The 69,936-nt window shown below is 51.5% G+C and overlaps 4 protein-coding genes across 12 annotated transcripts in view; 1 reads left to right on the top strand and 3 right to left on the bottom strand.

Moving 5' to 3' along the window:
- Positions 1–10,763: 10,763 nt before the first annotated feature.
- C5ar1 (complement C5a receptor 1) lies at positions 10,764–21,026 on the bottom strand. The gene is made up of 2 exons (XM_059253577.1): positions 20,843–21,026; positions 10,764–12,599 (listed from the first exon to the last, which is right to left on the bottom strand). Exons 1-2 carry the CDS (start codon positions 20,843–20,845, stop codon positions 11,538–11,540), a joined length of 1,065 nt encoding a protein of 354 aa, XP_059109560.1. The 5' UTR covers positions 20,846–21,026; the 3' UTR covers positions 10,764–11,537.
- Positions 21,027–35,085: 14,059 nt separating this feature from the next.
- Positions 35,086–36,446, bottom strand: Inafm1 (InaF motif containing 1). Its single transcript, XM_059253576.1, has one exon. It carries the CDS (start codon positions 36,416–36,418, stop codon positions 36,032–36,034), a length of 387 nt encoding a protein of 128 aa, XP_059109559.1. The 5' UTR covers positions 36,419–36,446; the 3' UTR covers positions 35,086–36,031.
- Positions 36,447–36,570: 124 nt separating this feature from the next.
- Ccdc9 (coiled-coil domain containing 9) lies at positions 36,571–50,530 on the bottom strand. Of its 9 annotated transcripts, none has more exons than XM_059281269.1 (15): positions 48,986–49,650; positions 48,321–48,373; positions 48,114–48,218; positions 46,600–46,698; positions 46,205–46,453; positions 44,494–44,577; positions 44,233–44,406; positions 42,114–42,295; positions 40,020–40,066; positions 39,787–39,922; positions 39,486–39,579; positions 39,010–39,406; positions 38,502–38,618; positions 37,619–37,668; positions 36,571–37,127 (listed from the first exon to the last, which is right to left on the bottom strand). In XM_059281269.1, the coding sequence occupies exons 2-15, from the start codon at positions 48,321–48,323 to the stop codon at positions 37,110–37,112; spliced, it is 1,755 nt and encodes a 584-aa protein (XP_059137252.1). In that variant the 5' UTR covers positions 48,324–48,373; positions 48,986–49,650; the 3' UTR covers positions 36,571–37,109. The 9 variants fall into 9 exon arrangements, with proteins under 9 accessions (XP_059137252.1, XP_059137253.1, XP_059137246.1 ...); XM_059281270.1 differs by having other exon boundaries at positions 36,572–37,127; positions 38,526–38,618; XM_059281263.1 differs by lacking the exons at positions 36,571–37,127; positions 48,986–49,650 and adding an exon at positions 50,429–50,530 and having other exon boundaries at positions 37,252–37,668.
- An 18,772-nt stretch (positions 50,531–69,302) lies between these two features.
- Bbc3 (BCL2 binding component 3) overlaps positions 69,303–69,936 on the top strand; it is a 7,511-nt gene continuing 6,877 nt past the window's right edge. The window contains exon 1 of the mRNA XM_059253574.1: positions 69,303–69,335. Coding sequence (XP_059109557.1) covers positions 69,303–69,335 — 33 coding nt within the window. The remainder of the gene's footprint in view (positions 69,336–69,936) is intronic.

Raw genomic sequence — 69,936 nt, 5'->3', positions numbered from 1 at the left:
CCTCAAGTTTGCCAAATGGAGTAAGAAGAGCCAGGAAGCACAAGAGGTCTTCCTATCTGCCCTCTGGTGCTGGGGTTACAAATGGACCCCTCTGTACCCAGTGCCATTGTTGTCGTTTTGTTTTGTGACGAGGTTTCTCTGTGTAGCCCTGGCCGTCCTGGAACTCACTCTGTAGCCCAGGCTGGCCTCGAACTCACAGAGATCCGCCTGCCTCTGCCTCCCGAGTGCTGGGATTAAAGGCGTGCGCCACCACCGCCCGGCCTCATTGTTGTCTTTTACAATAAATCAGTTATATTTATTGGATTCTATATACTATATACCAAATAGTATTGTCACTGTTTCTACATATGTATTTGTGTGTGTGTGTGTGTGTGTGTGTGTGTGTGTGTGTGTGTGTGCTCTTACATGCACACATGCTTGCACAAGTATGCTTGCATGGTAAATTCACAGTGGAGGTCAGAGGACACTTTATGGGAGTCAGTGTTCTCCTTCCACCAAGTGAGGTCTCGGGATCAAATACCAACTGTCAGGCTTGGCGGCAAGTGCGTTTACCTACTGAGTCATCTTGCCCCCAAATTACTACTTTGATTTTTTTTTTTTTTTTGAGACATGGCCTTTCTGTCTATCACTGCTGGCCTGGGATTTACTATGTAGACTGACTGGCCTCAAACTCACAGAGATCTGCCTACCTCTGCCTCCCGAGTGCTGGGCTTAAAAGCTTGGTCTAGCTGGGCGGTGGTGGCACAGGAAACTTTAATCCCAGCACTCGGGGAGGCAGAGCCAGGCAGATCTTTGTGAGTTCAAGGCCAGCCTGGTCTACAGAGCGAGATCCAGGATGGGCTCCAAAACTACACAGAGAAACCCTGTCTCAGAAAAAAAAAAAAAAAAAAAGAAGCTTGGTCTACCACGCATGACTTTTAATTCATGAATACCGGCATGTGTCTGTTTAAGTGCATGCCACATGTATGCAGTTGCCTGTGGGGATCAGAAAGGGGGTCAGACTTCCTAGAACTGGAGAAGCAGGTGGTTCTGAGTCACCTGACATGATTGATGGGTGCTGGGAACAGAACTTAGGTCCTCTGAAAGAACACTACATGCTCTTAACAACTGAGCCATTTCCTCAACTCCAAGTTGAAACTTTCAATTATAAACTGGGCATACTGGCTCACACCTTTAACCTCAGCCCTCTGGAAGCAGAGGCAGGTGGATCTCTATGAATGTGAGACCAGCTTGGTCTACATAGTGAGTTCTAGGACAGCAAGAGCTACATAGAGAAACTCTGTCTCAATAGTAATAGTAATAATAATAATAATATACAAGCTGATGAGAAAAGAGAGGTTGGTAGGGATGGATATATATATAAAATGTCATAATGAAACATGTTGTTTCATATGCAAAAATGCAACAAAACAGGAAAACCTGGGCATGGGACACATTCCTGAAATCTCAACACTTAGGAGACTGAGGCAGGAGGATTGCCATGAGTGTGAGGCCAGTCTGGTCTACATACCAAGTTCCAGGCTAGTTTAGGCTATGCCACGAGACCCTGTCTCTGAAAACCAGAAAATAGGGCTGAGGACATGACTCAGCTGGAAGAGTGTTTACCAGCACCACATAAACTGGACACGGTGACACATTCCTGTGGCCACAGCACTTGAGCTTGAGGCCAAGTGGGCTACAGGAGCTCCTGTCTCAGGAAGAGAGAGAGAGAGAGAGAGAGAGAGAGAGAGAGAGAGAGAGAGAGCACTGATGTCCACTGTGTCTGTATGATGTTTCAGAAATGACTGTCGTGACCATCCTAGACATGGAAATTATAATTATCCCCATTTCCCAGAGCTTGGGCTCCACCCCGTGTGGGCTCCAGTGTGTTCCTGATATCTAGAGCAGTCCTTGGCGTTCATGTGGCATTTGGTGAGTGAAAGAATTAGAAAACTGAAGTCTAAAGGAGGCTAAGAAGCCACTTGGGGTCTGAGAATGTTGGCTCAATGGATAAAGTGCTCATCCTGCAAGCCTGATGACCTGCGTTCGATTCCCGGAACACACACACACACACACACACACACACACACACACACACGCACACGCACACGCACGCGCACGCGCACGCGCACGCAGCAGAAGAACACAACTGAGTTCTGTATGTTGTCCTCTGGCTTCTGTACGCAGGCTGTGGTACAGACACCCATGTGCACATGCAATAAATAAGTAAATGCGATTTAGAAAGAAAGGCACTCCCTTGAGCTACTACACAAGCAAACTTTTTTTTTTTTCTGAGACAGGGTTTCTCTGTGTAGTTTTTGTGCCTGTCCTGGATCTCGCTCTGTAGACCAGGCTGGCCTCGAACTCACAGAGATTCACCTGCCTCTGCCTCCTGAGTGCTGGGATTAAAGGTGGGCACCACCACCACCTGGCTACACACAAACAAATTATTAACAAAATAATTTGAAGACAATATCTGAGAATCACAAAATACTTTTAAAGAAAAAAATAATGCAAAAATGTGGGGAGAGTACCTCTGTGCTGGAAATAAGAATTGGACTGGCATATTCTTATGCTGGGAAACAGACTCAGATAATACTCTTCTGGAATGTGCTCCGTTTACGAGAAGCCTCAGAGTTGCCTAGTTACGACCTGCACACACCTCTGTGCACGTGCGTAAGTTCCCTTTTGGCCTGAAGTGACCCTTGCTGTCCAAGGAAGCAGGAACATGGATTGTGAGGGCTTGCTCGCCAGACACATTGACTTTTGGAGGACTGGGCCCCAACCTGGAAATCCCCGAAGGTCATGGTGTCCCGCACTGCACAGTGTGACTGAACACTTACCTGCTTTATTGGACATTTTCTACTGGACTGACCTAGCTGGTACCACGTATTTGGGGCTCTGACTTGTTTTCCCAAGCCCTGATGATAATTTTTATCTAGAGGGCCGAGGGTGTGGCTCCCTCAGCTGGTAGAGTGCGTCCTGGCATGCACGAAGTCCTGTGTTCTATCCCAAGCACTGCATAAACTGTGTATAATGGCTCATGCCTGCAATCCCAGCACTCTGGAGATGTAGGCAGGACATTCAGGTGTGCAAGACCATCCTCAGCCACAGATCGAGTCTGAGGACAGCCTGGGCAACATGAGATCTTGTCTCAGAAAAAAAAAAAAAAAAAAAATATATATATATATATATATATATATATATATATATATATATATATATAACACACACATATATATTTTCAAGATATCTAAGTGAATCCTTCTAGGAAGTTAAAATCATGAAGCCCTCCACTCCTCTCTCCCTCCTGCCTCCCCCCCTTACCTTCTCTTCCAACTGATCCCAAATTGGTCAAATGCCTCTTGCAAGCACACCGTCAGGCCACAGCAGCTTCTGGGAGGCCCAGGGTCTCTCCACCAGGGACAGCAGCTGGAGAGTCTCAGCGATCCAACCTGTTTCCCTAGATCCTATGGGATTCTCTGAGGGCCCCGGTGAAACCTTCTTAACCAGGAAAAACAGGCGTGGCCTCCTCCCAGCCTCAGGGGAATATTTGTCTCTTCGTCTCTTCTTCCTCCCATGAGTCACAAATTAAGCCACAGACGGGAAAGGTCGGAAAAGCCTGAAGTGTGGAGAGGTGGACAGTGTCTCCACCCTCAGCTTCCTGGAAGCCAGATCTGTGTGGACTTTGACCCACAAGGTCTAGAGGGCTATCTTTGAAATCACCTCCCACCTATCCCCAGCCCCGCAAAGCCCCTAAGTTTCTGCAGTAAATACTAGCTACCAGCTGACCCACTCCTGACCTCCCGTCTGTCGCCACAGATTCTTAAAGATTTTTCCTTCCTCAAATGTTCTGAGGAAGCTAGCCCAGAGTTAAAACCCTATTCAGAAAGATCAAGAAGTCCAGCCCAGGTCCTGAGGCTTCCATAGAACCTAAAATGCAAGTCCTGCCCCTCTCTGGGCCTCCATTTTTTTTTTTTCACCTGTAAAATGGAAAGACATTAGCAGGTGTGGGAGAGCATGTTGTCATTGCAGACTCTGGAGGCAGAGGCAAGGAAGATCTCAAGCTGGAGACCTGTCTGGTCTACACAGCCAGGCACTGTCACAGAACACTGGGTAGGTGGGTAGGTGGTAGTGGGTAGGTGGGGACATACTTGTCACACAAGCATGTGGACCTAAGGTTGAATTGCTGGAAGCCACATAAAAGTCAGATGCAGTAGCACGTGTATGTAATTCCAGCATTCGTAGGTGGAGATAGTCAGGGGAGACAGGAGAATCCCAGGAAACATGTGGGCCAGCTAGCCTGGCCTCTGCCACTGCAAGCAACAAGAGACTGTCTCTAACAGAGTAGAAGCTGAAGGTCTAGAATAAGGCTGTTCTCTGACCTTCGTATGCAAACTGTGACTCCCAGGCATGCGGACTTAAAATGAAAAAAAAACAGTAATGACAGCAAAAGAAGTCGACCAATAGTGGCTGGTTTTGGTTTTGTCTTGTTTGTTTGAGACAGAGTCTCATGTAGCCCGGGGTGACTCAGACTCACAGAGATTTGCCTGCCTCAGCTTCCCAAGTGCTGGGATTAAAAGCGTCCCCAATTCTAGAGCACACTATCTCAAAATACACACCCACACACATGCTGCAGGCTTAGGATACTAAGCAAGAAGACATGGCCTCACCAGATGATGGTGGTGCACGCCTTTAGTCCCAGCCTTAGGAGGCAGAGGCAGGTGGATCACTGAGTTCAAGGCCAACCTAGTCTACAGAGTGAGTTCCAGGACAGCCAGGGCTACACAGAGAAACCCTGTCCTGAAAAAAAAAAAAAGAAGAAGCCGGGTGGTGGTGGCGCACACCTTTAATCCCAGCACTCGGGAGGCAGAGGCAGGCGGATCTCTGTGAGTTCGAGGCCAGCCTGGTCTACAGAGCGAGATCCAGGAAAGGCGCAAAGCTACACAGAGAAACCCTGTCTCGAAAAAACAAAAAAAAAAAAAACAAAAAAAAAAAAAGAAAAGAAACAAAGAAACAAACAAAAAAGAAGACATGGCCTCAACCGTGACATTGGAATCTCTTCACTCAGCAGTTTTTGATGTCATATTTCTCTCTGAGCCATGCTTAAGGCCTTGAGGGGATGTGGTCATGAATTCTTCCACTGGTATTTAGAGTGTTAAGTCATGTTGTTAGAGGAAGCTGCTTCTGGGTCAAGAAGCGGCAGACTCTGTGATCCAGGCCTCTCTCATTCCGAGAGGCCTCTGTGTTCTCTACATCTCAAGTAAAGTTTCATGGGAAATTACCTGGTCAACAAATGTGCCAAGATGATAAAAGTCCTGGAGCATGGCTAGGTGGTAGAGCCCCTGCCTAGAATCTCCCCGTGAGGGGCTAGGGGTGTGGCTCAGTGGTAGAGCCCCTGCCTAGAATCCCCCAGTGAGGGGCTGGGAGTGTGGCTCAGTGGTAGAGCCCTGCCTAGAATCCCCCAGTGAGGGGCTGGGGTGTGGCTCAGTGGTAGAGCACCTGCCTAGAATCTTCTAGTGTATTGGTTATTTCCTGAGCTGTAATAAAATACCATGACCAAAAGCAATTTACGGAAGAAAGAGTTTAATTTGGCTTATGGTTCTAGAGGGTTAGTCAATAAAGTCAAGAAGCCATTGCAGCAGGCAGGGTGGAACAGGAAGCTGGTTGATCACGTTTTCACCCACACACAGAACACAAAGAAAGGATTCAGGAAGTGAGGTGAGAATACAAATCCCCCCAGAGCCCACCCCCAGTGACCTACTTCCTCCAGCAAGGCTCCAATTTCTCAAAGTTCCATAACCTCCTCAAACAGCACCAACAACTGGTCAAATGTAAGAGCTTATGTGGGACATTCATCATTCAGTTAATAACGGGCAGTGAGGAGCTTGGGGTTCAATGATAGAGACAAAGAATGTGAAGAGTTAGTGGAGAAAAAAACATATGAAACCAAGTGTTTTCAGTTATATCCTTAAAATCCAGGACCTCAACATATTATGGAAGAGCCCTACCATTGAGCCACATCCTCAGCCCCTCACTGGGGGATTCTAGGCAGGGGCTCTACCACTGAGCCACGCCCCCAGCCCCTCACTGGGGGACTCTAGGCAGGGGCTCTACCACTGAGCCACACCCCAGCCCCTCACTGGAGGATTCTAGGCAGGGGCTCTACCACTGAGCCACACCCCAGCCCCTCACTGGGGGATTCTAGGCAGAGGCTCTACCACTGAGCCACACCATCAGCCCCTCACTGGGGGATTCTAGGCAAGGGCTCTACCACTGAGCCACACCCCAGCCCCTCACTGGGGGATTCTAGGCAGGGGCTTTACCACTGAACCACACCCCAGCCCCTCACTGGGGGATTCTAGGCAGGGACTCTACCACTGAGCCACACCCCAGCCCCTCACTGGGGGATTCTAGGCAGGGGCTCTACCACTGAGCCACACCCTCAGACTCAAGGATATTTTTATGCTGATCACATATCAAATGTTATTTTATATAGGTTAATAAAATACATAAACAGTCGCTGGAGCTACAGCTCAGCTGTTGAGTGCTTGCCAGTGGGCATGGTGGCCCACACCTTTGAACCATCTTTCCAGGCCCCTCCTTTTCTTCCACCTCGGTTTTTGAGACAGGAGCTCTCACTGGGATCAGCCTAGGCCAGCTGCAAGCCTTAGAGATCCACCTCCGCTGTGCTGAGGTTACAAGTCCTCACCACTGTGCCTACCTTTGTACATGGATTCTGGGGCTGGATTCACATCCTCATGCTTGAAGGGCAAACACTACCCACTGAGCCATCTCCCAGACCCTCACAGTTCATCCCAGAAGACTCTAATACAATCTACTAGCTTCCTGGATGTGAGCAGTCTGAGGGTCCCAGAGGTCACCAGGACAAGGGAAGGCTCTGGCCTCAGGCTTTGGAGCCCTGCATCTGAAGAACAGATGGGTGTGCCAGACCGAAGGGTGCAGAAGGCTGGGGCTGGGGGAGGGGAGAGAAAACACTAGAGTCCACCAAGCTCTCAGCCCACTTCCTTCCCTGGTCACTTCCTCTTCCAAGCCCTGTTGACAAAGCAGATTCCGCAGGCCACACCATTTGGCAATCCCAGGGACTCTCTGCCAACTTCTGTTTGGGGCAGAGTTAGTTAACCCCAGCTGCCTGGAGTCACCACCTGGATCCCCTCTACGGCCATCACCTGATGTATGTCCAGATCTTTCTATTTTCTTTTTTTTAACTTTTTTTTTTTTTTTTTTTTTTACCATATGGTGTATGAGTGTCTTGTTTGTATGCCTGTGGAGGCCAGAAAAGGGCATCAAATCCCCTGGAACTAGAGTTACAGACAGTTGTGAGCCACCATGTGGATGCTGGGAGCCAAACTTGGGTCCCCTGGAAGAGCAGCCAGTGCTCTTAAACCACGGAGCCATCTCTCCAGCCCCTCACAGGGGATCTCTGTGTAGCCCAAACTCACAGAGCTCCACCTGGCTCCAAGTGCTGAGATTAAAGCTGTGTGTCACCTGCGTGCCTTTAATCCCAGCACTCAGGAGGCAGAGGCAGGTGGATCTCTGTGAGTCCGAGACCAGCCTTGGTCTACAGATCGAGTTCAAGGAATGTATCCAAAACTACACAGAGAAACCCTGTCTCAAAAACAAAACAAAACAAAACAAAAAAGTTGTGTGTCACCATGCCTAGCTGGGATTTTTTTTGGGGGGGCGCGGTATTTGAGACAGGCAGTATCTCATGTAGCCCAGGCTAGCCACAGATTCACTGTGTAGCAGAGAAAGACCTCCAATAACTGAGCCTCCAGCGTCCACCTCCTAAGTATTGAGATTACTGGTGTGTGCCATCATGCAGGGTTGAGCGTGCGCACGCGCGCGTGTGTGTGTGTGTGTGTGTGTGTGTGTGTGTGTGTGTGTGTGTTTTGCTGTTTTGTGACCAAATCTCACTATGTATCCCTAGCTGACCTGGAACTCACTATGTAGACCAGGTTGGCCTCAAACTCCCAGAAATCTGCCTGCCTCTGTGTCTGGAGTGCTGGAATTGAAAGCATGTGCCACCACACCCTGCCACCATGCAGGGTTTTATTCAATGTTGGCGACTGAACCCCAGGCTTCATGCATGCTAGGCCAGGACCCTACCTACTGAACTACATCCTATCCTGAGCCCAGCTCTCTTTTTTAATATTTCTTTTTGTTTTATATGTATGGGTGTTTTGCCTGCAAGTATTTGCGCCATGGGTGTGCTTGGTGTGCATGGAGGCCGTTACAGACCATTGGGAGACACTATGCGATGCTGGGAACTGAACCAGATCTTCTAAAACAGCAGTTCTCAACCTTCCTAATTCTGCGACCCTTTAATACGGTCTCTTGTTGTGGTGACCCCCAATCATAAAATTATTTTTGTTGCTACTTCATAACTGTAATTTTGCTACTGTTATGAATCATGATGCAAATATTTTTTGGAGGAGGCTCGAAAGAGGACTCAGTAGTTAAGACCACAGACTGCTCCTCCAGAGGACCCGAGTTCAAGTCCCAGCACCTACATGGCAGCTCATAATTGTCTGTAATTCCAATTCCAAGCGATCCAACACCCATGACAAAACACCAATGCACATAAAATAAAAAATAAATTAATTAAAAGTATTTTGGGGCCGGGCAGTGGTGGTGCACGCCTTTAATCCCAGCACTTGAGAGGTAGAGCCAGGCAGATCTCTGTGAGTTTCAGGCCAGCCTGGTCTACAGAGCGAGATCCAGGACAGGAACCAAAACTACACGGAGAAAGCCTGTTTCGAAAAACCAAAATATATATATTTTTGGATTTAGAGGTTTGACAGAGGGGCTGTGACTTATTGGTTGAGAACCACTATTCTAAAGGAACAATAAGTACTCTTAATCACTGATCCATCTTTCTAGCTGTCCCCCTCCCCCTCCCACCCAGGACCAACTCTTAAAACAGCATGTCATTCTGGATATACTGCTTACTCTCTGAACCAGGAAGCTCAAAAGTGGTCAGGGACAAAGATTTGGGGTGGGATGCTTGTGGGAAGCAAGGGGGGTGGTCACAGGGGACTCCCTGAAGGAGGGGACACTTGGCAAGAAGACGGAATGGGAGCAAGGATGGACAGCCAGGAGACAGGGGAGAGATGAGGCATGGACCCAAGAGGGAGAAGACAGGACCTGGAGCAGCCGGGTGTGTGCTAAGAAGGAGGGTGGGTCTCCACTGGGTGGACTGAGAGGGCCGGCGTGGTTTTTCCGGCGTGGTTTTTCCTGGAATGGAGAAGCAAGGGGAGGAAGAGGTTTGCAGAAGACATCTGGGACATGAGTGAGGAGGTGAGGAGGTCAGGAGTGAGAAAATCACAAGAGAGAGACAACTCGGGGTGGGGTGGTGTGCACACCTAAATCCCAACATGTGGAGGCAGAAGTATCAGAAGTTCAAGATCAGCCTCAGCTCCATACCCAGCATAAGGCTAGCCTGGATGAGATCCTGTCTCAAAAACAAATCTCAACCCCGTAGACACCATCCAAAAAACAGAAGAAAGTCGGGTGTGGTGCACACACCTTTAATCCCAGCACTTGGGAGGCAGAGGCAGGTGGATCTCTGTGAGTTCAAGGCTAGCCTGGACTACAGAGCGAGTTCCTCCAGGAAAGCTGGGGCTACAGAGAGAAACCCTGTCTCGAAAACAAAAACAAAACAAAACAAAAAGTTCTGGTGAGGTCAGTGTCACCATAAAGAAGTGTCACTAGGGAAACAGAGGTAGAAGCCAATGGTCACAGATCCACTTGGAAGAAGGGAGGACCTGGCAGAGCCAGACTCCAGTATCTTACTTCATTTATTATTTGTTTGGACTTCGTGAGACTTTGTGGGTCTCCCTGGATAACCCAGGCTGGCTTCTAATGCTCAGTTCTTGTTCCTGAGGCTCCCAGGTGCTGGGGTACAGGCTTGAGCCTGTTTTCTCTTATTGAATCTTTCTTTTTCCCTTTTTTAGTGTGCTGACCAGAAAATTCAAAACCATTTACCCGATTGCCTCATACTTCTGGGGTAGTTCCAGACGTATTTTCTAGCCAACTCATACACTCTCGTGCATGTGTTCTCTAAGCTGAGATGACACATTACAAAAGAGCACATTTGTGGCCCATGATATAACTCAGCAGGGAAAGGTGCTTGCCAGCAAGCCTGATGACCTGAGTTCAATTCCTGGGACCCTCGTGATTGAAATGAGAACCATTTCCAACAAGTTGTCCTCTGGCCTCCACACATACGCCATGGCATGTGCCCAGCACCATCCCCCATAAAATAAATAAATAAATGCTCTTTAAAAATTAAATAACACATTTTTTGTACCTTTTTTTTTTTAGATCTTTATCATGTAAGCCATGCACAGTTGTTTTTTACCAAGCTTGGATTCCACTGAATACCATTCATGAAGAGACAACATTGTAGAAATGAAGGATGGGTTAGACCCAGTGGCACAGGCCTATAATCACAACACTTGGGGGACGGAAGCAGGAGGATCGGGCCAAGGTCAAACGAGGCTACATGAGACCTTGTGTCAAAAAAAAAAAAGAAAGAAAGAAAGAAAGAAAGAAAGAAAGAAAGAAAGAAAGAAAGAGAAGATGTTGGATGGTTCCTGGTTGCCTAGAGTCTGGGGTTACACAGCCCAGTGGTAGTTTACTTGAGTGGCATTTGTGAGCTCTGGATTCCATTCCCAGTGCCATTAAAAAAGAAGAAGAAGAAGAAGAAGAAGAAGAAGAAGAAGAAGAAGAAGAAGAATGAATAACACGAAATTCTCTTGTTCTCTGGTTACCCTGCCCCCAGAGGTCATCATATTACATGTGCATCTGCCCAGGCAAGCCAGTGGACAGTACAGCAAAGGTCTCTCTTAGAAACGAAAGCCAAGTAATATCTTAATGTGATGTTTCTCTTCAAAGGAATTTATTCCTATAATTGCTGTTGTTTGTTTTTGCTCTTTTGGGGGGGGAGCTCACCACCCAACTCCCAAATAAATCACACGACGGAGGCTTATTCTTAATTATAAATGTCAGCCTTAGCTTGACTTGTTTCTTGTCAGTCTTCCTTAACTTAAATTATCCTGTCTACCTTTTGCCTCTCAGCTTTTCCCGTTCTCTTACTTCTGTCAATCTTACTCTTAGTCCTTGGCTGGCTGTGGAGCTGGGTGGCTGGCCCCTGGAGTCCGCCTCCTTCTCTGGATACTTCTTTTTGCATCCCAAATTTCGCCTTCTGTATATTCTCTCTGCCTGCCAGCCCCGCGTATCCCTTCTCCTGCCTCACTATTGGCCATTCAGTTCTTTATTAGACCACCAGGTGTTCTAGACAGGCACAGTAACACAGCTTCACAGAGTTAAACAAACAAAAGTCACACACTCCGGAATGATATTCTACAACATATAATCCCAGGATTCAGGAAGAGACAGGAGAGGAGGAAAAGGAAAAAGAGAAGGAGGAAGAAACAAGGAAGAGGAGGGCTGGAAAAGGAGCTGCTGGGCCAGTGGTGGTATGTCCTCTACACTGCCTGACTCTTTTGGGTTGAGGTGTCCTGGTATGTCCTCTACACTGCCTGACTCTTTTGGGTTGAGGTGTCCACCGTGGAACGAGTGAAAGACTTGCTGTCCCTGGCCACAGAGTCCTCTGAGAGCACATTCCGGATGATGCTGGGGAGTGACCTGCGAAGCCGCCCTTGGAAGCTCTGGCCGGCCACTACGTAGATGATGGGGTTCACACAGCAGTTGATGTAGGCCAGAGACACACACAAGGAGTTCAGCCTCTGCACCTTCAAGAAGGTGGGCGAGGACCGGGGCAGCCAACCTATCATGGTCCCTGTGACCTGGTAGGGCAGCCAGAAGACAAAGAAACAGGTAACCACGGACACCACCACCTTGAGCGTCTTGGTGGAGCGTGTGGCCCGGCGACTCCAGGTCCTTAGCAGGAGGAAGGTGTAGCAGAGACTGAGCGTGAGCAGAGGCAACACAAAGCCCATGATCAGCCGCAGGATGGTCACAGCCCTCTCCTTGTGGATGCCACCCTTCCCATAGTTAGTGCCACATATAGACTTCTTTGAGAAGGGTTCTTTGTACACCTCACGGAACAGGAAGGACGGGATGGAGAGAAGCAGTGCTAAGACCCAGGCCACTCCGCAGGCCATCCACGCCAGGCTGGTCCCTCGGACCTTCTGACACCAAATGGGGTTGAATACCAGCAGGAAACGATCGGCGCTAATGGTGGCCAGCAGCAGGATGCTGGCGTACATGTTGAGCAGAATAAGTGAGGGTAGGATTATACAGGTCTTGGGGCTGAAGGGCCAGTCGTCATTCTTTATAAGGGCCACGAACAGGACAGGCAGTGCCGCGCAGGAGAGGAGGTCGGCCACCGCCAGATTCAGAAACCAGATGGCATTGATGGTACGTCTGACCTCGAATGCGGTCACCCACACCACCAGGGTGTTCCCGGGAACTCCCACCAGGAACACAGCCGAGTAGATGATCAGGGCTACAATATCCTCAGGATGCCACAGCTGAGGGGGACCACCATCCACAGGCACATCAAGGTTTATGATCTCATCAGGGTAGTTATCATAATTGCTGTAGTCGTTGGCGCTTTTGTTTATGGGTTCCTAAGCAGAGTCAAAGAGGTAGACAGTGTGTGAGTTGGCAGTCACATCCCCAGGGGACTGGGACATTACCCCATCTTTCTGAGTCTCAGCTCTTCCATGGAGATGCTGAAGGTCTACATAACCAGCCATTTGTAGTTTTTATTTTGAGACAGGGTAAATTACCCAAGCTGGTCTTGAATGCAATCTGTAGCCAAAGTGAAATCATGACATTCCTCTTACCTCAGCTGCCCAAGTGATGATAGTACAAGCAAGGCCCGCCATACCTGAACTTCAGTGCTGTATTGGGGGGTGGATGGAGTTGAGACAGGGTCTCACTCTGTAGACCAGGCTGGCCTCAAAGTCACAGAGATCTGCCTGCCTCCGCCTCCCAAGAGATAGGGTTAAAGGTGTGCGCCACTATGCCTCACCAATGAGATTTTTTAAAATTTATTCTTGCCTATCTGTGTGTCCACATGCATATCGTAGCACACGCATGGAAGTCAGATGACAACTCTGTGGAGTCCATTGTCTCCCTCAACCTTTATGTAGGTTTTCGGATAGAACTCAGGTCTCCAAGGTCTGGGGTGAGCATTTTCCCTGCTAAGCCATCTCACCATTGATGGGATTTATTTTAAGTGTGTGTGTGTGTGTGTGTGTGTGTGTGTGTGTGTGTGTGTTTATGTCTATGTGTATGTTAGTCCAGGTGCCCTGGAAGGCCAGAGGAGAGCATTGGACCCCCATGGAGCTACAGGTGGTTGTGAGCTACCCTACCTAGAAGCTAGGAACTGAACTCCAGTCCTCTGGCAACTACTCTTGACTGCTGAGACATCTCTCCAGCTCCTGGTGAAACATTTTAAAGGATCAAAATATGTGTGAGGATTGTCCTGCGTTCAAGCTCAGCACGAGCTATGTGGCCAGGCACTATCTCCCTCTCCACCACACACACATACAACACTATCTCCCTCTCCACCACACACACATACAAACACAAACACACACACACACACACACACACACAATGATTTTGTTGTTGTTGTTTCTTTATTGTTTAGTGGGGTTTTTTTATTTATTATGTATACAACGTTCTATCTGCATGTAATGCCAGAAGAGGGCACCAGATCTCATTACAGATGGTTGTGAGCCACCATGTGGTTGCTGGGAATTGAACTCAGGACCTCTGGAAGAGCAGCCAGTGCTCTTAACCTCTGAGCCACCTCTTCAGCCCCTTGTTTAGTGTTTTGACAGACTATACCCCAGGCTGGTCTCAAAACTCATACTATGTAGCTGAAGATGACTTCAAACTATGGATTGTCCTGCTTCCACCTCCCATAAGCTGGGATTACAGGTGTGTGTCCTGAACTTGGAACAATATCCAAAGCTGAAATAAAGATAGGACAATGTCGCCGGGCGGTGGTGGCGCACGCCTTTAATCCCAGCACTCGGGAGGCAGAGCCAGGCGGATCTCTGTGAGTTCGAGGCCAGCCTGGTCTCCAAAGCGAGTTCCAGGAAAGGCGCAAAGCTACACAGAGAAACCCTGTCTCGAAAAACCAAAAAAAAAAATGTCATTATTGGAAGTGAAGCTTCATTCTGTGGTTGGCATGCCCAGTGGGGTGGGTTCCCACAGGGTGACAGTGTTCACACAGGGTGACAATGTAACCATGATGTGTAAGGACATTGGGCAATGTGGGCCTTTGAAAACAGCGATGGGTGTCTTGTGGCTTTGTGGCTTTCCTCTAAAACAGCAGTTCGGAACATGTGGGTCACTTCCGGGACCAAACGACCCTTACACAGGGACCATCAGAAGACGCAGATATTTACATTACAACTCATAACAGTAGCAAAAATCACAGTTATGAAGTGGCAACAAAAATAATTTTATAGTCGGAGTCACCACAACATGAGGAACTGTATCAAAGGGTCACAGCGTTAGGAAGGTTGAGAACCTCTGCTTTAAAAGTTCTTTTATTAAACCAGGCTTGATGGCTCATGACACTCAGGAGCTGGAGGCAGGATGGGGAGGCAGTCAATGCTAGCCTGTACGACATGAAACCCAAACTCAAATTTTTAAAAATGCTGGAGAGGAGCGAGCTTAGGAATGTGGACAGAGTGCTTACCTAGTATTCATGAAGCCCCGGGCTCCAGACCCAGCACAACACTGGCTTTGGAGTCATCCCCTGGAGTCCAGACCCGAGCCGCCCTACATGAAACACACATGTCCCTCTGCAAACGTCTCCTGCTCTGAGCGCTCCCTTTCATGCCTCCTTATCTCCTTGGAAACCCAGCAGTCCACCCATTTCCCAAACCTTAAAGCTTCGGAACTCAAGAGTCGGAAGCAGAGGCAGTGTTTGGGGCCAGCAGAAGGCAGAATAAGAAATAAGAATTAGGGGGCTGGAGAGGTGGCTCAGCCATTAAGAAGAGCGCTTGCTACTCTTGCGAAGGACCCGAGTTGTTCAGTCCCCAGCACTGAGGTGGCAGCTCACAACTGTGCAGAATTCCGGTGCCAGAGTCTGACATCTCCTGACCTGGGCAGGCTCCTGTGGACACGTGATGCACACACATGCACACATACACACGAAACTGATAAACACTCTTTTAAAAAATAGAAATGTGGGGCAGTGGTGGCGCACGCCTTTAATCCCAGCACTCGGGAAGCAGAGGCAGGCAGATCTCTGTGAGTTCGAGGCCAGCCTGGGCTAACGAGTGAGTTCCGGGAAAGGCTCAAAGCTACACAGAGAGACCCTGTCTTGAAAAACAAAAAAATAGAAATGTGAAGCCAGGCAGTAGTGGTGTGCACCTTTAGTCCCAGTACTCGGGAGGCAGATCTCTGTGAGCTCGAGGCCAGCCTGGTCTACAGATCAAGTTCCAGAACAGCCAAAACTACACAAAGAAACTGTTGTCTTGAAAAGCAAAAATAAAAACAAGAATGGGAATAAATTTTGAACCAGATGTGGTGAGATGTGCCTGTATAACCCCAGCACTGGGGAGGCTGAGGCAGAAAGATGATGACTTCCAGACCAGCCTCGGCTACACATTAAGTTGAAGGCCAGCCTGAGCTACATAACTAGACCCTCATCTCAGTAATAATAAATAACAACAACAACAAAAGAAAATAAGTATGAAACTTCTTGTATTAGCCTGGCAGTGGTGGCACACACCTTTAATCCCAGCACTCAGGAGGCAGAGGCAGGCAGATCTCTGAGTTCGAGGCCAGCCTGGTCTACAGCGTGAGTTCCAGGACAGCCAGGGCTACACAGAGAAACCCTCTGGGGGTCAGGGGAGGGATTCAAAGGAGAGAGTAAAAATGCTTGAAAAATAACCCTGGGCCCCAGCCCCTCACCCTACTCTGATTCACCCTCAGCTCCACATCTTCCCACTCGCTACTCTGGCCATCCCCAAGGTCCCATGCTCAAGTCACTAAAGGGTTAATTCTAGGCCTAACTGGATAACCTCACACTCTGCTCCTCAGGGTTTTCTCAAGTCCCCAGACAGGGATTGAATGTTTCTCCTAGAGAACCAGCTCTCACCGTCCTTGCTTCGATGACTCAGACCTCTGCTGCGGGCCTCTCTAAACCCCAGTCTCTCACACTTGTCAACTGACCTCCTCCCTTCCTGGCTGATCTCACCCTGTCCTCTTCCTGGCTTCGTGAGGCAGAGAAAAAGATGCTGATTCTAATCTCTACGGTTTCCTGGAGCTCCCAGATACAAACATCTCAGGAAACTTTGACCTTGACAGAGTCCCTGGAAAGGGGGAGATTGGCTGAGCGTGGTGCACGCCTGTGATCCCAGCACCTGAGAAGCTGAGGCAAGAGGACCTTGAGTTTGAGGCCAGCCTGGGCTTCCAAAATTCTGTCTCAAAACATAAAACAAGGAAGGAAGGAAGGAAAGAAAGAAGGAAGGAAGGGAAAGAAGGAGAGAGAGAGAGAGAGAGAGAGAGAGAGAGAGAGAGAGAGAGAGAGAGAAGGAAGGAAGGAAGGAAGGAAGGAAGCAAGCAAGCAAGCAAGCAAGCAAGCTTTGGAACTACCCAAAGTATTCCACCAAAGGGATTGAGTAAATTAGTGTGGGCATCAAGGCAACAAAGTATTCTTTAACTTTGTGTTAAAAGGAACGAGGAAGTTGTTGATAAACTGATACAGAAAGATTCTGATATCTAAGAAAAAAATTTGTAAATAGGAAATAAGAGTGGGCAATGAATGAAATACATTACCTATAAAGGAAGAATGAACTCCCTTTGTGTGTGTGTGTGTGTGTGTGTGTGTGTGTGTGTGTGTGTGTGTTCGTTCATGTCTGTATACACAGACTAGCTGCACACGCTTTAAAGTAGTGGTTGCCTCCGAGGAAGGGACTAGGACTCGGATACTAAGAGAGGTATCCCTGTGGCTCTTCTTGAACGTGGAACACAGTACCTCCTGCAGAAACAGTATTATACAAGACACCCTTGCCTCTCCACACACACAGTGTCCACGTCTGTGGATACAACTAATCATAAGGTCAAAAGTATTGGGGGGAAAAAAAGGAGAAAAAAAGAACTGGGAAAAAAAGAAAAAGAAGAGGATGGAGAGATGGTTCAGCCATGAAGAACACTGGCTGTTTTTGCGGAGGTCCCGATTTCATCTCCCAGCAACCACAACAATCTCACAAATGCCTGTAGCTCCCGCTCTAGGGAGTCTAATACTATATTTTGCCCTCGGAGAGCACCCTCACATGGGTGGCAAACAGACACACATACATAAAAACAAATCTTATAAAAACAAATAAATAAATGATATGAAAATAGTTGCTTAAGGAATATGACAAGAAAAAAAATCTATGCATAGATTTTACAGAGGTGGGAGGTGGAGCAGGACAGGAAGACAAAGCCATCCTTGGCTACATAGTGAGTTCCAGGTTCAGCCTGGGCTCCAGGAGAACCTATTTCAAAATAACAATACTTAATAATAACAATAATGTGGGGCTGGGGATGTAGCTTAATTGTAGTATGCTTGTCTGCAATTCTTGGGAAGATAAGAAGGCTATTTCTTTTTCAATCAGATGTCAACCAGTCTGCTAACCAGATGTTTACCTGGCTCTTGCCTCAGAAAACATCCTCTCTGCAAGGAGAGAGAACTGGGGGCAGGGTGAGAAGGGGGCATTTAAGAGAGCCTAGAAGCTGTCCAGGAAAACATCCAGGAGAAAAAAAATGGCTTCTCTCTCTGTCTCTGTCTCTGTGTCTCTGTCTCTGTCTCTGTCTCTCTCTCTCTCTCTCTCTCTCTCTCTCTCCCTCTCCCTCTCTCTCTTATAGGTGTTTCCATGGAGGTGGAGATGCTCTTGTCTGTGAGATACAAGATGGCAGCCGCCAGCCACCCGAGAGTACTGAGCTTGGGAGATTGAGTTGAAATATCTGAGGAAATGATCTCTTAAATGTAATCTCTAAAATTAAATTTAGAGAGAAAGCATGTGACTGACAGTTGCCGGGTGGATCGGCACTGAGAGCATCTAGGGCCTGAATGTCAGCACCGGGCTGTTTGGGTGTGCGTGCTTAGTTACTGAAAGCACTGTGCGACGTGGGGACACAGGGTTATTCTTGGTCCTAAGTTTTTATGCTTTTTTTTTTGTTTTCTTTTCTTTTTCTTTCTTTTTTTCTTTTTCCTTTTTTTTTTTTTTTAGACAAGGCTTTGTGTAGCCCAGGCTGGCCTTGAACTCCTGATTCTCCTGCCTCTCTCTCCCAAGTGCTGGGGTTACAGGTATGTGCCACTGAGACCAGCTTTCACTACGCGTTTCAAGTATTATCTCATTTAACATATATGGCAGCCCCCGGAGTGCTGCCGCTGTGGCCATCCCCAGTCCACAGATGGAAAAAGAGAGGCTCTAGATAAGCTAGGAAGCCTCCCAAGTCAGCTCTATTAGGAAGAGTAGAGCTAGGGGAGGAACCCCAAGAGAATGGGGTGCCGGGTGTGCTGGCACACCCCTTTAATCCAAGCATCTGGGAGCTTGAGTCCAGCCTCATCTACATAGAGAGTTCCAGGACAGCCAGGGCTATGTACTGAGACTCTTTCTGAAAAAGAAGAGAGAGCAAGAGAAAGAAACGAACAAGAGCCTAAGTCCCTGTTGAGAAAGGATGAGACTTCCCATCGGGATAGTACATGTCTGTTAAAAGGGCTGTGATACCCTTGAAATAGATGCGTATTCTGTATCCCCCATACTGATTGTTTACTTATGTAGTGAATTGAAAATGCTTAGCAAGATGACTGGCATGCAGTAAGCACTATTTCACAATATTAATATTACTCATTCAAAAGAGATAAGAAAAAATATGCATAGGAGCTAGGTATGGTAGAACAATGCCTGGAATTCCAGCACTGGAGAAGCTAAGGAGGGAGAATCATGTGATTAAGACTATCTTGGGCTAGTGACATCTTGTCTTAAAAGATCAAGGACTGAAATGTAACTCAGTGGTAGAGCCCCTGCCTAGAATCCCCCAGTGAGGGGCTGGGGGTGTGGCTCAGTGGTAGAGTCCCTGCCTAGAATCCTCTAGTGAGGGGCTGGGGTGTGGCTCAGTGTTAGAGCCCTGCCTAGAATCCCCCAGTGAGGGGCTGGGGGTGTGGATCAGTGGTAAGGCCCCTGCCTAGAATGCCCCAGGGAGCTTAGCCATAGAGCACTGGTTTAAGAATCCAGAGCAAACATTGGTTGTAGTTCCATCCTATCTAGGTCATTATCCCTCATTATCCCTGGACAATATTTGATAACCATTCCTTTGTATATAGTCTTGTATTAGGTTAGAACTTTCTTATTTAGACAAAAAGGGGGAGATGTAATGGGTAGCCATTCCAGCTTTAATCTGTAAGTTCCAACCCCCATTGAGACTTTGGCAACTGTCATGCCTACAAGGCGGGGCCAAGGGAGGTGCCTGGAGACCCGAGATCTGGATGGGCCAGCGCTCTCTCTGGTCCGGGACCCTGGACAGTGGAGGTGGGCCAAGCAGAGCTCCAGAGAACACCGCTGGACTGTGAGACACCTTCCCCAGACCCCATGATCTACCTATCCCTTAATTTGTAAGTTATGCCATTAAATAAATCTCCTTTTAACTAAAAAAAAAAAAAAAAAAAGAATCCAGAGCAACCTCCTCCCCCCAGCCCAAATCAAGGACTCTACAGGTTGAGGGTCAATAGAGTGACTTGGTGCTGAAAAACACCTTGTGCAGAAAGGAAAAAGAACAGTAGGCCCTCCCTGTTCTGGAAACCCCAATTGCTCAGGGCAGAACCAGAAAATGACATGGGACCCAGGGACATGAAGAAAGCTCACAACTTCCCTGGTCATCAAGTTTTCCATTTCCTCTTTTGTGTGGATGAAGCAAGGCCGTGTCTTGTGTTACCAAGGTGCCAAATAGCAACTCTCCTAGGACCATGCCACCACCTTAGGGCCCAGGCATCAAACGGGACCCGCTCAGAGGGACGTGGACTCTGGGCTCCAGGCCCCCTCTAACTTCTCCAGTAATGACCACTCTGCCAAACTGCTGTCAGGACTTGGCTTGTTTGTTTGTTTGTTTGTTTTGAGAGAGGGTCTCATTCTGTAGCCCTGGCTGTCCTGGAACTCACTCTTAGACCAAGCTGACCTCAAACTCAGAAATCCGCCTGCCCCTGCCTCCTGAGAGCTGGGATAGTAGGCGTGTGCCACCACACTGGGTGGTTTGTAAAATTATATTTTTGTTGTTGCTTTTCTGAGACAAGGTCTCACATAGCCCAGGCTAACCTCAAAATGACTATGTAAGACTGAACCTCCAACTCCTAGGCTTCTACCTCCCACACACACCACCACACCCAGTCTTGCAGGATGCTGGTAACTGGACCCAGGACTTGCAGCACTCCCACCAAGCACTCCCACACCTGAGCTGTATCACAAACCCATTTGTCTTTTAACACAATATCTCACAGTGTAGCCCAGGCTAGCCTGAAACTCACTATGTAGCCCAGGCTGGCCCGGAACTGCAGCACCCTGCCTCAGCCTCTTAAGGGCTCAGATTACAGGTGTAAGCTACCACGCCCAACATCGAGAACTCTTCATTTAAGAGAACCAGCGCCAGGGTTTTCTGTCCTGAAGAACCTTCTCAGGTCTACAGCCCTGTGAGGCTGCTGCGATTCCCATAAGTCCTCTTAGTCCTTGGCCACATCCCATCCTCGGAGAATGAGCTCGGGTTGCAGGTAGGAGAGGGCAGATGAAGAGAGATTGAGGAAGGAAACGGGCAGGCAGAGTCAGATAAGGAGAGTGAGGGGGGAAAGGAACCCACTCACCATGTCCTGGCTCCTCCCGGGTTCTGTAGGACCAAGACGGATGCCTGAAGGTCCCTTCTATCGTCTGGGCCGTGCTTTTAAAAGCCTCAAGAAGAGATGCAGGCAGCTGGGAGGAAATGACTGTCTTGCCCCTCTGGGGTGCTCATTGGTCACACTCTGGCTGTTCTAGCTGGGGCTCCCTCCACCGGTGCGCACCCAAAAAACCCCCGGCACCACCCAGTGCCACCCAAGCAGAGGAGAAAAGTCAGGCTTGGGAAAAGGAGGAAGTCTCTGGCCCCAGAAGGGAAAAAGGCAATGTTCAGAGCCTCGTCCCCTTTGGGGATGCAGCTGGCCTTGGTTCCCCCATCTGAGGAGGACTCTGCTTCAACTGAAGGAAGTCTTGGGGCTCCTGGGGTTTCCAGAGAACAGGGATGGTGACCACAGCCCCAACCTCCCAGCCAGGTGGCCTTAAAAAAATTTATTTATTTATTTATTTATTTATTTATTTATTTATTTATTTATTTATTTATTTATTTATGAGTGCTCTATCTGCCTTATGTACACCTTATGCCAGAAGAGGGCACCAGATCTCACTACAGATGGTTGTGAGCCACCACTTGGGTGCTGGGAATCGAACCCAGGTCCTCTGGAAGAGCAGCCAGTGCTCTTAACCACTGAGCCATCTCTCCAGTCCACACCAGGTGGCCTTTATAGCTAAAGTACACATGGGGCTGTAGAGAAGACCCAAGTCTTGGGGCTACCTCCCATAGGAGGTGGGTGGGTGTGATAACACACACCTGTAATCCTAGCACTCAGGAGGAGGCTGCGGCAGGAGGATCACCCTGGGCTGCAGAATGAGACCTCGTCTCAGATAACAAAAGCATGGTAGCTCGGTTGGTAAAATGTTTGCCCAGCATGCACAAAGCCCTGGGTTCCAGTCCCAGCACCACACAAAGTCTGATGTAGTGGTGCATCCAATCCCAGCACTCAGGAGGCTGAGGGAGGAGAATGAGAAGGTCATCCTCACTGTAGAGTATAGTTCCAGTCTAGACTAGGCTATTAAAGCAGGGGTTCTCAACCTTCCTGGAATACAGTTCTTCATGTTGCGGTGACCCCCAACCATAAAATTATTCCATTGCTACTCCATAACCGTAATTTTGCTACTGTTGCGAATCATAATGTAAATGTCTGACATGCCACCCCAAGGGGTCATGACCCACAGGTTGAGAACCACTGCTTTACAGGCAGGGAGAAAGTTTCAGACCAGGCACCATGGCACACACTTGTAATCCTACCATTTAAACTGAAATAGGAAGATCAAAATTTCCAGGCCGTCTGGACTACATAGCAAGGACCGAGTCTCAAAAATAACAACAACAACAAAAACAACCGAAGGTCACATGTTAATCCTAACACTCTGTGAGTTTGAGGCCGTTAAGGGCCACAGAGTGAGAGCCTATCTGGGAGAAAAAAAAAAAAAAAGCAAAAGAAAAGAAACATCTTACGGTCTTCCCCCGCCACACACACCTTTGGTGTTTTTCGCATACACGTATGAGGGTGCTGGATCCACTGGAACTGGAGTTATAGACAGTTGTGGGCTGCCATGTGGGTGCCGGGAAATGAACCCCAGTCCTCTGGAAGAGCAGCCAGTGCTTGTAACCACTGAGCCATCTCTCCAGCCCCATCTTACTGTCTTAACCGCATAATTAATCCTGTGATGTTTTGTTTTCTATTTGTTTGAAATCCTCCTGCCACACCCTGCCCTGTGTACCTAACACATCAGCCACGTGAGACCACTGTGCCCTGGAACTTCCGTGAGTATGCGGGAGATGGGCTCAAAGAGGAACACACTTCCTGGATTTCAAAGACCACACGTGGGGGAAAGGGTTTCTAGGTGTGGCCCGGCATATCGATAATCTCAGCATTTGGGAGGTGGATGCAAGAGACTCCATAGCTCAAGTTCATCCTTAGCTATACAGACAGCTGAAGGCAAGCCCGGACGTGAGACACCATCTCGAAAAATCAAAGACAGCCAGGCGGTGGCACAGTTTTAATCCCGGCACTTGGGGGGCAGAGGCAGGCCGAGCTCTGTGAGTTCAAGGCCAGCCTGGTCTACAGAGCGAGATCCAGAACAGTCAAGGCTACTCAGAGAAACCCTGTCTCAAGAAAACAAAACCAAAAATAAACAAATAAACAAACATGGTAAGTTTACTGATTTGTTTTGTAAACTGTGCATGCGTGTGTGTGTGTGTGTGTGTGTGTGTGTGTGTGTGTGTGTGTAGGTCAGAGGGCAAAGTGCAGTTCTTTCCATCTACCGTGTGGGTCGCAGGACTTGAACTCGGGTCAGCAGGCTTAGCAGCAAGCACTTTAACCTCAGAGCCCTCTCGCTGACCACTTGTTCTTAGGTCCAGCTGAGGACTTTCAATTTACAGGATGGAAACCAGAGACGCTGGAGAGACTCGTGACCCGATGGGGTGGAAACTGTGGGCTGTCTTTCCTCCATAGCCCCCAGTGCCCCGGGAAGCCTGTCCCCTTCGGAAGCCCATGAGCCAAGCAGGTGGCTGTGGCCCCCATTTCTCCAAGGGAAGCAGCTGAACCCAGCCACCAGCCTGTCAGTGGCTACGGGAACACCATACGGCGGCAATGGTCATCGCTAACCCCCACCTGCTCTCCTGCAGAGTGAGGCTCCAGGCCGGGGCCGTGGTAGCTTCTGAAGCAGGATGTGGTGGCCCCATCCTTACAGTGCTGAAACACAAGGGCCTTCCCACACTGGCCAGGTGAGCTTCTAATATCTGCTCTGCCTAAGAAACAGGAGGCTGGAGAAATGGCTCAGGGGTTAAAGAGCACTGCCTGCTCTTCCTGAGGTCCTGAGTTCAATTCCCAGCAGCCACATGGTGGCTCACGACCATCTAGAATGAGATCTGGTGCCCTCTTCTGGAATGTAGGCAGACATGCTAGAACCCTGCGTACATAATCTTTAAAAAGAAAGAATAAATAAATCCCTTAAAAGAAAGAAACAGGAGGTCTCTAATTTCAGTCTGGTCTACAGAGCAAGTTCTAGGACAGCCAGAACTACAGAGAAACACCGTCTTGAAACGCTTGTGTGTGTGTGTGCGCACACACACACACACACACACACACACACAGAGGAAGAAGAAGGAGGAAGGAGGAGGCGGTGGGAAGTGCCAGCACTAGAGAAATGACTGTTAAAGACTGTCCTCTAACTTCCACCATGCACCACGGCCACACAATAAATAAATAATTTTAATGCCAAGCAGTGATGGCACACACCTTTAATCCCAGCACTCGGGAGGCAGAGGCAGGTAGATCTCCGTGAATTTGAGGCCAGCCTGGTCTACAGAGCGAGTTCTGGAAGAGCCAGGGTTACACAAAGAAACCCTGTCTCGAAAACAGCAACCAAATGTAATTTTAAAAATTAACCAATTAGCCGGGCGTTGGTGGCGCACGCCTTTAATCCCAGCACTCGGGAGGCAGAGCCAGGCGGATCTCTGTGAGTTCGAGGCCAGCCTGGGCTACCAAGTGAGTTCCAGGAAAGGCGCAAAGCTACACAGAGAAACCCTGTCTCGAAAAACCAAAAAAAAAAAAAAAAACCAAAAAAAAAATTAACCAATTAAATAAGTGGACTGTGTTAGTTAAGGCTTGTGGTTTATGAGATTGAAAAGTTACAATCTCAACTCTTCCAGAATCCATATGTCTGAAAGTCATGGTGACCCAAGGCAGCCCTGTAGAATGTTCTAGAAGGGTCTTTCTAGACCTCTTCCAGTTTCTGGTGGCCACTGGCTACATCGCTCCAACTTCTGCCTCCATCCTCACACAGGCCTCTCTTCCGAGCACCCTCCCGTCTCTTCTACAGACACTTGAAGTCCTTTTATTATCCACAAAGCCCCCTTTTCCAAATAACGTTATATCCACACCTTCTACGTGGTCTTGGGGTGTTTTGCGGGGAGAGGGGTCAACGTTCAAGCCACTCCATGGACCGAGCTGTTCTCCAAAGTGGAGGGAGCGTTTCAAGGCATGTTCTTGTTATTGTCACCAGAAGGTTCTGGACTCTGAAGTACCTAATGTGAGCAGGGTAAATAGACTCTGGGTCGTCTTAGGTCATCCAGCTCTCGCTTGCTATCCCGGATGGTCCCACATCCTCTGCACTGGCCTCTCCCGAGTGGGAAACGAACGCAGGTGAGGGAGCTGGGGACGTGGTTCAGTTGGTATAGTGCTTGCTTAGAATGCAAGACGTCCTGGGTTTGATGCCACAGCACCACAGAAAACTGGATGTGTGACACGTGCCAGCACGATCAGGAGCTCAAGGCCATCAAGTCCAAGACCACCCAGGGCCACGTGATACCCTGTCTCAAAGACAGAAGAAAAAGATAAGCACTCAAGCGCCTGACCGGAAGCGCTGATTTCAGCCTGGGAAGGCTAAGAATCCAGCTCGGAGATCTGGTTAAACGTTTATCCGATGCTCGATGTGCGGCTAGCGCCCTCTTGTGGCCGCGTACTAATCACGCGCCTCTTCAGCGCTCACCCAAGTTTATGACTTGGGGCTGTGCTTTAAATATATATTTATATTAAATATATATTAATTAATCTGTTCTTTCCCTGCACCTATCTCTATGCACCACGTGCGGGCCTAGTACCAAAGGAGATGAGAAGACGTTGTCGAATCTCCTAGAACTGGAGTTACAGACGATTGCGAGCCTCCTTATGGGAACTGGGATTTAAACCTGGATCCTCGAGGCTATTAACCTATTAAGCCATATCTCCAGCACCCTGGGTGTGTGCTTTGTGTGTGTGTGTGTGCTTGTTTTGTATCGCTGAGAATCAAACGCGAACTCATACCTTACGCATGCTAGGCAAGTACTCTACCATTTGCCTACAGTGACGCCTCAGTGGTTGAGTTTGAAATCTACTGAAGCTCTGCGGTGAAGGCCGAGAGGTTGTCTTCGGAAGGAAGGAATTTATATTCTCTAATTTGTGCTTTCGGCCTCAAAAATCTCTATATGGTTGAGGACGGCCTTGAACTTCCATCTTTCTGCCTCCACCTCGGGTTACAGAAGACTGTTACAGTATCAGGTTTATGAGGTGCCTGCCAGATATGGAGCTCTGGGCTTCCTGTATGCTAAACAACTGGTCTACACCCCAAGCCCCTAGTCTCTCACCCTGGCTAGAGCTGTTGGACATGCACCTGAGAAGATAAGGAGGTCTTGGGTTGTGTGGAACCAAATGTTAAAAACCAATATATACGGGCCGGGCGGTGGTGGCGCACGCCTTTAATCAGCACTTGGGAGGCAGAGGCAGGCGGATCTTTGTGAGTTCAAGGCCAGTCTGGTCTACAGAGTGAGATCCAGGAAAGGCACAAAGCTACACAGAGAAACCCTGTCTCGAAAAGCCAAAAAAAAAAAAAAAAAAAAAAAAAAAACCAATATATACAAAATCTACAGGAGAGTGGCAGTTTTGCTTGAATTTCCCCAAAAGTAGTCAGTCTCTTGAGATAATAGTTTTAGGGACAGTAGTTTATTTGTAAAGTGTCTAAAATCCCTCAGTGAGGGGCTGGAGGTGTGGCTCAGTGGTAGAGCCTCTGCCTAGAATCCCCCAGTGAGGGGCTGGAGGTGTGGCTCAGTGGTAGAGCCCCTGCCTAGAATCCCCCAGTGAGGGCTGGGGTGTGGCTCAGTGGTAGAGCCCCTGCCTAGAATCCCCCAGTGAGGGGCTGGGGCGTGACTCAGTGATAGAGCCCCTGCCTAGAATACCCTAGTGAAGGGCTGGGGTGTGACTCAGTGGTAGAGCCCCTGCCTAGAATCCTCCAATGAGGGGCTGCCTAGGTTATGTGAAGTCTTAAATTCAGTCCCTAGTTTTGCAAAAGAAAAAAAAAAATGAGGAGCTAGAGAGATCCTTCAGTGCTTATGGGTACATATTGTTCTTCCAGAGGCTAGGAACTCCCATGAAGGGGGCTCACAACTGCCTTTAACTCCAGTTCCAGGATCTGATGCCTTGTTGTGGCCTCTGTGGGCACCTGTACAGATGGGACATGCACACACACACACACACACACACACACACACACACACACACGCATACACAAATAATAAAAATGAATCCTTAAAGTTTAAATTAATAATAATTTCAGCTTTTCCTTTTAATATGCCTACTAAAATTATAATTACTTGGGCGATATATACTTTAACTCTAATAGACAGTGCTGTTCTAGAATCTCCCTCAGTCAGAACAAATACTCATTGTCACCAACATTTTCTGTTTTCTGGAGAAAAAAAACTGCATTAGGTTTCTGTCAGGGATCATTTTGTAATTTTTGGTGGCAGAAAGTTTACTTTTGCCACTCAGTGGCGAAGTTACATAACCTTGACTACAACAAGGTCCACCAGAGGGCAGGCAGCTGCAGCCAGGAGTTGGTCATGCCACCCTGAAATAAAAATAGACAATCATTCAGAGATGTGTGGGCTTATGGACTAAGTGGGGGCCTTTTTCTTCTCCAAAGAGAATCTTTTTTTTTCCCTTTAGTTTTTTGAGACAGGGTTTCTCTGCATAGTTTTAGAGCCTGTCCTAGAACTCCCTCTGTAGCCCAGGCTGGCCTCAAACTCACAGAAATCCCCCTGCCTCTGCCTCCCGAGTGCTGGAATTAAAGCCGTGCTCCACCACAGCCTGGCTGAGAATCATTTTAATTAAAAAGAAGGTGAATGAGCCCAGCTTAGGAGTGCACGCCTTTAATCCCAGCACTCAGGAGGCAGAGGCAGGCAGAACTCTGTGAGTTCGAGCCCAACCTGGTCTACAGAGAGAGTTCCAGGACAGGCTCCAAAGCTACGCAAAGAAACCCTGCTTCGAAAAAAACCCCCCAAAAAAAAAATTGTATTTATTATGTGTATCAGCATTTTGTCTGTGTGTGTGCATGTGTGTGCATGTGTGTGTGTCTGTGTCTGTGTGTGTGTGCATGTGCGTGTGTGTGCATGTGTGTGCGTGTGTGTATGTGTGTGTGTGCCTGTGTGTGTGTGTGCGCGTGTGTGTCTGTGTGTGTGAGTGCGTGCGTGTGTGTGTGTGCGTGTGTCTGTGTGTGTGTGCGCGTACGTGTGTGTGCGTGTGTGCGTGTGTGTGTGTGTGTGTGTGTGTGTACCACATCATGTAGTGCCAGTGAAGGCCAGAAGAGGGCATCAGGTTCCCTGGAACTGGAATTACAGTTGTGAGCCACTGTGTGGGTGCTGGGAATCGAACCCAAGTCCTTTAAAAAGGTAACCAGTGCTCTTAACTGATAAGTCATCCTCCAGCCCACTTCTGTCTTTTTTAAACACCACACTTGATGTTTGATAATTTAAAATGATTTATTGTTCTGTGAACTCCCTCCTTTTTTCTTTTTCTTTCTTTTTTTCCTTTAAAACTTTAAATGTGAATTTTTTTATTTTATTTTATTTTATTTGGTTTTTTGAGACAAGGTTTTTCTGTATAACAGAGTCCTAGCTTTCCTGGAACTCACTCTGTAGACCAGGCTGGCCTTGAACTCACAGAGATCCCCCTACCTCTGCCTCCTGAGTGCTGGGATTAAAGGTGTGTACTGCCACACCCAGCTGATCTTTTTTGGGGGGGTGGGGGGAGAGACAGGGTCTCACTATGTAGCCCCTGCTGGCCTGGAACTTGCTGTGTATCAAGCCGGCCTCAAATTCACAGAGACTGTTGGGATTAATAGTGTGGACTACCTCGTCTGGCTAGCCTACAAGTGTTTAATTCACTGAATTCATGAGTTTCCTCATCCTCAGGAGGGTATCCTGTTGCTAAGGCAACGGAGAACGGTGACTACACAGTGGGACCTTCAGTGAGAACACCAAAGCCACGCATGGCCCTGAGAGACGGACAGACGGAGCAATGGGCTCCTCCTGGAGGTAAACATTCACGGGGCATGGCCCTGGTCTCTCAGTCTCCCGAGGCTTCCAGGACCTTTTGCTTTTGGGATGATTCCAAGATGCATTCCTTTCAGCAAAGAACAGAACAAGCTGGTTGGGTTATTAATATGCATGCAGGCTTCCATGCTGCACATGGGAAAGCTGCTGTCCTCACGAACTCACTTATATCTGATTTTCTCAGATGACGTGTTTTACACCTGTGGTGGAAGAGGGTGTGTATGTACCATGGCACACAAGCGGAGGTCCGAGGATGATCTGAGGGGGTCACCAAGCCATGTGCATCCTCGGGCTTGGCGACAAGTGCCCTTCCCTACTAAGCTGTCTTGCCGTCTCTACTCAGACCATTTTAACCAGGGTCAGATGCACAATCTCTGTGTAGTCCCACTATATAGAGAGGGGGCACCACCTTAATCTCCCCAAGAAATTCTGTGTGTCTGTGTGCACACGAATGTTCATGTGTGCAGGAGCATATTCACATATATGAATGCTTTGTTTCTTTTTTTTTTTTCAAGACAAGGTTTCTCTGTGTAGCCCTGACTGTCCTGGAAATCATCTGTAGAGCAGGCTGGTCTCGAACTCACAGAGATCCGCCTGCCTCTGCCTCCCGAGTGCTGGGATTAAAGGCGTGTGCCACCATGGCTGGCATGTACATGTTTATAAAGGCCAGAGGACAATCTATGGCGTCATGCCTCAGGAGCTGTTCACCAGTGGTGGTGGTGGTGGCGGCGGCGGCGGCAGGGGGAGAAGACTTCTCTCACTGAGGCAGGGCCTCACTGATTCAGCTAGGCTGGCTAGCGTAGGCCACAGGCATCCTTCTACCTCCGCCTCCCCAGTCCTAGGGTTAGAAGCATGTGCCACCACACTTTGCTTTTTTACATGGCTTTATTCTGTGACTCAGGCCCTGGAGCTTGCTAGGCCTGAATGTTACAAACTGAGCTACCTTCCTAGGCTCACAAAAGACTTTATACATTTTTGTTGTTTTTTGAGACAGTCTTTTTTTTTTTTTTTTCCAAGACAGGGTTTCTCTGTGTAGCCCTGGTTGTCCTGGAACTCGCTCTGTAGACCAGGCTGGCCCCAAACTCACAGAAATCCACCTGCCTCTGCTTCCCGAGTGCTGTGATTAAAGGTGTGCACCACCACCACCACCACCATCACCACCTGGCCACAAAATACTTTTTAAAAACTGTTTATTCTTAAAACCATGGTAAAATACACGCAACATAAAGTTTACCATAATATTTTTTTGGGAGGGGGGGTCAGGCTTGGTGGCACAAACCTTTAAATCCAACACTCGGGAGGCAAAGGCAGGCAGACCCCTGAGTTTGAGGCTAGCCTGGCCTACATATTGAGTTCCAAGGCTACATAGTAAGACCCTGTCTTAAACAAACAACCAAAAAATAATTTTTTTTTATTTTGAGATTTTTGAGACAAAGTATTGCTATGTAGTCCAAGCTGTCCTAGAACTCATGTAGCTAAAACTCATGATCATCCTGTATCAGCCCCCTAGGTGCCTCCACTGCATGTGTGACCCAGCATGGCCAGCATGCATAGAGGACACTGGAGATTGTCAGTTCTCTCTTTCCATCGTGTCTTTTTAAAAAAGGATTTATGGCTGGGTGATGGTAGTGTACACCTTTAATCCCAGCACTCTGGAGGCAGAGCCAGGCAGATCTCTGTAAGTTTGAGACCAGCCTGGTCTACAGAGAGAGCCCCAGGACAAACAGAGTTACACAGAGAAACCCTTGGTGGGGGGAGGATTTATTTTATTTTTCAGTCATGTATATTAATGTGTGCCTCTCCTTGTGTGTATATGCCAAGTGTGTGTAGTGCTCACAGAAGCCAGAAGAGGGTGTCAGATCCCTTAGAACGGGAGTTTTGAGCCACCAGACTTGACTGACTTACCTCGGTGATGGAACTGTGATCAGGACTCATAAGCCAAATAAACCTTTTCTTCCTCAAGATGATTTTGTTCACAGTGTTTGTCACAGCAATAGAGAGCAAACTCGGATAAGGGGAGGTGAAGTCTCACTGTATAATCCAAGCTGGCCTCAAACTCACAGGGATTCTGATGCATCTGCCTTGCAAGTAGGGCCACGGGCATGTGCTGCCACACCAGCTTCTGGGTGGCATTTTGGAGGAGATAAAAACTTTCAAACCCTGGGGGCCCCTCAAAGAGGATTTTTTTTTTTTTTAGACAGGGTTTCTCTGTGTAGCCCTGGCTGTCCTGGAACTCACTCTGTAGACCAGGCTGACCTTGAACTCACAGAGATCCGCCTGTCTCTGCCTCCTAAGTGCTGAGGTTAAAGGTGTGCGCCACCACCGCCCAGCTTCCCAATTCGTATTTAAGCAGCACAGCTTCAGCCTTTCCCAGGAAGTCTCCGCTAACTTTAAATAGCATCTGCCCTGTGGGAGGGTGATTTTCCTGGTATCATTTTCATATTATTTATTAAAATTAAGATGAAACAGAATGTCTAGCAATTAAGATGGCATTTTCCCCCTTCTATAAATATTCAAGTGGTTTATAAACACCTCTTGTGAACGACTTCAACAATGCAGAAGTTGAGAGACTGTGATTTTGTTCTATCCTGGTTGAGTTTTGAGACAAGGTCTTACATAGTCTAGGCTGACCTCAAAACTCAGCAGTGCATGCTGGGTGGTGGTGACACGCATCTTTAATGCCAGCACTCAGAGGCAGAGGCAGGGGGATCTCTGTGAGTTCAAGGCCAGTCTGGTCCACAGAGCGAGTCCCAGGACAGCCAGGGCTACACAGAGAAACCCTGTCTTGAAAACAAAACAAAACCCAGCAGTGTAGCCAAGGATGACCCTGACCTTCTGGATTCTGCCTCTGCCTTCCGAGCACTGGGATTTTAGGTGTGTGCCAGCATGCCTGATCGTTTGCTCTGACAAAATGCCTCACAGAAGCCACTTAAAGAAGGAAGGGCTCATTGGGGAACAGTCCATCATGGCAGCAGGAGCTTGAAGCAGCTGATCACATCGCGGTCCCATTCCGGTAGTTGAGAGGTGAATGATAGCGTTCAGCAGGCTTTCTCCTTTGTATTAGGCCCAGGACCCCAATCCGTGGGGTGATGGATGCCACCCACAGTGCGAAGGTCTTCCCACCTCAGGTAATCTAGATGATTCCCCCACACACGTGTGCCCAGAGGCTTGTCTCCTAGGTGACTCCAGAGCTCATCCGGTTGAGGACTAAGACGACCACACCAGGACGGTGTGTGCTAGGCTGAGTCACGGCAGCCCTGCTTGGTTATTGTTTGGTTTTCCTTCAGAGGCAGGGTCTCCTCTGAGAGCCAGGCTGTCCTGTCCCATGGGATGAGGCCAGGACACTCACTCCTCCACCTAGGAGTTGCTTCCGTTCTTTATAGCACGGGGTGGCGTGTCTCCTTGCCGAGTGATGGTCTTATGGTCCCAGATGGATGGCAGGCTATGGAACCAAGGTTGGGAATCTCATGGTGCCTGGTTTTGTTTTTTTTTTGTTGTTGTTGTTTTTCTCATGTGGTATGGAATGGCATCCTGACTGGATGAGTGGAGTCCACTGCCTGGGGATGAGGTCACTGAACACGGCTGTAGGAATATGGAACACACTGCTGTTCCCAAGAGTAGCATACTCTTATCCCCCAAGCCACTATGGCCATCGTGTGACCATTCCTGTGTATAGTAAGATTCCTGTGTAACAGGACGGAGATGGCTACCCAGCGGGACGGACATGCAGCCAGCATCCTCCGAGTTAGCCTCTGACTTGGCAGGCAGGCTAGCCTCTGATACTTCAGGGTAAATCTAATACAAGAGAGAGGATGAGATGGAGGGGCTGGGTGGCCATTTTCCACGGCTGGAGGGCCGAAAGGAAAAGTGTATGGGTGAGATGGGTGCTTTGCGGCTGTCGGACGCTGGAACCCACAGAAAGGAACAAGAATGGGGAAGAGGACAGAGGGAGTGACGCGTGGGATTCAACACACAAGGATGGACAGTACGAGGAGGACAGTGACAGGCAGGGAGCACTCGGCACCCAAACTGCTCAAACTGGCAAAGACTTTTAAATAAGCAATGAAAGAGCTTGTCACAGCCTGGCTCGTGAGACTGTGAGACGCGGGGGCGTATGGGCTCAGTCTGGCTGCTGTGGAGGCAGGAAAAAAACTGAGCAATGGAGCTACCCATCCCTCCTCAAGACAAAGGCTGCATGAGCTGAGACGACCTGAGGGAAAGCGGTCCCTGATGGGCTGGCTTCTAGGGACCTTAGGGACACACAGCCCCATGGACACACACAGGGACAGAAGAATGATTGGCACTGACAGAGAACTCAGCATGGGAAGAGCAACATCTGATGCTCAGTTCACCGGGCCAGACAGAACTATGTTCATAGGAGACGTAAGATGATCCTGCCAGGTCTGAAGGAAACTCCGCTTGCCCAAATTCTGGTGGTTAGGCAAAAGCCAGCATTCCTCAGGAACTTGTGAAGCCAGTCCCCCTCTACCAAAGAAGCCATTTTCCTTATCACTGGCAAAAGGGACAAATGGCTTTCTGTGGTGCCTATTAGCATTCCAAAGCACATGCTAGCCTCCAGGATCTCAGTATCACAAGTGCCTGTTACACATTTCAGAGTCCACGCTAGCATCCTGGCTCTTCTCCAGATCTTCTCACCCCCTACCCTACCCTAAACTCCCTCAGCTCATGAGCTCGCTTCCCTCCGCTACTCATTTTTCTTACAGCCCTATCTTGGTGAGGCTCCCTCTCTTTTGCCTGAACTCTGTCTTCCTCTCTTGCTCCCCACCCCCATCTCTTTGCTCTGCTCCGACCTGCTTCTCTAATGGCGAGGTCCAGTCAGCTGGCTAAGTTCAGTCCACTGCTTTCTCTCTTCGCTCTGGACTCTTCCAGATGCCTCTGGCTGCTCGCTCCATCTCTCTTTCATCTCTACGATAAAAACCTTCCTCTTAACCATACCATGGGGCGGTCATATCGTCAAGTTGTTTACACAGGTCCGGGACCGCCGACATGGCTCCCTGAGTAAAGATGTCTGTGCATAAACCGGAGGGCCTGAGCTCAATGCCTGCGTACCACAGTGGAATGAGAAAACCAACACCCACAAGTCATTCTCTACCCTCCACATGTTGTGCACACCCATGACTAATAATAAATAGCAAGAGGTTGATTCCACAGACACCTTGGGACGGTCCAGGTCTTAAGGGCCTTTCTGAGGCCCGTGGTGTGATCTTCCAGGCAGGAGAAGCTCTGGAAAATCTGAATGATTTGGCCAGCATGTGAAGTGGGCCCAAAGAGTGGCAACATGACACTGATCTGCTCAGCTGCCTGTGGGTCATTCAGGTAGCTCCAGGGACTCCACCTTCAGGAACTGTCAGTCACCAGCCAGAGCAGCCTTTTCAAGGGCTTTTGAGTCACCCATACTCTCCTGTAATTAACAACCCCCCAAAATTCACTTGGCAGTGCCCTGTTTGGGGTGAGTAGACATTTGCTCCTGTCTCCCCAGGAAAAGTTAAATGTCACTTTGGCTATATGAAATAAAAAAAAAATGGAAAATTAGTTTTTTTCCCAAAACCATTAAATAAATGTTGAACTAGTAATTAAGATAAATCTAGGCTTGACAGTGTGCCAAATTGTAGGTTTAGAGTCCCTTAGCTGAGGTCTTCAGGGACAGATGCACTTCAGAACTCAAGGCTGGTCCAATTTTAGAAAGGCCATTCTGCACCTATTATGCAAACCCCAGGGGCCTGAGGCAGGCACTGCCCACTTCCCCCAGCAGACATGGTAATATCCTTCTGCAGCAAAATGTGTGAACACACTGGAAGGGATAAATAAAAAATATATAAATAGCTTGGTACGAGTTAATTTGTCGCCATGTGAGAGTGAGGTGAAAACTATCCCACCCCCCAAAAAAATGTTTAAAGTCATCAGAGCTAGTCAGCATACAAAATCCACAAGCTGGGCATAGTGGCACACATCTGTAATCCCAGCACTTAGAAGACAGAGGACGAAGGTCTGCTGAGACACAGGGACAGTTGGAGCTGCAGCAGTGAGACCTTGCCTCAAATCCGACGGTTGGCAGGGCCTAGCTCAGTGGCAGAGCACTGCAAAGAAAGGAAGCCAGGAGACCCAAAAGACAACACACAGAGACGCTCTAGAGATGGAGAGGGGAGAGCGGGGAGAAGACAGTGGAAGGACACAAGAAGAAAGGCTGGGGACCGTGGAGCGGGAAGAAAAAGAAACTGGAAAGCAGAAAGGGAGGCCAGAGGGGACAGAAGAGAGGGCCTCCCAACTCTCGCTGGTGTGTGGCACTTTGGGCGGACCGTGGAGACAGGGAGCAAGCCAACTCTGTTCTCGGGTTTCGATCGCTAGTTTAATTTCTCTGAGCAACGTTGTGCTATCTTCATTTTACAAAACCGGAGAGGTTAAGTACATTGCTGTGCATGTGGGGAATGCTGGTGAACAGACGGGAACCCAAAGGACAGATGACATACTCCCATCGGACGCGGGGCTCGGTTCCTGGATGCTGTCCAGCTCAAGGGGAGGGCAGGTCATACAGGAAAACCCCTTCTTGAAGCAGGAGATCTCCAGGCCTGCCTAGGGCCAGGCCGCAGTCACAGGTACGGGAAAATGGGCTCAGTCGCCTGACTTCTTTATCAGAAGCTAAACTGACTTCTCAGCCACGGCACCAGTAGCAGTGCAGACCAGAGGCTGTACCCACCTTTTTTTGGTTCAGTTATATACTCCACACTTCCCAAAGCAGCAAATGTGTCCTGTCACCACCCAAACCCCAGGTTCATCTCTCTGACCCTAGGAAAAAAGCTACAGCATCACCGGCCAGGGCACAAGAGCACAGCCTCTGTCCCTGACACAGTAAACTACACTAACAACAGTTCCCAGCACGCACGATTGTCTCCGACGCTATACGAGGACCGTGACACCCCCAAAACTGGTAAGGCCTTCACAGTATCTGACCTTCAATGGCCCCGAAACTGGCAAGCCGCTTTTCCCCATTCCAACCCCAAATTTACATGAGAGCAATGGTAGAGAAAAGCCTCTAAGGCCGCGAGGCCACGGGGTTAGAGAAGGGGCCAGCACACGCTGCAGACGACCACAGACCAGGGAAGCGCAGCTGAGGCTGGAGTTTATTGCGGATGAACGCTGAGTCCCGAGGAGGAGCGGGGTGGGATGAAGTCAGGCAGGATCAGGACCGCGGCCAGGGGTGAGGAAGCGCCGCGCAGGCGAGGCCCAGTGGTGCAGATGGGACTGGCGCAGGCCACGGTGGGAGTGGGCCAGGCTATCCAGGCGCTCGGCTCGCGGTCTCGGACGTCGCTCCCGGCGCTGGGCGGCGGCTGTGGCGGCGGCTCCGCGGCAGTCCAGGCTGCGGTCTCGGCCCGCCCGAGGCTCCAAGCAAGCAGGAGGCGGCAGGAGGTGGGGCGGGTGGCGCTGCACGGGCACAAGGAGGGGCAGGCGCGCTGGGCAGGGGGTCGGCGGGGCCCGCGGGCGGCCGCGTGGGTACCCAGATAAGCCCGTAGTACACGGCGAGCAGCACGGCGGCCAAGGACACACACAGGAAGTAGGCGCAGACCGGGGCAAGGCGCAGCCATCGGCCGCGGGGACCCTCGCTCAGCCCCGCACCGCCAGGGCTCTCGCCACCGCCGCCCACACAGCTCGAGCCCCGCATCGCGCTGCCCACTCCACCCGCGCTGGTCCCGCCCCCACCCCGGGACCGCCCCCACGGAGGCCCCAGCCCCGCCCTAGACCACCTCACGCAAACCACGCCCCTTCCAGGACCACGCCCCCTCTAAGAACTTCCCCCCCCTCTGCCTTAAATCACCGCCCCGCCCCTCAATCCCGCGCCAAGCCTGGCCACACCCTCACCCCCTAGACACGCCCCTACAGCCTCTGGCCCAACCACTATCAAGACAAATGCATTAGCCACGCCCCTTCGCAGCCACACCTGCCTGTTCTCCGAGCCCCTAACTGGGACTCCTGTTCTCTGCTCTGGGCCCCTCCTAGCTTGTCGGAACCCTCCCTTCTTCCACCGACTGCAGCCCCGCACACAAGCCACCCTCTGCTCGCCGGAGGTCAGGTTCCCAGTCGGTTGGAGCGGACGGCCCACAGAGCCCCTGAACGCTAGCCCCGCCCACCGAACCTCGGCCCCGCCCCGCCCGGCTTCTTATCTCTGGGCCGCTGCAGGGTTTGGAGGACTCAGCTCCGCCCCTCGCCCCCGCTGGCCCCTTCCCCAGTAACTCCGCACCAGCGTAACTTCTCCCGCTCCCTAGAGGCGCAGGGTCCAGAGTGGGCTGCAGGGAGGAGAGCAGCCAGCCCGGGAGCCATGCAAACCTGCGCTGCCGCCCCTCCCAGCAGCGTCTTCAGGATTGCAGGATAGCCTGCGGGGTGGGAGGGGAGAGGTGTCAGGATGGTGAACAACACCCTCGTCCCACCTCTTCTGCCACAGCAAAGCCCGCCAAGCACAGCAGCGCAGCCTGTCCCGCTAGCAGCACAGTTCAAAGGTTGGCGGGAGCACGCATTTAATTCATGTCCTCCAGAGATTCTCAGGCCCTAGCTGCAGGATCCTGCACACCCGGGCCTCACAGAGGCTGACTCGGAGGTCTCCACCAGCGGGGTATGGTACAGCCCCATTCAAGTTGCCAAGACCGGTCCTCAGCGAATTTAGAAGAATCCCCGGTCCGGCCCCGTTGCTAACCTGGCTCCTCCCCCCTACGTTTAACCCCGTCCTGGCTGGAGTGTAGCAGAAGCAGAGGAGCGAGGCGGCTGGAGGTTAGTGCAAGAGCGCTAAGGCCCCGGTCCGCTGGCGCTGGCGCTGTCAGCGGGCAGCCCCCGGCGGCGGAGCGGCCGCCACCACCTTGCAGAAACGCACCCTCTGGAAGTCTGTGATCTCCGCTGTCTCCTGGCCCTCGGGGCCCACCTCTGAGGAGATAAAAAGTGGTAAATGGATAGCCAGCCTGCCCGACCCGCCCTGCCCCGCACCTCAGTCAAACCCATCTGCAACTTGGTCTCCAGTTTACTCAACCCTCAGGAGGCCCATGAAGCAGAGCCTCTCCAATCTGACTCGGTCGACTACTGGGAAGCGCTTATGTAATGATATAACCATCATCCTCCCAGGACCTCAAACTTTTGTATGGCCCGGCCCCTCGGCCTCCATCCCCACCACTCATCTGGCTGTCACTCCTGGGCTCTGCTCCACATCCTACCCCAATACAGGGGAAAGGAAAGAGGAACACAGGCAAGAAACCTGACCCACCGCATTTAAGGTGACCAAAATGATCAGCCTCTTGCTTCTACTATGTGGGGTCCAAAATTCCCACTCAGGTCTGCCCCAAAACACTAACCTTGCTCTCAGATAAGCCTAACAGTCGACTCCATTCATTCATTCGTTCGTTCCTACCTTTAACTAACCACGTTTTGCTTTTACAGGGTCCCTAACCAGTCTCAAAACTCTTCCCCGTGGGGACGTTCAGATTTCAAACCCTGTCTTTAGCTCCTTCCAGTTAGCTTCAGCCCTTTACCTTAATGAGCTATCCCCGAGCCCAGCTTCCTGGCCAGCCCTACTCACAATTCCTATTGCCTGGAGCCGTACAGCCCACCCTCTGCACCAACCAAGACCTGACTCCAGGCCCACCCAGGCATGGCACAGAACCTGACTCACCTCATGCCCTGTCCCCCTACCATCCCACAGGCCCCAGCCATTTTTTTGTCCCCAACCCCTTCCCTCCCCCCAGGAATGCAAGCAGGCCACCCACCTCCACCAGCCTCATGCACCCCACCTGGAGATGCCTCAGGCCCCTCTTCTTCAGACTTCGGGGCTCCTGCCAAGGTTGGCCCACTCTCCAAGGAGGCAAGGGCTGGCTGGTCACCTCCTGGAGAAGGGGAGGCTCAGTCAAGCCCCTCCTTTTCCAAACACCTCCCCATGCCAGGGGAGCAAGGGGGGCTCAAGGACACAGTGGGGGTGTCATTTAAGGAAGTGAATTTTTATTGGAGAGAGGCTCTGAACCAGCAAGAGCAGGCGCTAGGAAATGGGCTGAGGGCATGGAGCAGGCACCAACTGCCCTTCCCTGCTACAAGGGTTGAGGGAGGCGTGAGCACAGCCACACCCGTGTGAGCTCACAGGAGCATGAGCACACGTGCACACACACATACACACACACAGGGGCAGCCAGTTTCATGCATTCCCAAAAGGCCAGGCCTCACCCGCAGAGTGGGCACCGGGTGAGTGGGAAGTGCTGGGAGAATTCAGTTCCATCTCCTCACCCCAGTCAGACACAGGCTGGTGGTCCCCAGAGGGCGAGAAGGGGCTGGGAGGTTCAACAGGGACTGGGGACCGCGACTCCTGGGGCCTGGCAGGTGCAGGGTCCTCCGCCTGCTCACAGGTGGGCTTCCCAGCAGGCTCGGCCTCTCCAGGCTCTCCAAGAACAGCTGGGGCTTCCTGCTCCTTAGGACCCTCTTCCTCCTCCTCAAACTCCTCTTCCTCTTCTTCCTCCTCCTCCTCCTCAGTGATGTCTTCACTCACGTCCTCCCATTCTTCATCCTCCTCATCATCTTCTCTCTCCTCTTCTCCTTCCTCCTCCTCCTCCTCCTCCTCCCCCTCGTCTTCCTCACCATCCTCCTCAGGAGGCCGGTGGGCTGGCACTGGGGTCTCTGGAGGCTGCTAGGAACACAGGCAGGTCAGAGAAAGACTTGGGGCCTGAACCCCCACACACACCCTGCTTCATACTGCTCTGCCTTACCTGTGTGGGTGTCTCCGCCAGGGACATGGACTGAGAGGACTCAGGGGCTGAGGACACAGCTTCCTCTTTTGTCTCCCAGCGATTATCATGGTCACTGGAGTGGACAGAGACAGGGATAAGGTCTGGGTGAGGGGTGGACTTCTCAGAGAGCATCTGCCTTGCTGCACTGAAGGCAAAGGGAACAGCAGACGTGAACAGAGCCAAGACAGACCAGTGCACCCTCAAACTCGAGCCAGAGAGACGGACTCCACACACCCAAACACAATGAGAAAGGGAATGTCCCAAGGGAGGGGCACCCCACCTATAGGCACGAGGGGCCACCTTGGCCTGGGGTCGACTGTTCTTTCTCCTCCTGCGGCTCTTGACTTCTGCTTTGTGCTGAGAAAGGAACTCTCCAAAAGTGGGGGGCTTAGGGGGTCTTGCCCAAGCTTGGTCATCTACAACAGAAACCCAGATCCAAGGACTTAGGGGATGGGGACACAGCACACGCCACACTAAAGCCCACTGCTTAACCCTTTCCAAGGTACTACTCACCATAGCGGTGGGACAGTTCATGGGTAGGAGCTGGCCCATCCTTGAACCTAGGAAAAGAGAGCAGAACAAGCAATAGCTGAGGAACTAGGGAGAGACAAGAGAAAGCAGGGGAGGTGGAGGCAGACAGAATGAGGGATGAGAGGCAAACCTAGCTTCCTAGTGACAAAACTAGACAGAGATACAATTGAGGCCTCGAATAAAAATGTGGGGCTGGAGAGATAGTTCACTTTCCACTGACCTCTGCACCTTGTCTATCCAGTCGCCCAAGTTACTCAGGTCCCTTGGGGTTGCTGCCCTGAGCCTGCACCCCAGAATGAACACTCAGGGCATGTTCAAAACAGAGCAAGGAAATAACTGTGGGCCAGGTATGGTGCCACATATCAGGGATCCGAGCATTTCAGAGGTGGAGGCAGAAGAACCGGGTTCAGGCTGTCCTTGACTCCATAGCAAATTCAAAGTCAGCCTTGGCTACGTGAGGCCATGTCCCAAAGATTCAAAAAGTAAACAAGAAAGAGTAAACAAGTAAGCTGTCAGTACCAACAACTCCAATCTATGGGCAGGCAGAAGGTTCTGAGTGAGTCTAAGACAGCCAGGCACTCGGGATCAGCAGCGGTGGGTTTCCTACCCTGAGCCTCGGCTAGCTGTGTGTTCTCGGACATTGGCCAAGCTCACATGCAGGGAGACACAGAGCCTGAGTGGCCTGGAGTTCTTTGCTAGCCGCGGTCAACAAAGGCCAGCAGGCCTGTGAGCAAGTGACAAAGGAAGCTTTTCATACACGAGCTGGGCATCTGTGAGGTCAAGCTGGAGCTGCATAGCCAGGCCCACATGGTACAACCGACTCCCATGAGCTGTCTTCTGTGGCCTCTCTCAATAAAAATATGTAAGGAGCTGTAGTGATGGCTCACAGGACCTGGGTTCAATTCCAGCATCCACATGACAGCTCACAACTGTCTGTGACTTCAGGATCCAACAGGCAGGAAGACTGAAAGATCAAAGCCAACCTAGGAAACCTACTGTCTCAGAAGTGAAAAGGTGAAAGGACAGACTCTCAGCTCTGGCTGCTCTTCCAGAGGACCCAGGTTCAGTTCCCAGTACCGACATGGTAGCTCACAACCCTCTGTAACTCCAGTTTCAGGGGATCTGACACCTTCTCCTAGCATCCATGGGCAGTAGGCATGCACAAACATACATGCAGACAGAACACTCAGTACATATACATTTTTAAAGTAAAAACTTTAGAGGTGGGGAGTGGGAGCTGTAGAGATGGCTCCGTGGCAGAGCAGCTGTCTAGATTCCACCAGTGAGGGGCTGGGGGTGTCTCTACGGTACAGCACCTGTCTAGATTCCACCAGTGAGGGGCTGGGGTGTCTCTACGGTACAGCACCTGTCTAGATTCCACCAGCGAGGGGCTGGGGTGTCTCTACGGTACAGTACCTGTCTAGATTCCACCAGCGAGGGGCTGGGGTGTCTCTACGGTACAGCACCTGTCTAGATTCCACCAGCGAGGGGCTGGGGTGTCTCTACGGTACAGCACCTGTCTAGATTCCACCAGCGAGGGGCTGGGGGTGTCTCTACGGTACAGCACCTGTCTAGATTCCACCAGTGAGGGGCTGGGGGTGTCTCTACGGTACAGCACCTGTCTAGATTCCACCAGTGAGGGGCTGGGGGTGTCTCTACGGTACAGTACCTGTCTAGATTCCACCAGTGAGGGGCTGGGGGTGTCTCTACGGTACAGTACCTGTCTAGATTCCACCAGTGAGGGGCTGGGGGTGTCTCTACGGTACAGTACCTGTCTAGATTCCACCAGTGAGAGGCTGGGGTGTCTCTACGGTACAGCACCTGTCTAGATTCCACCAGTGAGGGGCTGGGGGGGGGGGGGTGTCTCTACGGTACAGGACCTGTCTAGCTAGATTCCACCAGTGAGGGCCTGGGGGGCTAGCTCAGCAGTGCACACTAGTCGGCATGCCAGAGGCCATAGGTTCAATCCCCAGTACCAAGGGAGAAAGAGAAAGGCTTCCACGCACTACTGAGACACGGCATGCTGCAGCCAACATCACCAATGCCCACAATGACCCAGCAGGAAGACCGACTCACATGCCATCGGTCTTCTCGGCGTCCCACTCCCGCCGCCACTGCCCAGTGGGCTTGCGGTGTCGCTGCAGGCGCTCTTGGTCAATCTTCTCCCTCTCCTGTTTCCAGCGCAGGTACTCCGACCTCTCTCGGCCCGTCATGGACATCGTCATGTCGCCCCCGCTGCCCAGGCCAGCCCTGCGGCCCTGCAGGCACCACAGGCAGTGAGACTCCAGCTCCCCTCCGCACCCTCCCCCAGACACAAACAGGGCCACCGTTCAGGACACACAGGACGGAGCTGACAAGCAGTAAGCAAACGGGTGGCTGAGGCGCCTCCTCAGAAAGGCCCTATGTCGTATCTATTTATTTTCGGTTTCAGACAGGGTCTCATAGCCCAGGACGGCTGCCTCAAACTCATTATTGGCCTTAAACCCCTTGTGCTAGCCAGGGTTTTTTGTTGGTGGTGGTTTTCTTTTTTGTTTGTTTGTTTGTTTGTTTTTTGAGACAGGGCTGCTCTATGTAGCTTTGGAGCCTGTCCTGGAACTCGATTTGTAGACCAGTCACAGAGATCCACCTGCCTTTGCCTCCGAGTGCTGGGATCAAAGGCTCCTGCTGGCTAGTTTTACGTCAACTTGACACAAACTAGCGTTGTTTGGGAAGACGGACCCCCAGGTAAGAAAATGCCCACACCAGATTGGCCTGCCTCCATCTCCCAAGTGCTAGGTCTCATCTCTCTAGAATTAAACATTCCATTTTTAAATGTGTGTGTGTGTGTGTGTGTGTGTGTGTGTGTGTGTGTGTGTGGTGTTTGCATATCTGTGGACATGTACATGTAGAGGCCAGAGGAGTGTCTTGCTCTGTCACACACACACCCCCCACCCAGCTTATTCCCTTGAAGCAGGGTCTCTCTGACCGCAGGGCATCTGACCTAGGCTAGCTAGCAGCCAGCAAGGCCCAATGATCTTCCTGTCTCCGTCCCTAGGCATGCATGGAGTCACATCCAGCCTTTTTCACAGGAGTGCTGGGGATTCAAATCCAGGTCCTAGTGTTTATGCAATAAGCACTCTTACCCACTGACCCATCTCCCCATCTCTCCTCTTTTTAGACATTTTCTGGTATATGCCAAAGTATGTGAATATATGCCAAGTGTGTGCAGGTACCCACAGAGGCCAGAAGAGCTGGAGTTACAGGCAGTCATTACTTGCCCAATGTGGGTGCTGGGAACTGAACTTGAGTACTCCAGAAAAGCATTCAGCACTCTTTTTTGTTTAGTTTAGTTTTGTTTTTTGAGACAGGGTTTCTCTGTGTAGTCCTGACTGTCCTGGAACTCAGTCTGTAGCCCAGACTGGCCTTGAACTCACAGAGATCTGCCTGCCTCTGGCTCCCAAGTGCTGGGAATAAAGGCGTGCGCCATCACCGCCCAGCATCACTCAAGCACTCTTAATCACTGAACCATCTCTCCAGACCTCTCCTCATCTTTCTTAAGAAACATCCCCACCCCCACCCCCCACTCTTTGGGGTCATGATATTTTAGAATACCCAGCCTTTAATTAGACTTTTACCCATTTGGTTCACTGGGTTTTGTCTTAGAACTATTTTCCCTGGCCAGTAATCCCAGCACTTGGGAGGCTGGAGCAGGAGGATCAAGAGTTCAAGACTGCCTGGGCAACAGTACAGCTACAAGGACTGGGGATGTAGCTCACTGGTAGACAGTTTATACAGCATGTGTAAAACCCTGGGTGGTGTTCCATGGCAAAAAAATAAAAAGTCTAACCAAGAGTCCTTAACAAAGAAAACCCTGGCAGGGAGGCCCAGTGAGTGGTGCAGCTTTAGCCCAGCACTGGGGTAGAAGCAGGCAGACCTCTGTCCTGGGCTTAAAGCTGGAACTCCACGTAAACTGGGCTGGGCTGGAGCTCCAGGTCACCAGGGCTAAACAGTGAGACCCCGTCGCAAAAAAACAGAAAACACTGGCCAAGCATGGTAACCCAACTACTTGAACTACATAGTGAGATCCAAACCAGCCTGAGTCCTTAGCTCAAAAGCCCCCAAATCAAGCAAGCGCTAACCCCCACAGAAAGCAGCACCTGCTCTGTCCACCCCCAGCCAGGCCAGAGCACAGCTCCGGGGAAGCTGCAGCACCCACCTGTCTCTCGTGCTCCAAGCCGGAGCGCACCCGCTCGAAGTCAGAACCTCCCCAGTTCCGGCCATGCCGGCGGCTGCCCTCCCGGCGATCCCTCTCAGGCTCCTCCAGGGGTCCACCCCGACGTCGGGGATCATCCAGGAAGTTGCGTACTGGGTTGGGCTCCAGTACCCCTTCCTGCAGCACAAGAGGCAGCAGGTGGGCAGGCTGGGAAACACAGGGGGGCCTTTGCCCTCAGTCCAGCCCAGGCTGCCCGGTGCTGACCCGCTGGTTGCGCTCGTACTCCGCTATCTTCTCCATCTCCTCATTCATCTTCTCGATGTTCTGCCTGCGCCGCTCCTCCCATTCCTGGGGAGACAAGATGGCCCCACGACTGTCACAAAGAACCGCACAACTAGCTGTGCAGAAAAGACAGGGCAGTCCTAATTCTCCAAGGACAGGCAGGTGACAAGGGATGCCTGGCCTGGAACTTGTCTGGATGCAGGGGACCCTGGCATACCTCAGCCACCATAGCCACCATGGTGCATGGAGATAGTAACGTGGCAAGCAACTAGTGACTACCCTCCCATCTGCATCACTAACGGAGTTTCCAAAGAGCAGCCAACTGGACGGGACTCTCATTTCCCAGACTCCATTGTTGGTGGGTGTGGCCACGTGCTTCCCTACAGAAGTGTAAGAAATTGTGTTTTCTCTGTCAGTGTCCCAGTGTCTACCTCGTGGACAACGATCCTAAGGGGTGAGCAGGCCATGGCTTCCTGATCCACATTACTTAGCTAGGCACACAAGAGAAACAAATCCGGGTTCTACTGAGGCTATTCATTGCATGTGGGGTTGAGGTGTGCGCATGTGCATGCACGTGCGTGTTCTTGTGTGGAGGCCAGAAGGACTTTGACTGCCAGCCTCACTGTTTTTCCCTTTGGAGACAGGGTCTCCGGCTGGCCTGGAACTCACTAGCAGAGATCTGCTTGCCTTCCTGTGCTGGAAGTAAAGGTGTGCACCATGGCACCAGGCCCACCACCCTTTCAACAGGGCCTCCCACTGGCATGGCTCACCACCTGGGCTAGGATGGCAGACCACAGAGCCCAGGGTCCCCCGTCTCCACTCCAGCTTCTAGGGTACAGACTACAAGGCTTCACCACCACACGCAGCTCTTTCCTGTGGGTTCTGGGGACGGAACTCAGGCCCCAGGCACTAATGACTGAGTTCCCTCGAAGCCCTCACCGCACTTGGCAAACCCTAACGGTCCAGTGCCGGCTCTGCGGCCACAGTGCCCGACAGCAGAGTGCTTACAACGCCTCTGCTCTAATCAGTATTCCCTGTCAGAGCAAGACTCTTAACTCCCAGGGAGAAAGCCACCTCACCAAACGGCAGAGATTCACAGAAGCAGCTAGGACCCAAGTACATCCCAAGCTGTGAGCCATGGCCCAGGCAGTTGCCTGCTGGGGAATGGAACAGCCACAGTAAGGCCCACTACCCCCCACATGAATCTGAGCACACACACACACACAGAGTGAGCCCCACACACAAGTCTGAATGTTAGTCAGGAAGCAGAGGCAGGAGCAGTGAGTCAGAATCAGAACCTGAGACAGATGCAGAGCACTGGTCAGGAGGGAAAGAAGAGAGGCCCTTAGAGGGCCAGCGGGAGGTGGGGGCAAGGGACACAAAGGCAGAGGGTCAGGGAGGAGTCCGTCCAAGCGGGAATGGAGAAAGGCAAAGAGAAAGAAATGAGCTAGCAGGACACAGCAGTGCAGGCCTATCTTCCCAGCACCGAGGAGGAGGCTGAGCAGGGGGATGCCAAGTCCAAGGCCAGCCTGAGCAACCTAGTGAGATGAGATGCTGCCTCAGAGTAAAAGCTAAGGGCTGCGGATGTAGCACTCATCCAATATGCACAGGGCCCAAGATGAGAAAGATGAATGAATGAATGAACACCAGGGAACAGAAGCTTGGCCCAAGCTTCATGGTCTACTTGGTCTACCTTGGACTTGCGATCGGAGGCTGAATTGTCTCCTGCCCCTAAGAGATGAGGGGATCCCCGGCCCCGGCCTCTCCGGCCCCGGCCTCCAGTTCCTCCTCGAAGCTGCTCCCCGGCACCATCCTCCCAGCCTCGGGATGCCCGGCCTACTCCTGCCCGGCTTCCCTGTTGGGGGTGGGTCCGGCCCCCTCTGCTGGTCCCTGGGGGCCGGGGGGTCCCAGGAGTCCTCCGAGAGGGACCCAGGCTCTTCTCCTGGAAGAGGGAAGGAGGAGAAGTCAGTCAAAGGAAAGGTAGACTGGGGCATGCTAGACCCAGAGGCAGCTGGCAGTTCTGGGTCCCGGGCCCCAGCCCTCCCCCTCCTCCCCATCCTGAGCATTCAGACATGCTGGACTCTCCACCTCCACTGCCATATTCTCCTTCTCCATGGAACGGCTCTTCCGAGGGGCTGTCACTGCCACACCCTCCAGTTCAGCTTTTTTCCGGTCCTCCTCGATCTCCTAGGAGCAAATATCCAGGGGGTGGGGTGTGAGGGTTCCTGTACACCAGCTGGACCCCCATAGTCCTCTACATTCTCCCAGCACTGCCTACTCAGACTTCTCTCCAGAGCTTTAGACACTGCTCACAGCATCCTCCATCAAACCCTGCATGTTGCTCAGCCGTTCCAAGGCCCCACTGGAAGCCCATCTGTCAGAGCAAATGCTTCCCCATCGTGAGGACCCCTCTCCTGCACACACACACTGGCCTTCTTGCTATTCCCCAGCGCTCACATGTGCCCTGGGCTTGGACCCCAGGGTTTTTGTACCAGCTGCTCCTCTGCTAGAGTGAGTTCCTTGACCCTATAACTCCTCAGGTTTCAAATGTCTCACCACGTATCTGCCACTCTCTGTTCTCATCCCCTGCTTGATAAAACACGGGGATACCTGCTGGACTGTTCGCTGATACACCCCTCCTCCCAGCCTACAGTGCTGCCTGGCATACAATCAAACCCAATGTTGATCTTTTTAATGAATGAATGCATGAAGAATGAGTCAATGAGGACCACCCTCCTCCCAGGTCCCTTCATAAAGACAGCCCCACAACCTCCTCTTGGGCCCTGCCCTGGACCCCCTCCACCTCCCACTCTGGCCCCAACTACCCTTGGTCACTGAGACTCTTTCAACAGCCTAACCCTGAGCCAGACCTGTCCTCTCCAACAAAGGCCCCTGCCCCAGATTTCTCCTTACTATCTGGACTCGCTCTCATCCATCAGCACACAGAAAAATGAGTGTCCCCATGAAGAGGCATCTGACCAGGTCTCACTCACTCCCATTCAAAGCCCTCCATGGCTCCCTAGTGCCCTTCAGCATTCTCCAACCTACGTGACTGGCCCCTGATGACCTCCCTAGATCAATTCTCCAAAAACTGACTTTCCAAGCCCTCTCTGCATCCAAACATTTGCCCAAATTGTTCATCTTGTATGAAATGTAACCCATCTCCTTCCCAATTAGCTGATATCTAGGCACCCTTCAGTTCTCAGAATCCCTTCTACCAGAAAGCCCTCTCTAATGTCCTCAGGCTAGAGGAAGAACTCTAGACTCCCGCAGACCTGTTAATTCCCCCATCCCAGCCTTGTCTAGTCTGGGTCATTACAGAGGGCAACTATGTCCCAAACTGGACTGTGAAGCCTAAGAACAGGTCCAGAGACCACATCCCCAGCACCACACAACATGGAGCTAAGAATCTGGAGACTTCAGCGAGCAGACTATGAATAAATGATGAATGAATGATGGGATGGAGGAAGGAAAGGCAGACTAAGGCCTTTGGTTTTCGTCCTGTGAGTGAAGGGGAAACATGAGAAAGCTTGAAGGGAGGAGGTGGGAAAAACTCACTGCGGGGAGAGGGGATGGGGTCTCCCAGGGCAGGGCTAGGGCACCTGGTAGCGCCGGATGAGGGCCTCATTCTTCCGACGCAGAGCCTCGATCCTCTTGTCCAATTCAGCATCTTTCTCCTCCTTTGATTTCAAATCTAGTGTGGTAGCCTGTGGTGGGGAGGTGGTTGAGGGAGGGGCATTTCCCCAGGATCTGAGCATTTGGTCTCTGGATCCCACCTTCCCAACCCACTTCTCCACTTTGCAGCTCACCATCTCATGGGCTGTGATCTCCTCACAGAAAATAAATGTAGCACTGGGGGCTCCTGGGGGCAGAGAGAACACTAGGTTAAGACCAACAGCATTCCGAAATGCTGCTTCCTCTCCTTTACTGAGGGTCCGAAAACACAGACTCACAGAAACATACACCTGTACTTCATCGAGGGAATTCTCAAGTGCTAGCCTCCTAAAGAAATACGAAACCTGCCCTACAGTTTTACAGCCACCCATGCAATTAGTCAGACCCACCTCGGGAAAACTCTGGCCCCACCCCTGTACCTAATACTAGTTCCTCCAAACAAAGATGTCAGCCCAGGCTCCATATCCTATAATTTTAGCCAGGACCAGGATCTCAGAAGGTCAGCTACAACCAGCAAAAGTAACTTCTAGAGGGCCAGAGGGATGGCTCCGGGGATAAAAGTGCTTGCCGCCAAGCCTGAGAACCTGAGGTCAATCTCCAGGACCCACAAAGTGGAAGGAGAGAACTGACTCCTACCAGTTGTCCTCTGACTTCCGTGTGATCACACATACATGCACAAAATAAATAAAACAGAATGAAAAACAGTTCCAACTCTCCTTGAGAACTTTAATCCACGGCTCCCCTAAACCTGACTCAGCCCAGCCCCCAGCATCCTGAAAATGCACTCATCATCTCCTACCAAGCCGGAAAAGATTCTGCAAGCAGGCCCAGGATCGACTTCAGGGGGCTTCCTGGACAGGACTTGATCTCCATAGTGATACTCAGCCCAGAAGACAGAATTTCTACAGAGGCTTTCGAGAGAAAACTGCCAGCCACAGCCGCGCCCCTGACCTCCACAAACCTCCCTGGTCCCACCCCTGATCCGGATTAAACTTCAGGCCTCCCATTTCCCATCAGATTTCTGGCCCCACCCATTAAAAAAAATAAATCAATTAATATGGCTCCGCCTCCAACTTAACCCTATGGCCACGCCCCCAATGTGCCAGGAAACATTCCGGCTACGCCTCTGAGTCCCGCCTCCTCCTCTAGCTTCCGATGCGTTTATGTCGAAGGAAAACTTTCTGGCTCCACCCCGACCATTCTCCCCCTAGCACTCTAACCCCACCTGCAAAATTCCTGACATTTTGTCCCCGTCTCTATCAAGTGTCAGACAGCCTCTGCACCCGGCCCTAGCTTCTGGGTAAGGATTAGGACCCACTTCAAAAAGTAAGAAACTCTCCTGGCTTGCCCAGGGCATCTCCGCCCCAAACCCTGGCTCCACCCCCTTAAAAAACTCTAGCCACTCCCTAACACAATCAACGCCAAAACCACGCCCCCTAGTGAAAGCAACACTCTGCTCCCTCCCCGCCCAGTATCTTGGCCTAACCCAGCACAAAGCCCCAGCTCGGTCACCTCCTCTTCACCCAACCAACGCCCAAACCCTGCCCCTTTCCCCACAACACTCAAAACTTTGGCCCCGCCAAAAGCAGGTCCACCCCGTCTCCGCTCCGCCCCTAGCCCTCATGGACACGCCCCCGTGGCTCTCTTCCCTGCCAAAACCCCGATCCTTAAGGCCCCTTGCAATACTCTGGCTCTGCCCCCCCCCCGCCGCCCCGCCCACCTCCCTTTATCCCGCCCCGCTCCATCTTGGCCCTGCCCCCAGTTTCCCCGCCCACCGCCCAAACTCCACCCCTTACGCTCCCCCTCCCCGCAATACTCTAGCCCCGCCCCCAGCCATTCCTGCACCGCCCCGACTCCGCCCCTTCCCCCCGCCCCCACGACACTTGGTCCCGCCCCCAGCGTCCCCGCCCAACGTCCCGGGCCCGCCCACTAGCGCTCCGGCCAAGACTTTGGCCCCGCCCCAGCCCGGACCCAACTTTGAAGCCCCGCCCCGCGCTGGCAGCCACCAGGGCTCAGGACCCGCCCGCACCCGCCCGTCCGGCCCTGCCCACATGCCCACGGCCCACCCCACTGCGCCCCTCCGGCGACCCATGTGGGCGTCGTGTCCCCGCCCCCCGCGGAGTACCCTGACCCCGCCCCCGCCGGCGGCTCGCCTCCCGTCCGCGCGCGCTCCCGCTCCCCTCACGTGGGCGAACAGGCCCCGCCCTCTCCGGGCGCGCTCCCGACCCCCTCCCCCGGTCACCTGTCCCGGAGACCCCGCGGCGTCTGCGACTCCGACTCCGTCCGCCTCCGCGTCCGCAGCTCCCGGGCCTCACACGTCACTTCTGGTCCGCTCCACGTGAAGAGAGGAAATAAAGAGGGCCGCTTCCGGTCCTGACAGCCCATTTCCGGGTGCCTTAAAGGGGCCGCACCCCCTCAGGCGCTGCAGAATGTAGCAGGAGTGTGCTGCTTCTGCGTCGTCCCGGGAGACGTGCATGTGCTCTTCAATCTCTGTACTCTTTTTTTTTTGCTCAGACTTTTTAGCTACTGGTTCTCTAATTTAGCAAGTAAAAGCCAGTGACCCCTGGAAACGTAACTGATTTCATCACCTCGTCTTGCCAATGAAACCTTAGTTTTAGAAACTTGAACCAATTCAAAAAAATACATTGAAAATTTTTAGGAAACAACTGTATAACCAAAGCTGAGCGTGGTGGCACATGCTTCTAATTTCAGCACTTGGGAGACTGAGGCAGGAGGATTGCCTCAAGGTCAAGAACAGCATGCGATATATCAATATAGATGTATACAGTTCCAGGCCAACCAGGACTATGTAGACCTTGGCTTTAAAAAAGAAAAAAAAAGCTCCTTGCCGCCAATCCTGATCACCTCAGTTTGACCCCTGGACTGTCAGGTGCACAAGCTCCTTTACCTGTTAAGCAACTTGCTGGCACTTAAATTATTATTATTATTATTATTATTATTATTACTTTTTTTTTATAAAGATCTCAGTTGAGAGCCAGGCGTTGGTGGCGCACGCCTTTAACCCCAGCACTCGGGAGGCAGAGGCGGACGGATCTCTGTGAGTTCGAGGCCAGCCTGGTCTACAGAGTGAGTTCCAGGACAGCCAGGACTGTTACACAGAGAAACCCTGTCTCGAAAAAACGGAAAGAAAAAAAATATCTCAGTTGAGATTGGCCCTAAACTGATTCTCCTGCCTCCCCTTCAGTGCTGAGGTAGGATTACAGACCTGCAGTGGATATAACCACCAAATTGGCCATCTTAAACTGCTGTGAGGTATTCCATCTGATAGATGGCTACAATTTGTCCAACCCCCGTCTCATGGACATTAGGATTACTTCAGTTTCAGTTAGCAGGAATTGCCAACAGTAGTACTTCACTGAACTTCTACATGGACAGCTCTGTGTGTGTGTGTGTGTGTGTGTGTGTGTGTGTGTGTGTGTGTGTTGTAGAAGAAGCAGGCTTGGGGGTTGCTTGGGGATAGAGCGCTTGCCTAGCAAGCGCAACCCTGGGTTCGATCCTCAGCTCCAAAAAAAAAAAGAAGCAGGCTTGTGCCCAGGTTCTGTCACTTAGCTACATCCTCAGCCCAATTTTGTTGTTGTTTGCTTTAAATTGAAAAAATATGCCGACCCAGGCAGTGGTAGCACACACCTTTAATCCCAGCACTCAGAGAGACCAATGCATATGAATCTGTGAGTTCAAGGCCAGCCTGATCTGCATAGTGAGTTCCAGGACAGCCAGAGCTACATAGTGACACCGTCCCTCAAAAAAAAAAAAAAATATATATATATATATATACAATTTTATGGGTTTTGTTTTTGTTTTTTTTTTGCCTGCATGTATTCCTTGCATCACGTGAGTGCCTGGAGCCCTCAGAGACCAAAGGGCAGATGGTCCCCAAGAACTGGAGTTACATGCATTTATGAGCCACTATGTAGGTGCTGGGAGCTGAACCCAGTTTCTGCAAAAGTATTAAGCATTCTTAACCACTAAGCCAAAATGCACCTGTTTTTTTTCTTAAGTTTTTGGAGACAGGCTCCTCCTGTGTATCTAAGCTGTCCTCAAACTCCAGGTGATTCCCCTGCCTCTATCTCCTGAATGCTAGGACCTCAACTTTTTTTCATAGTTTGAATTTGGGGAAGGGAAGGGAGCATGCATGCTGTGACACATATGTGGAGACCAGAGAACAATCGGCAGAAAAATGTTCTCTCCTACCACATGGGGTCTAGGGATTAAACACACGTATATAGAGGCTTGGCAGAAGGTTCCTGTACCCACCAAGTCACTTTACCTGCTTGTTTTGGGGGGTGGTATGAAACATTTTAATTATTTTTGAGATCTAGTCTCACAGTGTAGCACTGGCTGGTCTGGAACTCTCTATGGTAAGCCAGGCTGTCCTCAGACCCATAGAGATCCACCTGCCTCTGCCTTCTGAGTGCTGGGATTATTGGTAGGGGTCACCATGCCTAGCCTAAGGATTTGTTTTTAATTTTAGTTGACACATAATTGTGCACAGTTGTGGCATACTATAATATTTTGATACTAATGACCAATGTGTAATGATCAGATCAGAGTAACTGACATAGACTTCTTTTGAGGAAGGGTTTCTCTGTGCAGCCTTAGCTGTCCTAGAACGTGCTCTGTAGACCAGGCTGGCCTCGAACTCACAGAGATCTGCCCGCCTCTGCCTCTGCCTCTGCCTCCCGAGTGAGTGCTGGGATGAATGGCGAGCGCCACTGCCACTGGGCTCATTTTCTATGTGTCAGGGACATTCACATTTTGTCTATTAACTACCTGAAATATGCAATGTTTTTATTAGACACACGTTTTGCAGTAAATGATCTGTAAGTCTGCTCCAAAGAACACATAGGCAAGGTATAGTGGTAAACACCTACAATCTCAACACACAGGAAACAGAAGCAGGCAGAACTCTGTGAGTTCAAGGCCAGCCAAGGATACTTAGTGAGACCCTGTCTCAATAAATCAATAGATAAAGAAACAAATCGAAGGCAAAGCAAACTACAAATTCTCAGTGGGTGAGCAGCATTATTATTACTTCCAAGCACACAAATGTCTGGATCATTTACTTGACAGTAAAATGACCCAAGGCAGATCCAGGCAGACTACCTGGAGCCAGGAATTTACAGCAATTTAACAAGGGAAAGGAAAAGGGTAAATATAAACGAGTCACAAAGTGGGGCCGGAGAGATGGCTCAGTGGTTAAGAACACTGGCTGCTCTTCCAGAAGTCCCGAGTTCAAGTCCCAGCAACCACATAGTGGCTCACAATGTAATGGGATCTGATGCTCTCTTCTGTCATGCAGGCACACATTCAAATAGAGCACCCATATAAATCAATCAATCTTTAAAAAAAAAAAAAAGAAAGAAAGAAAGAAGAAGAGCCGGGCAGTGGTGGTCCACACCTTTAGTCCCAGCACTCAGGAGGCAGAGGCAGGAGAATCTCTGTGAGTTCAAGGCCAGCCTGGTCTACAAAGAGAGTTCCAGGACAGACAGACAGACAGACAGAGAAACCCTGTCTGGAAAATCAAAAACAAATAAACAAAAAAACGTCACAAAGCAAAGCAGGGCAAGGTAGAACTGGGATCTCAGACACTGAGGAGGCTGAGGCAGGAGGATTGAAACTTCAAGGCCAGCCTGGGCTACATTCTGAGACCCTGAGTTCCAAGACAGCCAGGGCTACATAGAGAAACCCTGTCTCGAAAAAAGCCAAAAACTAAACAATTTTTTTAAAGTAAAAAGAGGGCTGAGAGTGTATGCCCTACGTTCACGCCTCAATACTGCAGACACACATACTCTCACACACACACAATGTTCAAGAATAATCGCAGAGAACTCTTCTTTGCGGGAGAGTTATTTGCAGAGCGGCCAACAGGTTGACGCGATGTGGCGGGAACTTTGAGAGCCTTTGCGAGTGTGATGTTCCTCACTCACCACCAGGGGGCAATGCCTGCAGTTAGAAACCAGACTCTCCTCCAACAAATCATTCTGGAAGCCTGGCACGTGGTCCCAGCTCAGAGACCGGATGATCTGAGCTTCAAGACCGGCTTTGGCCACATAACGAGTTCAAGGCTAGCCTGAGCTACATGAGACCCTGTCTCAAACACTAAAATTAAAAATAGAGGTCTGGCTCTTTCCTCTTCTTTCCTCTCTTGCCTCTTGCTTTTCTCTTGCCTCTCTTTCCCTGTCTGTCTGTCTGTCTGCCTACCTCTTTCACGTTCCTACTCCAACTATGGCCTTTGGCTCTTCACTTTCTCCCCTCTCCCTCCCCCTTCCCTTTGCACTAACTATAAAAATAAAATAAAATAGGGATCTGGCTGGGTAGTGGTGGCGCACGCCTTTAATCCCAGGACTCGGGAGGCAGAGGCAAGTAGATCTCTGTAAGATCAAGGCCAGCCTGGTATATGGAGTGAGTTCCAGGACAGCCAGGGCTGTTACACAGAGAAACTCTGTCCCAAAAAATAAATAGATAGATAGATAGATAGATAGATAGATAAATAAATAGATAAATAAATTAATAAATATTTTTTTAAAAGATGAAGGGGCCTAGGAGACGACTCAGTCAGTAAAGTTCAGATCCGCCGGGACCCCGGTAAAAGCTGAACGCTACGTCACATGTCTGTCATCCCCAAACTAGGAAGGTAAAGACGGGCGGGTCCCTGGAGCTCACTAGCCAAACTGGTGAGCTCCAGATTCATGTGATGAAAATATCAGGCGGAGAGCCAGCGAAGTGGTTCCATGAGTAAAAAGTGCTTGTCACCAAGACTGATGACCTGAGCTGGAACCCTGGAACACACAGGGTAGGAAGAGGAAAACCTACTTCTGGAAGTTGTTCTTGACCTACACACACACACACACACACACACACACACACACACACCGCACGCACGAGCGCGCACGGCTTGGTATTCACAAGCTTAATTGTGTGAACACGCATAAATGTAAGGATAAATAAGGCGGAAAGCAATCGAGGTACGAGGACGGCGAATTCAAGGCCTGACTGGGCTACAGGGCGAGTTCACGGCAGCTCCCAGCACCCACAATGAGCAGCTCACCAGGGTCTGTAACTCCAGCTCCAGGGGACACAATGCCCTCTCCTGGCCCTATGCACAGAGACACACATACATACACACACTAAACTTTTTTTTTTTTCCGATTTTTTAAAAGCATTTTATTATTTTAAGTCTGTGGTTTGTCTGCCGGTATGTCTTGTGTGCAGTACCTGCAGAGGCCAGAAGAGGGCGTCAGACCCCCAGGACTGGATTGATAAATGAACCCCCTTGTGGGTGCTAGGAAGCCAACCCCGAAAGATCAGCCCGTGCTCTTACCCGCTGAGCCACCTCTCCAGCCTCCACACACACTTTTTTTTTTTTTTAATTTTTAATGGGCTGGGGATGTAATTAAGTGTATGAAGACTTATCCAGGACGTGTGAAGTCCTAAATACACACACACACACACACACACACACACACACACCTCAACCACATACGCAGTCAATTCAGGGCCGGTAGTGCAGCTCAGTGGTAGAAGTTTTGGGTTCGAGTCCTAGCACCCAGAACCAAGACTAAGTAAGTCCCGGGGTTGTTGGGGGGACTCAGTTTCCCCCGCGCGGTCAGGCGGCCCCTGCGTTTCCACATTTCGCCGCTAGGGGGCAGCAGGCGCACGATGGATTCGCGGCGCGGGACCAGCGCGGGGGCAACTCAGGCAGAGGAAGCTGATGAAATCCTAGCCAACTTGCAGTGAGCTCATCCCGCCCGGGCGCCTCCGGAAGCCACGGGGCCGCCTGGCCCGAGCGATAACGCTCCGGTTTGGAACCGGGGCGGGAAGTCCTTCCTGAAGTCTGCCTTGTATGGGACCTGCTGCCAGAAGCCTGGGTCTGCGGGGAGGGGCGAGGAAGAAGTGGGAAAAGGTCCCCTGGCTGTCTCCGCACGATAAAAAAAAAAGAAAGTGAATGCTGAGCCTAGCCCTGGGACGGAGAGAAAGAAAGAAAGGAGGGCGAGGAAGGAAAGGAGGGGAGGAGAGACAGACACGCGTGGGAGAGACTTTGGGGCGCGACCAGGATGGGGAAACTGAGGCAGAGATAACAACAGAGCTAGAAGAGAGGTGGTGGGACGTGGGAGACAGAACTAGGGAGAGACCCCGGCGACAGGGCCCGAGCGAGTGGCAGGGAGGCTGAGGCAGGGCCGGCTGCGAGCGCGCTGGGGACGGGAGGGAAGCAGGCCCTGCGGGATGGGGCGCGTCGTGGGCCCGCCCAGCCCCCCAGCCCCGCGGCGGCGGCGGCGGCGGCGGCGGCGGCGGCGGCGGCGGCGCGGGCCAGTTACCAAGTTACCAAATTACCGCAGGATTCCGGAGCTTCTGACTGGCGAGGCCGCAGCCAATCAGCGAGCAGCGCCGCTGTTCTCGGGCAGGAGGCCTGGAGACACGCGCACCTTCCCACACCCAGGAAGCCGCTGACACGGGCTCCTCGGTGGGCGCGCGCCGCCGCTGTCCCGCGGCCACGCGGAGTTCCCCTGCACCGCGGCGCACACAGGTGCACGCACGTTCACACGCGCGTACACGCATTCGTGCCTGCGGACACATTCACACGTGCACACACATGCAACAACACGGATAGGCTTGTGTACACGCACATACAGACATACACACCTCCAGGCACCTGCAGACGTGTGTGCACATGTGCAGACATACACACACACACACACACACATGCACTTATACACAAACACATGCACATATACACAAACACACACCGTACGTGCATCTATACACAATCACACACATACACACACTAACACACACACCTACAGGCATGCACAACCCCCAAGACACACACACACACACACACGCACATCCTGGGATACTCAGCACTATACAGCATTCTGAGATCAGGGAAGCCATGCACAGTCCACACACACACACACACACCTCTACACTGACACACAATGGCCTTGTCACAAGTAACAGTGACACAGCCATAAGCCCCCACCCACACTATCACAACCATACACAAGAGGGAGGCATAATAATCTACACAACCTCGCTAATGTGTGCACAGCCCCAGGGACACACAACCCGACCTGCAGGTACGACCACAGTGACAAAATCACAGGGACACGTGGCGTTGTACGGGTAACATATGTGCTTGGTGGCAGTGTGTAGCATGTAAACACACCTCATCGCTGTGACACACACACAGTCCTACTGGTGCTTTGCATGGCAGACACCATCAGAGGAATACACACAACCACTCTGGCATCAGTACAGGGATACAACGTGTCCACAAACCTTCCTGCACACACGTGGCTGTGACACAATTCCAGTGTCACACAAAGACAACTCCACACAGGTACCATCACATTGACATCTACAGGCTGGCCCTATATCTGCTGTACACTTGTCACACGAGAGCATCCCATAATAGCTCAAGGACCCACAACCATTTTGTCACACCAGCCTGACAAACACATATCACTATAATACTAAGCGTGCTGAGAGGAACCATCGCACTGACACACTAACCCTCTGACACAACTCCCTGACACACTGGCCACACACCTAGAGGAAACTGTCACTCACAGTAACACACACACACACACATCACCCATCCCTGCCCTGGTCCCTGGAAGCTAAGCGCACGTGGGATGCTGGGGGCGAGATGCAGGGAGGACGCGTGTTTGTGTATCTGTGTGCAGTTCCTCCCCCTTCCTGCACTTCCTGGGGGCGGGGCCAAGCGGCTGCCGCTGTTACCGGGTAAACTTCCCCGCCTCCCCCCCAGTGCGGCCATTAGTCACCCCCCCCCAGGATGATGTCATCGCCTCATTCTGGAGGCTGAGTAATCCTAGTCTCCGCCCCCTCCCCCCAGGTACCAGGGAAGGGGCGGGCCGCACCTGGGCTCCACGGAGGACTGGAGCTGGGGTCTGGAGCTAAAGGCTCGGTGCCTGGGGTGTCCCTGGGGTGGGGACTGAGGAATCTGGGCCTCTCCAAAGTGACTTAAGAACGCTTCTCAGGGTCCCTGGAGACTGGGGGCTTCCAGCCCTGGATCGGTGATAGCAGACTTCTGAATCCTCTAGGCCTGGGGTCTTTTTCTTAATGCTCACTCATTTGCTGCTTTGTGTTTGGTGGGGATTTTGCTTGCTATTTTATTTATTTATTTATTTATTTATTTATTTATTTATTTATTTATTTATTTATTTAGTAGCGCTGGGGATGGAGCCCGGGGCTTCACCCATGCTAGACAGGGTATCCACCACCACTGAGCTACATCCACATCCACGACTCCCCCGACCCCCCCCCCTTTTTTTTTTTCTGAGACAGAATTGTCTCTAAGTCACCGGGCTGGCCTTGAAGTCATTCTGTAGACCACAGACACACTGTAAACTCTGTATCTTCCTGCTCCAGCTTCCCAAGCAGCTGGGAATACAGGCCTGTATCATTGGGCTCTGGTTATTTGTGTTTTTATGAAAATAGGGTCTCACGCTGTAGCCCAGTGTGACCTGGAACTCTTAGCAATCCTCCTGCCTCAGTCTCCTGGGTGTTACAATTACAGGCATGAGCCATCACATGCATTTCAATTCTAAGATCTTGAGCACCCTAAAATGCTCCCCATGTCCACTTGGAGGGTTTGACTTTGCCCTCTCTGACCCTTGTTTGGGAGCAGAGCCTACGCAGGGTCCATGGTGTTCTGAGGCCTGGGATCCTAGCACAGGATGGATTGGGTGCTAAGGAGTAAACAAGAGGTGTGAGGTCAGGAACCCTGCTTCTGGGAGATCAACAAGCTGGACCCTCGGAACAAGTGCCCGTGGGAGAGAAAAGAACGCGGGCCTTGAGGACGGGCACGTGACCAAATGGATGTACTAGATATCTGAGGGTCCGGTGACCTACGGGTGGGGGGAGGCATGTCTACCAACACCAGTACGGTAAATTAGGCTGGGAGCTGAGGCATCATAGGGTCTGCTTCCCAAAAGCCTGAGTCTCTATGTCCTGTGGGGTGAGATGTGTGTCCTCGTGTTCAAAGGATCACTCAGACATGCCTGGCTCCCCCTCACCCCCCTAATTTTTCCTGACTGAGTTTCATATAATCCAGGCTGGCCCCAGAAACTTACTATGTAGTCAGAGATACCCTTGACCTCATGCTCATCCCGCCTCTACCTTCCTATTTTTGGTGTTACAGGGATGGATCTCTATTCTCAGCTTTACAGGGTGCTCTGGATTGAACTCAGGACTTCACGCACACCTGGCAGGCCCTTTACAAACCGGGCCTCTTCCCAGCCTGCCTCCCTTTTAGAGGGGACTCAAGGCCTTGTCTCCTGGGGCTAGTACTCCCTGGGGAGAAGGGATAATATACTTGTTTTGTAGCCCAGGCTATGTTGAACTTCCTCTTTAACCCATGCTGGCCCTGAATCTCTGATCCTCCTGCCTCCTCCTTCCAAGTACTGGGATAAGGGATGTGCACCACCATGTCAGGCTCATGTCCTTGTTTTTTTGTTTTTGTTTTTGTTTTTTTTTCTGCTGTGTTGTTTGTTTTGGTTTTGAGAAGGGATCTCAATATGCGGCTCACGCCATCCTGTAACTCTGAATGCAGACCATGCTGGCCTTGAACTTACAGAGATCCTCCTGCCGCAGCCTCATCTGCCTGCCGAGGGTTGGAATATGCCACCTTGCCTGTCAATGTCCTTGTTTTTATGATTCCACACATAGCTGAGTCCATTGTGTGTGTTGGGGGGGGGGGGTGTTACCTTTCTGTTTTTGAGAGTTTTATTATGTGGCCCAAGGTGGCCTCAAACTCCTGGCAATCCTCCTGCCTCAGCCTCTGGAGTGCTGGGATGACAGGCCAGCATCACCGTATCTTGCGTGCCGCTGTTTTTGTGAGGCCACAGTTGGGTTTCTTTTCTGGAAAATCTTCCAACTTGTTTTCCACGGCCAGGACTCCGAATTCTGTTAACAGCGTGGGCTGAGTCACTCTCTGCCTGCGTGGGGTCACCATGCAAAGGTCTCTTTATGGAAGGGGCATACTTGGTGGCTGTTTTCCTAAGACCAACTCCACGGGACCTTCCAGCAGTGGGGTGGAGGGAGCACTCTGCACATCGGCCGTCCCCACTCCATCTTAACTGCACATCCTTGCTCTGTAAAGGTGCAGGACAGCTTGGAGAGCTGAGGTCTCACCCCAACCGGCCAGCCCCGCGCAGCCCGCAGCTCCCCGGGGCCCGGCTCCCCCGCACCCTCCCCCCGCCCTGCACCGAGGGCTCCCCCAGATCCGGGAGGACTTTGGCGGCGGCCAATGAGAGCTCTCGCCGTCTCCGGGAGCCGGGCCGGCTCTGCCCGCCTGGCATTGGGCACGCGATGGGCAGCGGCGGGCGGGGCCTGGGGGCTCCTCGCGCCTGGTTGGGCCAGGCTTGTTGCTGGGTAACGGGGCGGCGAGTTTCCCCTGGCAACGGCGGCGGGGACCTCTCACTGGCTGGCCGAGATGGAGGCAGGGCGCAGGCAGGCAGGCCCCGCAGACCCCAGCAACAGCGCGGCCCCCGCCCGGCGCCGAGCTGTAACCTTCACACGCACAGCCCGGACCCTGCGGACGCTGGGACGCCCCGCCGCCCCGCGCATCCTGGCCCCACCTGGGGACCCAGGATGTCGCTCCCATCCGGACCAGGGCCCTGCGGTGCAAAGTTAAGTCCTTCCCAACTCCTGAGCTGCAGTTTCCTGCTTTAAAAAAAAATGTTTTTTCCTCATCTTTATATTTTAGACAAGCTCTCACTATGCAGCCCAGGCTGGCCTCCAACTCACAACAATCCCCCAGCCGCAGTCTCTCAAGTGCTGGGATGGCAAGTGTGCACCACACTGAGCTAACAGCTTAGCTCATTATATTCTTTTATATATATATATGTTGTGTTTGTGAGACCGAGGTTCACATCGTAGCCCCGGCAGACCTGAACCTCACTATGTAAACCAGGCTGCCCTCAAACTCACAGAGATCTGCCTACCTCTGCCTCCTGAGTGTTGGGTTCAAAGACCGTCACCATCATGTCCGGCTTGTTTAACTTTATTCTTGAAACAGTTTCATATAACCCAAGGCTGGCCTCTAACTTTCAGCAATTCTCCTGCCTCAGCCCCTCGAGTGCTGGGATGACAGGGGTGAACCCCCTTATGGGACTGACAACTGTTTCTTTATTTCATTTAAAATAATTTTTTGAGACAGAGTCTCATATAGCCCAGAGTAGCCTAGAACTTGCTACATAGCCCAAGATGACCTTGAACTTCTGACCCTCCTTCCTCCATCCCCCTCGTGCTGGCACTACAAGTATGCACCCCACATCCAGTCTCTTGGTGATGCTTGAGACTTAACTCAGCGCCTCATGAGTGCTTAGCAGACACTACAACAGAGCCACATCCTCAGCCCTGACATCTCACAGGGAACGTGTGACTGCTAGAACAATCCTCAGCATGTTTCAGGCACTCCAAAGTCCACGCAGACCTTTGTTCGGCTTCGGACAGATGAGGGAAGAGAGAGGCAGAAATACTTTGTTAAGTGTTTTTTTTGGAAAACTGGCTTCAGAGTCTGGGGCCTTATCCACTGCCCTGGGCAGGAGGCCCTTGAAAGAGCCTTAACATTCAGCATGAGAAACATGAGGGGTGTGGTGGAGCGTGGCTATAATCATAGCGTTTGGAGGGGCTGGAGAGATGGTTCAGAGGTTAAGAGCACTGGCTGTTCTTCCAGGAGATCTGGGTTCAATTCCCAGCACCCACATGGCAGCTCACAACTTTAACTCCAGTTCCAAGGATCCAACACCCTCACACAGACATTCATGCAGGCAAAACACCAATGCACATTAAAATCAAAAAAGCAAGCAGGACATGGTGACTCCCTTTTGTCATAACTAGTACTTAGGAGGCTGAGGCAGGTGAATTGGGCAAGTTCAAGGCCAGCCTGAAGACTGGGCGACAAAGTGCGGCCCTCTCTCAGAAAACAAAAACCAAATAAACAAAAAGCAGCAATAAAGGCTGGGGATACAGCTGAGAAACAGATTGTTTGTCTAGACTAGTATATCCACAGCCTCAGGTTCCGTCTCCAGCAGAACAAAAAGGAAGGCAGGGGATCAAGCCAGCCTTGAACGGTTGAGCTTCCTGCCTCAGCCTCCTCAGTGCTGAAATTACAGAGGGGCACCAGGACCCGCACTAGTTTTTCAGTCTAACTCACTGTAGGAGTCTAGGCAAGAGCTCTACCACTGAGCCACACCCCTAGCCCCTCACTGGGGGATTCTAGGCAGGGCCCCCAACCCCTCACTGGGGGATTCTAGGTAGGGGCTCTACCACTGAGCCACACCCTCAGCCCCTCACTGGGGGATTCTAGGCAGACGCTCTACCCTGAGCCACACTCCCAGTCCCTCACTGGGGATTCTAGGCAGGGGCTCTACCACTGAGCCACATCCCAGCCCCTCACTGGGGGATTCTAGGCAGGGGCTCTACCACTGAGCCACACCCCAGCCCCTCACTGGGGGATTCTAGGCAGGGGCTCTACCACTGAGCCACACCCCAACCCCTCACTGGGGGATTCTAGGCAGGAGCTCTACCACTGAGCCACACCCTCAGCCCCTCACTGGGGGATTCTAGGCAGGTGCTTGACCATTGAGCCACACCTCCACTCACTCTAGGAAATATTCTGCCTTGTTTGGAGAGGTACTTGTGGCATCCTGTGGGAAGAGAGGTCAGATGTTACGTAGTATAGTTCAATGCCCCACAACAAAAATGTATTCAGTCCTAAATGTTCATGGATCCGAGGAGAAGCAGCCTAGGTCTAGAATGACCCTCTGCCCAACCACACACTCCATCTCTACCTCTGTCTTATTTCTTCCCATTCTTAGGTTCCCTCCACTCCCAGGAGATTGGACTCTTTCAGTCTGCTGGGTGGGCACTTCTGGTCTACCTTTGTCTCTCATCTGTGGCTCCATCAGGCTTCAGAGCCTCCCTGAAGATGCCTTCAGCAACTTAGGGAATCTTGTTAGGATTTGTGAAGACGGTCTCAACATGAAAATGGGGATGGGGTCTACACTCAATCTCTGTCGTCCTAGAACAGTGGTTCTCAACCTTTCTAATGCCACGACCCTTTAATACAGTTCCTCATGTTGTGGTGACCACCAACATAAAATTATTTTCGTTGCTACTTCATAACTATAATTTTGCTACTGTTAGGAATCATAAAGTAAACCCGGGCAGTGGTACCTCCCAGCACTCGGGAGGCAGAGGCAGGCGGATCTCTGTGAGTTTGAGGCCGGCCTGGTCTGCAGAGCGAGTTCCAGGACAGCCAGGGCTACACAGAGAGACCCTGTCTCGGGGAGTGTGAAAAAGGCATGAGCCATTACTACCCACCTCTGAGCAGCCATCTTGATGGCCCCAGCTGAGTTTTATTTTACTTTTTTTGGTTAAATTTTTTAATCTAATTTAATTTTATTGGCGTTGTGCCTGTATGTCTGTCTCTGTGGGGTGTTGGATCCCTTGGAATCGGAGCTACAGACAGTTGTGAGCTGCCACGTGGGTGCTGGGAATTGAACCCGGGTCCTCGGCAAGAGCAGCCAGTGCTCTTAACTGCAGAGCCCTCTCTCCAGCCCCTCATTTCACTTTTTAATGTTGGGACTTTAATCAGGAAGTTGCTGATCTTTCCATCCTCCTGCCTCACCCTCTAGAGTAGCTAGGTTGACAAGCCTGGACCACTAGGCTAACCTCTACTGCTATCCTTTAGTTAATCGTGGCTCTTGACCCTCGGGTGTGGGGTGACAGGACGGTTGACTTTGGAGGAGCCTTTGGGAGGTGCTGAGGCCTGGCACTACACAGTGACTTCACCCAGTCAGATTCCCACCCCTTTCATCCTTCATTCCAACCAGTCTGCTGCTGGGTCTTGGATTGGTGGCCTGAGGTCACTGGATGGTGAGAGAGGGGCCCAGGACAACAGGCAGAAGGCAAGAGCCTGCCCCCTTCCCAGCTACTTCGCTGTGAGGCCCAGAGCAAACACTGTTCCTAATTAGTCCTCCTAATGACAACAGCAAATACTGATTAGGCCTTCGTGTCAGAAGCTGTGTTTAATGACTTCTGAGAAAGATCTCATTTAATACGTTGAAAGCGGGCCTGCTCGGGTGCCTCTAAACTGGACCAGAAACACACCTTTACAGCTGACACATGGTGATGCATGCATGCCTTTAGTCCCAGCACTCCGGAGGCAGAGGTTGGTGGATCTCCAAGTTTGAGGCCAGCCTGGTCTACAGAGTGAGTTCCAGGACAGCCAGGGCTGCATAGAGAGAAACCCTGTCTCAAAATAAATAAACAAACAAATAAATAAATAAATATTAATTTTTAAAAAATGAAAGAAAAAAGAAAAGAAAGAAACATACCCACTTTGCATCTACTATGCATTCACTATGGTTTGCTGGTTTGTGTGTGTGTGTGTGTGTGTGTGTGTGTGTGTGTGTGTCTGTGTGTGTCTCATATATCCTAGGCATGACCCAAATTCCTTGTGTAGCTGACTCAGCCTTACAAGGGCTAGGATTACAGGTGTACAGCACCATGCCTGGTTTCACACTGTGCTGAGGACAGAACCCAGGGCTTCATGCATGCTAGCCAAGCTTCATGCATGCTAGCCAAGTTTCATGCATGCTAGCCAAGCTTCATGCATGCTGGCCAAGCACTCCACCGACTGAGGTGTATCCTCAGCCATATTCGTGTGGGGTTTTGTTTTAATTAATTAGTTTAGTTATTAATTAAATTAATTTAAATTAATTGGTTTAGTTAATGAATTTAGTTATTTTGTGTATGTGTGGTGCTGGGGATCGACCCCAGGGCCTTCTGTCTGCTGGGCAAGTGTTTCTTTGTTTTTGAAACATGGTCTCCCCGTGCAGGCCTTGGACTCTCCAGCCTCCTTCCTTTGCAGCCCCCAGGCTGAGATGACAGGTTTAGGGCACCACACCCTGTAAAATGTAGACTCCAACTCACTGAACTTGTTGTCCCCTAAAAAGTGCCTTTTATTGCTTGTCAATGTTTATCGATGAGTTGCACTATAAGTTGGTGAGGTGGGGGGGCTGGGGGTGGGGGTTGTTCAGTGATAAAGGATTGGAGTGACGTTGCCCCCCACCCCACCCCCCCAACACACACAAACAACGCCCTGTGTCCACAGTACCAAAACAACAACAACAAAAAAAAAAACCCTGGGAGAAAGAAAGGATGAAGCAGGAAGGAATGGGGGGAGGGTCTGGAAGCCAGTAACAGTCTCAGATATTTGAAATAGGAAGGTCTCTCCTGAGATTCTGACCCCTGTGTTGCTAGATCTGAGTTCCTGGTCCTGGGGCAGGTCATGTGTGCGAATCTGGCCTTTCTCTCTCTGTCTCTCTCTCTCCTCCTTTTTGTTATTGTTTTGCTCTTTTTCACAGGATGTTAGAGACAGGATTTCATGATATAGCTGTCTGGCCTAGAAGTTGCTAAGATATATATAGACCAGGCTGGCTTCAAATTCACAGAGATCCTCCTGCCTCAGCCTCTAGTGTTGGGATTAAAGGCGTGCGCCACCACGCCTAGCTACTTTTATTTATTTTTCTGTTTTTAATTAATGTTTTCATGCAATATGCTTCGATCATATTCTTCCCCCTCCCCTAGTTCCTCCCAGATCCTCCCCACCTCTCTACTCACCCAACTTCATATTCTTTCTCTCTCTGTTTTAGCAAAACAAAGCAAAACCCCAAAATCAAAACAAACAAACAAACAAAAAACTAAACTAAATTAAGTAAAAAGCAGACACACAGGTTGGGGATTTAGCTCAGTGGTAGAGCACTTGCCTAGCAAGCGCAAGGCCCTGGGTTTGATCCTCAGCTTAAAAAAAAAAAAAGCAGACACATACATACACACAAAGAAAGAAAGAAAGAAAGAAAGAAAGAAAGAAAGAAAGAAAGAAAGAAAAGAAACACGGAGTCTGTTTTATGTTGGCCAACTACTTTTTGGCATAAGACCTGCCCTGGAATATGGTTGATAGACCCAGTGACATGCCATTGAAAAAAACTGATTTTCCATCTTGGCTAGAAGTGGGACTTTGGGCCCACTTCCCCTTCTCAGTGCTGGGATTGGGTCCATTTGGAACCTGTGGGAGTGGTGTGTGCGCACAGGTGGCGCCACAGCCCTGTTGTGCCTGGAAGACACTGATCCTTTGGAGTCATCCCCACCTCTGGCTCTTACAATCTTCTTTTCCACCTCCTCTTCGGCACGGATCCCTGAGCCTTGAGGAGAGAGGTTTGAAGGAAACATCCCGTTTACAGCCGATGCTCCAAGGTCTCTCACTGTCTACACACTGTCCATTTGTGATTTATTTTATTTTTAATTATGTGTATGTGGCCTGGTGGTGGTGGTGGTGGTGGTGGCGGCTGCGGCGCGCACGCCTTTAATCCCAGCACTCGGGAGGCAGAGACAGGTGGATCGTTGTGAGTTCGAGGCCAGCCTGGTCTACAGAGCGAGATCCAGGACAGGCACCAAAACTACACGGAGAAACCCTGTCTCAACCCCTCCCCCCCAAAAAAATTATGTGTATATGTGTGGGTATGTTCACACAAATGCAGGTGTGTAAGAGTGGAGCTGGAGTGACAGGCCATAGTGAGCCAGGTGGTCAGTGCTGGATACAAAACTCAGGTCCCCTGGAGGAGCAGTAAGCACCTTGTTGTTGTTGGGGTTTTTTTGGGGGGAGGGAAGACAGGGTTTCTCTGTGTAACAGCGCTGGCTGTCCTGGAACTCACTCTGTAGACCAAGTTGGTCTCAAACTCACAGAGATCTGCCTGCCTTTACCTCCCAAGTGCTGGGACTAAAGGCGTGCGCCACCACCACCTGGAGCAGTAACCACTGGGCATCTCTCCAGCACCTGCTTTACTTTTTGAAATTGGTCTGTGCCCAAGGCTGGCCTGGAACTCACTATATAACTCAGGCTGGCTCCAATCTTGCAGCCATCCCCCTGCCTCAGCCTCCTGAAGTGCTGGGAAGACAGGTGTAATCGTCCATGTTTACAAAGTGTCTCTTTTCACATGTCTGTGTGACATCCTTTCTCAGTTATCCCAGTGCTGGGCACCCACAGGTGAGTCATATGCTTGGTGAGGTGACTGGGTTGGGTGAGACCCAGAGAGGCTGACGTCCAAGGCTTTGGGGAAGGAAAGGTCACTCGGTCTTATAAGGGGCGGGAAATGACAGCTAGAAACAGAAAAGGAAAGGGAACAGAAACAGCAGACAGGATGAAATAGGGTGCCGGAGGGCTGCCCGGGCATGTCAGTGCCAGGAGCGCAGGGCTGCCTCCTCCCCACGGGTCCAGCGCCAGATTGGTGGGACGCCGGGCCAGGTGTGCATGTTCACGAGTGTATCCCACCATCGGGCCACTTAGCAGGAACCTGTCACAGGAGTGACTTTGTGAGCACAGGTCAGGGGTCAGTTTCTTCTCTATTGGATGTGGTCTGCTTTTGGAGGGTCACTTTCCAATCCAGCTAGAGCAAGCTCGTGGGGTGTGCTTTGGGGGTGTCACTCTGGGGTGCCGTTTGGATCGAGGTGTGTGTCTGGCGGAGACCTGGCAGGAAGCTGTTCTGAGGTGCGGTGCGAAATGTCGTGGGCACCTGGGGCAAAGTTTGTGAGTCTGAGCCTGCTTGAACATTGTTTGTGCAACTATGTGTGGGGCTGTCACTGTCCGTGTGTGTCCCTGTGAACCGTGTGTCAGGGGTGTAATCTGGTTATGGGGGTGGGGGATGAGTTTGTGCATCCAGGCCCTTGTCCCGCGTGTGCATCTGTGTCTCTGGCAAGGTGTCTGACTCCACGTCCCTGTGGCTCAGTCAGCATTGACTCGGTGCACCCTAGTGCGCCAGTGGGTCAGTCTGAGAGCGTACTCCTCGGGTGTGGGGTGTGGGTCCCAGTCAGTGTGTCAGTGTGTCAAGTGTATGTCTGGCCACCCCGGGTCTGGGCTGTCCCCACGGTGCTCCTCCTGCCCTGGCCAGGCCTCGCCCCGCCCCCTCGGCTGCAGGGAAACCCCCCGCGCGGAGGTAGGGGGCGCGGTGCCCGCCTGCAAGCCCCGACTTGTCCCCGGCCGCGGGCGGGGCCCTGGCGTCACGCGGGGGCGGGGCGTGGGAGCGAGCGAGAGGCGGGGCGGGGCGGGGCTGCCGCGGAGCGAGCGGGGGCCCGGGGAATCGCCGGGCGGCCTGAGACGCGGCACAGAGCCACATGCGAGCGGGGCACCCGGGAGGCGGCGGCGACACCAGCGAGTAAGCAGCAGTCGTGATCTGGCCGCAGACGCGGACGCGCCAGTAGCAGAAACAGCAGCGGCCACTGCAGTTAGAGCAGCAGCAGCAGCAGCAGCAAGAAGCCTCAGTAGCAAGCCACTCGGCGGGCGCGCCCTCCAGAAGGCAGCCGCCCGCCACCCCATCGCCGCCCTCTTCTGGCGTGTTCATGCCCCCGGGGTGAGTGCGCATCCCGATCCCCAACGCTGCTGCTCACGAGCGGCCAAGCCGAGAGGGCTCCCTGGAGGAGGTGACGGGATGCGCAGGGCAGAGCGGGCGATCCCCTCGCATTCCCGCTGCCTGTGCCCCAGCTTTCATCACTGGGACCACGGCTGGGCCGGCCGGGCCGGAAGGAAGCACCTGGGACTCGGGGCGCGGGGTCTGGGCGCACAGGTGCCACAGCGGTCTGGCGGGTTTGTTTACAAACAATGGGGTTCGGGCTCGCCCGCGCCCCCTGGTGGCCAGTGCGGCCGGGGAGGAGCGTGGCCCCGGGCTCCTTCGGGTCCCCCGGAGTCCCGCTACGGGAGGGTCGGGGTGGGGGTGGCACCGAGGATCGGCCACACCCAGGGCGCGCGCCCGCCGGGGGCGGCGACAGGGGGCGGCGGAGGCTGCGGCTCCCGCGGGCGGGGGCTGCGCCCCAGCAACAGCCGGTTATTGGCCCCGCGCGCGCTGGGCGGGCGGGGCGGGCGCACGTGGCGGCGTGGGGGGGAGGGAGGGAGGGAGCTGTGACAGCGGAGGGGCGGCGGGGACCGCGCGTGCGGGGCTGTGGATCTGCAGGTGTCTCGCCTGGGTGTGTGTGCTCGTGTCTGGCTCTCGAGTTTGTGTCCCTACACCGAGATGTTGGCGTTTGTCACCCGGAGGGGTGTCTGCGTGAGTCCTTGCCCGCGTGTCTGCGGGGTGGGGTGCACCTGTCCGTTTACGGGTGTGGGTGGCTACCCCACACACACCAGAGTTGTGTGCGTGTGCTCTTGAGGGGTGACTACGGGGGAATCTGTAGCCTGTCTGGTGGTTTTGGTGCTGGTGCGGGTGATGGGGGGGGACGACACTTGAGCTGTGTTTGTGTGTCGCTTGAGTGAGCTGTGTTGGTGTGCAGGGGTCTCGCCCGAGTGTGCGTTGCGTGTGTGTGTGTGTGTGTGTGTGTGTGTGTGTGTTCGCGTGCGCGCGCTGTCTCTGGGTGTCTCCAAGACATTCATCTGCTGCACCCAGCATTTGGGATGGGGTGCCACCCAGTGCCTGATCGCTCCCTCGGTGACTTCTGAGTGGCAAGGGGGCACAAGGCTGTCTCCACGCTGAGGATGGAGGGCTCTAGGCGGGGAGGATCTAGGCGGTGCAGCGGCAGCCTCTCTGCATGCCGCGTGTGTGTGTGTGTGTGTGTGTGTGTGTGTGTGTGTATGTATGTGTGTGTGTGTGTGTATGTGTGTGTGCGTGTTGGGTCTGAGGGGCTTGTCACTGTGATCCGTGGCTCATATGT

This window comes from Peromyscus eremicus, chromosome 1 (assembly GCF_949786415.1).
Source record: "Peromyscus eremicus chromosome 1, PerEre_H2_v1, whole genome shotgun sequence".
Taxonomy (NCBI): Eukaryota; Metazoa; Chordata; class Mammalia; order Rodentia; family Cricetidae; genus Peromyscus; species Peromyscus eremicus.
This window is presented reverse-complemented; position numbering and strand designations above follow the sequence as displayed.

Coding starts and splice junctions, on each gene's coding strand:
- Inafm1 (XM_059253576.1), bottom strand. CDS start 36,418: ATGCGGGGCTCGAGCTGTGTGGGCGGCGGTGGCGAGAGCCCTGGCGGT.
- Ccdc9 (XM_059281263.1), bottom strand. Junction 39,923..40,019: donor TGAACTGTCCCACCGCTATG/GTGAGTAGTACC, acceptor TTTCTGTTGTAG/ATGACCAAGCTTGGGCAAGA. Junction 39,407..39,485: donor TGGCGGAGACACCCACACAG/GTAAGGCAGAGC, acceptor CTGTGTTCCTAG/CAGCCTCCAGAGACCCCAGT.